At 38.6% G+C, this 72,089-nt stretch overlaps 2 protein-coding genes across 4 annotated transcripts; both read left to right on the top strand.

The window, feature by feature from the left end:
* Nucleotides 1–16,533: 16,533 nt before the first annotated feature.
* Nucleotides 16,534–17,472, top strand: LOC145588689 (uncharacterized). The gene has a single exon (XM_081645303.1). It carries the CDS (start codon nucleotides 16,534–16,536, stop codon nucleotides 17,470–17,472), a length of 939 nt encoding a protein of 312 aa, XP_081501429.1.
* Nucleotides 17,473–25,288: 7,816 nt separating this feature from the next.
* Nucleotides 25,289–58,297, top strand: LOC145587627 (zinc finger CCCH domain-containing protein 13-like). 3 transcript variants are annotated; one of them, XM_081644355.1, is made up of 12 exons: nucleotides 25,289–25,387; nucleotides 25,698–25,960; nucleotides 30,041–30,151; nucleotides 30,316–30,346; nucleotides 43,812–43,947; nucleotides 44,054–44,110; nucleotides 48,013–48,110; nucleotides 48,225–48,296; nucleotides 53,863–54,050; nucleotides 56,279–56,433; nucleotides 57,430–57,612; nucleotides 57,843–58,296. In XM_081644355.1, exons 2-12 carry the CDS (start codon nucleotides 25,834–25,836, stop codon nucleotides 57,921–57,923), a joined length of 1,239 nt encoding a protein of 412 aa, XP_081500481.1. In that variant the 5' UTR covers nucleotides 25,289–25,387; nucleotides 25,698–25,833; the 3' UTR covers nucleotides 57,924–58,296. The 3 variants fall into 3 exon arrangements, with proteins under 3 accessions (XP_081500481.1, XP_081500480.1, XP_081500482.1); XM_081644354.1 differs by having other exon boundaries at nucleotides 25,289–25,410; XM_081644356.1 differs by lacking the exon at nucleotides 57,430–57,612 and having other exon boundaries at nucleotides 25,289–25,410; nucleotides 57,843–58,297.
* Nucleotides 58,298–72,089: the final 13,792 nt, after the last annotated feature.

Genomic DNA, 72,089 nt, shown 5'->3' with positions numbered 1-72,089 from the left:
AAAACGAAGTAATATTGAAGAGGAGCCCATTGGAGTACTTTACCGAAGCTCTACCTAGATGGATGGCATCCGGGCATACTTACAAGACGGTGCGCTCCCTGATTCACCACAGGAAGCGGCTGTCATGAAAAAAGGAGCTGCAAATTTCGAGATGAGAAATGGAGAACTCTTCAAAACAAGTTTCTTAAAGCCGCTTTTGAAGTGTGTTACCCCAGAAAAAGGGGAAAGAGGTTCTCGAAGAATTACATGCGGATAGTGTGCCTCTCATATAGGCGGCAGATCCCTGGTTGTTAGGGCCAAGCGGCAAGGTTACTTCTGGCCAACCTTGGAGTCAGACGCCATTAATATGGTTAGAAAATGTGATAAGTGCCAAAAACTTGGCAGGCTCATCCATCAATCGGCCGCTGACCTGACAGCAATACATAGCCCAGTCCCGTTTGCTAAATAGGGCATGGACATCTTGGGTTCGTATACGCCTGCAACAGGTGGAAAATGGTACATTCTCGGTGGCTATCGATTACTTCACCAAGTGGGTGGAGGCGGAGGCAGTCAAAAATATCAAGACAATGTCATCCCTTTCATTTGGAAGAACATCATCACCCGGTACGAGGTACCTATGTCTATTGTTTTTTACAATGGCCCTCAATTTGAGACGCCTCAACTCAAAAATTGGTTGGGAGATCAAGGGAACTCACATTGTTTTGCATCAGTCGGCCGACCCCAAGCAAACAGCCAAGTTGAAGCCTTCAACAAACTCATCTCAGACAACATAAAAAAGAAAATAGAAAGGGCCGGTGGTTTATGGGCTGAAGAATTAATTCATGTCCTATGGGCCATCCGGACAACCAAAAAAGGGGCAACTGGTGAAACCCCATTTCTCATGGTCTACGGTGCTGAAGCCGTCTTGCCAATCGAGCATTATGAGCCGACTCTGTGAGTCATGCTATACAATGAAGAGGCAAAATGGGAGGCCATGTGGCTAGCATTGGACTCACTCCCGGAACGCAAGGGCAATACCGCCTTGCGCCATGAGATTTACCGTTTGAGAATGACCCGTGCCTACAACAAGAAAGTGCACAAACGGCCCCTTAAAGAGGGTGACTTTGTGTTAATGAAAAATGGAGGCAACCGGTAGGGCCAATGAGCAGGGAAAGTTAACTCCTAATTGGAAAGGTCCCTACCAGATTTAGGAAGAAGTAAGGAACGGTACCTACCGCCTGGAAACCCAAGACGGTAGGCGGCTTCCTAGAACTTGGAATGTAGACAACTTAAAAAAGTACTACTCCCTCTGTTTTTTTTATTTGCATCACTTTCCTTTTTGGAGTGTTTTTTTAAATGCATCACTTCTATATTTGGTAACTTTATACTATATTTTATCATTTCTCTCTCTTACTTTAAACCCCACTCAACTTATTTTATCATTTCTCTCTTTTCCATGGTCCCCACTAAAATAATATAAATATCTATTCTTTCTCGCATACTTTCTCTTTCATGGTCCCCATCTAACTTTTAATTTAATAATTAATTCACCAACTCACAATATTATATTACTCTCCTAAAACTTTGTGCAATCCAAAGTGATGCAAATAAAAAAAAACGAAGTGAGTACTTTCTAAGAGTTGTAAATTATGTAAATAAAAAGCCTATCAATGATAAGTTGCTTTTTGTTTCCAATTCTTTTATTTATTGCTTTATATACATCCGGAATATTTGAAGTGCCGCCTGTACAATGTACAGACGACGCACTTTTAAGTACTAATAATAAACTAAGTCTAAAAACTTAGTGGCTAAATGAACGTCCCGCGAAGACGTGAGGCTAATGGCCGGATAATATTTGAATTTATAAATTCGTCTACTCCAATATGATTAAGGCGTGCGGCGACGCCCATCCAGGTGGAATCGTCGCAGAGAGCATCTCCCATTTGGGTGGCACATTGCTCTATAAACGAATGCAGACGACTGAAATTGAACGGCCTAATTGGCCAACTCATAGTCGTTTGACCAAAGTAATCTAAAAAGAACAACCAAGCCCACGAGAACCGGATGTCTAAAGACATCAGCCGGTGACCGGTCGGAATTCTTACTTTGATTATTTTTCGAAATTATACAAGTCCTCCCAATGGGGTAAATGGACATAGAGTATAATTGGATTGCAAACACCCCAGACGGTGGAGAAATAGTTCGATTTAACCATTTAAATCGCCTGGGTCAACGGCTTATCCGCTTATTTTAATGGACGGCTGTGTACTTGGTTTGGGGCAATCACTACTGTGATTGATTGACTTGGGAACATCTCATACTCTTTAAAGTATCAAAAGTTCCCAAGTCAATCAATTAAACTTTGAAACCAACCACACAGCCGCCTAGGGGCAAAGTGCAGCCGGTTCATTAATTGTCGAATGCTTTCAATAAGTTAGGCAAAAATTCAAGTATATATATGCAAAGATTCAAAATGCAAATATCGAAAAATCACATGCAAAATCTAAAAAATTGAACAAAATTGACTCAGTCGGCACATTTCATAAACCTAACCCGACCAAATGGCCGGGCGATAATGTTAACCGGATATCCATCAGGACAAAGATAAGCAAATTGTTGAGTTACCCGACTCCTCAGTCGGTAAAAAGAACAACGATACACTAGGCCGGAGAAAAAACACATGGCATACTGCCGCTGAAAACCTAAGGCTGCTAGGGAGGAGGCACCGTCTAGGTCTGGCTGGGCGGGAGGTCTTCTACAGTTTGCTCGGGTTGAGCCTGACTAGGGTCAACCAAAGCTTCATTATTTGGCTCATCTTCCTCGTCCGAGGCAATCTCAATGCCTTGGGCAAGGGCCCATTCCTTGAAGGGAGGCGGCGCCGTCACCTTTAGCTGCTCGGCATCATAAACCTCGGTGGCATACTAATACCGCAGGTTGAATTACTCCCAGTTGCCATTAGGATGGACCAAATCCCAAGCCAGCTTCAGGCGGGCCTTAGAATCTATCTCGTTCTCTGCCACCAGCTGGTTTTGCTCCTTGAAGATTTCTTCTTGGTGTGCGCTCCTCATTTGAACGATATCGAGCTTGAGCCGGATGTTCTCGTCTCTGAGATGGGTGTTCTCACTTTCTGCCCCCTCCAAAGCCTTCAGATCAGACTTGGCATTTTTTAGCTCCAACTTTGATTTGGTAGCCTTGGTGTTGGCCTCCTCCACTGCAACCATCAAAGTCTTGATCAGCTCCTCCTGTTTCAACTCTGCAGCTTTAATCTCAATTTCACTCATGGTATTTTGGTATTAAGAAGAGTTGAGAGCATTCGCGGCCCTCTGTTTAGCATCATTTACCTCCTTCTATTTTCTCCTAAACAGAGTCTTCAGCCCATCTACCCTCAGCATCGCCTATAGATTATAAACGGTAAAAAAAGGGGTTAGAAGATAAATCTAAAGAATAAAAATATACTTGAGTTAAGCTCAACTACCTCAGCCAGCAGGACTAGGATTTGGTCAAAGTTAACCGATTGCACTCCAAGCACCCGGTCCTTTTCGCACATAGTAATTGTCCTCAGCATCCGTTTGGCAAATTGCTGAACATTAGGCTAGCTGGAAGAGATATCTGCACCATAAGAAGGATGTGTTGAGAAAGCAGCATAAGTAGATGGCTGGGAGATGCCAGCCAGCGGGCGCGGCTCTCCGGTCACTGCGAGCGCGGCCTTTTCCCTGCGGGCGCGGCTTTCAGGGTTTTTCTCGAGATTTTGTTTCGTTTTTGCTCGGTTTTTTGAGATGTATATAGATTATACGACCTTATTAAGACATTTTTATCATCCTATTTTTGAGTTTTGTCTTACTTTCTCTTTTATCTAATTAGGATTAGGGTTAGATTAGAGTAATCTAGAGAGAGATAGTAGTGTCTATTAGGATTTTCTCCATTGTTGCACTTTGATCTTCTTCAAGCTTTGTCAATTCAAATCTTCCATTAGTAATCTCTTCTTCCCTATCTCTTTACTTAGTTTATTGCTTTCATTTTGTTTATTTATTGTTTTGTTGATTCATTACTTGCTTAATTGTTCTTGCTTGTTTGATTTTCATGTTCAACCTTCTTAATTATGCTTTCTTACATTGTTCAGTTTTCATGGTTAGTTTCTCTTCCCTAGGCTAAGTTTTTTGCTAGGGGAAGGGGGTGAAAAGCACATACTAATATTGATGATTGATGATGATTTGATTGAGCTCATGCTATAAATTGGTGAATGTATGATTTTAATGGCTTGAGATTATTAGTAGCACATTGTTTGATGTTCCCTTATTTAGATGCATGAGAGTGATTTGAATTAGGATAAGATCACCTGTACTTTAATGATTGCATGAAAATGAATTGTTTAAGTAGAGTTTTATGTATTGTGCACTCTCAATCTCTAATTTGATTAGTGTCTAATTGGATGCATGAAAGTGATCTCGATTAGGCCAAGACCTCATTCATTGATTTGCTTAGACAATTGCATGAGAGTGAGTTGTTTAGGTAGAATTTAGTATTTTATGGCATGTTCTTCATGATAATCATCGTTGTCCATCTTTGTTTAATCGTGTTTGACACCCCCGTACCCCCTAGCGTTGTTTCCCTTTGGTTTAATCTTCTTTTATCTTTCTTTCTTAATTGTTTTAGTGCTTTTAATCAAAGAAACCCAACAAATATATACTTTCCATTGACTCTTGCATTAGTGAATTTGGTGTTTAAACTAGTGTGCTTCCTTTTGGGTTCGACCCTTTACTTGCCACTAACTAGTTTAGTGAAGAGTTTAGGTTTATAAATACTTTATTTGATTAGGGTAGTAGACCAACGACCTACTTTACCGCGATCAGTTCAAAGCAATCTTCCTTACCTTGGTCATTGGGCTACGGGGTTCCTCCCTCTCCAACCGCTGTAGTGTCGTCTGCAACATTGGGTGGCAAGCCACCCTTCAACGCCGTAGTGGCGTTCGGCATTTCTCTTGTCCACTCAGAGCTTTCACTCAGAGCTTTCACTCAGAGCCTTCAATACACCCGGGCTCTTGCCTCCGGTTGTAGGTCTTGGTTGGTTGGGCGTAGCAGCCGAGATAGATTGGGAAGGATTTTTCCTTCCTACCTTGGTCCGGGATTTTCCAAGCTCACTCCCAGGCGGAGACCGTTTGAACATCTTGGAAAGAGAGCAAGGGATAGTTTTGCTCCCACTTTGCAGATGAGGCAAAAGAGTTACAACCAGCACAACGTAAAAAGATGAGCTAGCCTTCAAATGGCAAGCGGACTTACCCCATCATCCTTGGCATCCAAGGTTTTCTTCTTATTCTCCAATTACTCTCTTCTAAGTAGAGCAGCCGACCTAGCCGGATTTTTGTCTGGATTCACCATGTTCAAAGCGTCCTCTGCAAGAGAAAACCGGATGGTTAAAAATAAATAAATAAATAAATAAAAATGCAAGTATTGAGGCGTCTACAAAACACGGTTGCATACATTTTGAAAACATAGTACTTAAGCCACAGGCGGAAAGAAACGCCTTATTTCTTTCAGGAAGTCCGGATGGGGTACCCAGTTCTTGGGCATGCACTATTATTTGGGTTCCATCGTCTAAGGGTTCAGTGGTTGTTTTGAAGAACTCTGGCTCCATTATTTGTTCCCAAGCCTTGCATGGAATGCGAGGGAGGGCGCACTTCTTTCCGAGCAAAGCCGGATCCTTATTGTACCAGCGTAAGATCCGGTTAAGTGCCAAAGTGGGAGAAGAAATGAGATAAAACTTATCCTTCTAGTTGGTCCACTTAGACGACTTTTCTAGAGTCATCATGTACTCCGGATGGGTGGTTAAAGTATACCACGCTCCCCAACCGCCTGGAGCCCGACTCATGTAATGCGTATGAGCGAAAGCCTCGAAGCTTGTCTCAATGTTCTGGAACTCGCAGGCGGTAATGTAACTCAAAATATTTATCCAGGAGTTAGGGGTGAGCTGCCAGACGCCTAGCTCATACCCCTTCAAGATCCTCTTTATTCCTCCGTGAAGAGGGAAGTGGAGTCCGGCTTTGATTGCTGACTCATAGCAGCCGAAATAGTTGTCGGCGTGCTCAACGTCGTCCTCCAAACCACAGTTGCCTCCGCAGGCGGTACTCTTATTTCCCAATTTGACCCAATAGGATATTTATCTTGAAAGCCCTTAAAACTTGTTTCTAGGGCAGCTACGTCCCTGGCGGCCATGTGTGTTTTAGTGGGGTTGGTCATAGACGGCGACTTAGCCGGCTACTCAACTTCATAGCCGGCCTTCGACTAACCAGACCCAGAAGCCTCTACCCCTGATCTTTGGGAGGTCTCGTCATCGTCCCCTTGATCAAGTTCACTATGAGTAGAGGCGGAGACGGATCCTTCACCGTCTGACTCCTCCAATATTCCATCATTGGGAGTGGAAGGGGTACCCCCAGGCGGAGAACCTGCCTGCTCATCTAATTCCCCGTATTCCCTATCTGGGATAACTTCATCAGCTGGCACTTCCATATCGTGCCTTCTTCTCCTAGGCTTCCTAGCCGTTTGCTTTACTCTTGCCATTGTGTCCTTCATAGACACAGAGACGGTGGGGTTCGGAGATGAGCAAAGCAGGTCCAAACATCCATAAGAGACACCCCTAGTTCTAGACTCAGCCGTACTAGGAGACCAACTGACACTCCTAGGCTGTGCCGTGTGTGTCGATGGAGAATCCATTTTATTGAAAAAAGAATAAAATACAAACGGTAAAAGCTTGAAAGGGCTAAGAAGGGGAGAGACGATTACCACTATAGAACTCCGGAAAATGTCTTAAGAAGGAACCGGCTGAGTCCACGCGAACTGCAGATGAAAAAATTCTGGAAAACAGCTACAGGCGGTGACTGGGTATCTCTCTAACTGTCTCTCTCTCTCTCTCTCTCTCTCTCTCTCTCTCTCTCTCTCTCTCTCTCTCTCTCTCTCTCTAGACTTGTAAAATGAGTCAACAATGGGAGAAGGGGGGGCTAAAACCCTATCTATAGAAGGGTTAAAACGAGGGCATCCCCGTCACTTTAACCTAGGGTGAATCGTTTATTACTGTTCACCACTTACAGGGCGACGCGTGTCACAAGCGCCCCATGGCCGGCCACGTCACCCCTATGAGGGGCGAATGTTTAGGGTAAAAATACCCTAGACACGTGGCCCAATTAGAGAGGGACACGTGTCCCTCTTGGATGGTTCCTACGTGGACCACTCCTCAGCTGACAGGTGTCATCCTCAGATAACAAATAGAATGGCGGTCTTTAGGGCCTAATTCCCAAGAACACCGCAAAACGGCGCAGCCTATTAGGTCATCCTGACCTAATGAAAGGCACATTTTCCAAAAACCCTATAAATAGGGAGATTCCCCCCATTTTGGGGACACCTTGATTTATTACAACATCCCTACATTCTCTCACATCAGAGAAAACACCTGATCTCGGAATCCGAGAAGATCTCACCTTTACCTTTTTCGCACCTTTTCATCTTCTTCTATGACCAATACTAACTTGATCGTCGGAGGCGGAGCTCCTACCAACCGGAGTCTCCATCTTGTGCAGGTACAAACCGCGCAAGATTAGTCTTGGTCACGTAACTCTCTAGAGGAACCATGCAAAAAAAACGCCCAAAACAGGAAGTCGCTTATTTGCCTCCGGTAATGAAACCCATTAGTTGTAAATTGGTATATAAAAGTAAGTTCAAACCAGACGGTACATTGGAGAGAGACAAAGCTTGACTTGTAGTGCTCGATAATCATCAAAAGGAAGGGAAGGATTTTACTGACACGTATGCACCTGTAGCAAAAATGGTAAGTGTGCGTACTTTTCTTGCGGTGGTAGTTGCTAAGAAATAGGAAGTGCATCAGCTTGATGTAAAAAATACCTTCTTGCACGGTGATCTTAAAGAGGAGGTTTACATGAAATTACCTCTCGGGTTCACTACGACATCTCCAACCAAAGTATGTCATCTCCAAAAGTCTTTGTATGGTCTTCGTCAATCACCTCGAAATTGGTTTGCAAAATTGACTTCTGCTTTGCATCTCTATGGTTTTCAACAATCTCATGTTGATAACACTCTATTTACTATTCGAAAGGGGACTGATATTCTAGGAATATTTTTGTCTCAATGCAGATATACACTTGACATCCTTCCTGAACACAGGTTTGGGATCATGTAAACCAGTAGATGATCCATTACCTCAGAATCACAAGTTAGCTCTTGCTTCAGGTCCTTTGTATCATGACCCTGCCAAATATAGACGTATCATCGGGCGCCTTATTTATCTCACCATCACTCGTCCAGACATTTCTTATTCAATCCATATATTATCCTAATTTATGCAATCTCCTCGACAAGAACATTTCGAGGCAGCTATTCGAGTCTTAAGATGTCTTAAAAGTCATACTGGTCAAGGTGTGTTCCTTAGTGTAGATAGTGATTTGTAATTATTTGCTTATTGTGACTCTGATTGGACGAGTTGTCCTATCTTATGTCGTTCTATTTCAGCCTATTTTCTAATGCTTGGCTCTTCTCTTATTTCTTGGAAGACAAAGAAGCAGGCAACTGTGTCCCGTTCTTCGGCGGAAGCAGAGTATTGTTCCACGTCATTTACTTGTGATGAGGTCCAAGTGGTTGAGGTCTTTCCTTGCATGCTCGGGCATTTTTCATTGTCAACCAGTTCGCTTGTTTTGTGACAACCAAGCTGCACTCCACATTGCTACAAACCCTGTTTTTCACGAACGAACTAAACACATAGAGATTAATTGTCATTTTGTGCGAGAGATCTTGGTTGTCAGAGTTATTAGTACAACTTATATACAAACCTATCTTCACTTAGCTGGCATTTTCACTAAGGCACTAGGGACAGACCAATTTTATTTTCTTATGTCCAAGTTGGGTGTTCGTGATCCTCACACTCCCACTTGAGGGGAGTATAGGAAGTTCAAGAGACTAGTATTTTCCTTATTGTGTACAGCTAGTTTATTTTTGTAATTAATGTATTTAGTTGGCTCTCCACATAGTAGGCTGTATAAATACTTTTAACAGAAATATCAAAGGTCAGAGGAATTTTACAATTCATTCCCAATTTTATCAAAGCTTCTTGAATTTAGAGACACTCCTAATCATTTTAGACTTGCCTTGCTGACATCTTATCCCTTCAACGACCTCTAGGAGCAGTATCCTAGGACCCGGTCTTGTGCGCATATCCACTCCTAGAAACTAGGCAATTAGTTACAACTCCATGTCGTCAAAAATAGCTCTTGTCGTCGACATATTTTCCCTGACGTTGGCACATTGCGTCGTCGATTAATAAATACTGCTTCATCCGTCCCATAATATAGTTTCCGTTTGTATTTTTTCACGATATTAAGAACTAGAAGGAGAAAGTGGATGAAGTACATTAATAAAAGTGAAAAGTGCAATTATAGAAAAAAGTTAGAGAGAGAAAGTGGAAAAAAGTACAAGGCATGTGCAAAATTCAAGGGTACTCTAGGAAGTACAATGAATAAAATTAAAAAAGTGAGGATATGATGATCTTTACATACTATCCAAAAATAAAAATAGGAACAACATCTTGGATCTCCAAAAAAGGAAAATAGGAACTATATTATGGGACGGAGGGAGTAAAAAATTTAGTCATAACAGTTATCAAATTATTCTTGGTTATTACATGTATTTTATTGTAACTATCAAGGATTTGACTATGTTGGGGTTTGGTGAGTCCGACTCACCGCGGAAACAAACCCAAAAACAAAATCGCACTCGCAATAAATAAAACCATAAACATAATTAACTTAATGAGAAGATTAAGATAATAATTATACCTTTGATGCGTGCTTCGCCCGACCTCGAGGGTCTCTTACTTCGAAAGCTAGCCTCAAAAATATGACGACCTCCAACGGAAGTCCACCCACAACTCGAACATCGACTAGGTCCAATGCCTTGGAGTTAGCAAGGCCTGACCGAAACCTGAGTAATTGAGTTCAAAGGTTTTCACAAAGGTGATGCCTTTTTCAACTCTTGAGTTCAAAGGTTTTCACTACTAGTGATGCCTTTTTCAACTCTTACTCAAGTGATTTTTCCAATACCCCAACTTGGGTATTTATAGGGAAAATCATGAATGTGAAAAGCTCTCCCATCAACGTGGGAGAATTTGATTTTCCCATTTTATTTTAAAGCTAAAATAAAATTAATAATCAAACTAGTAATAAATCAACAAGTGGTAAGCTCATGTGAGAGGTTAGGTGAGGACCATTTGGAAGAGGGGGGACCAAACTTGCTCCCCGCTCCCTCTCCCAAAACTGGCCACCTCAATGCCCCAACTCCCATTTATTTTAAGCCATGTGGCACCCACACTTGGGCACCAAGGCACCCAAGGTGGGCTGCCATGTGCTACGGCTCAGCAGGCCCACGCACCAAGTGCGGGCTGCTTGGCCGAGGCTAGCTGCCAGCACGCCACGCACAATGTGCGAGCTGCTAGCTGCTGCCTGCCAGCATGCCTCGCACATTGGTGCGGGCTACTAGCTGCCACAGCCTAGCAAGCCACGCATTGCTTGCGGGCTGCTAGGCCGAAGCCCAGCTTGCTAGGCAGCACGCAATGGCCCAGCCATGCTGCTGCTAGCTGGCGCGCCTAGCGTGCTAGCTGCTGCTGCGGCATGACTGCTAGCCAATGCACGCACAAGGCAGCGCCCAGCATGCGATGCTAGCATTGGTGCGCTAGCACGCACCAGTCAGCCTAGGCTCGGCTTGGTGCGCATGCTAGCCACCATGCTAGGCCATATGCCCCTAGCACTCGGTTTGCTTGGGGCATTCCGATGCTAGGGGTATTTTGGTCTTTGTTGATTTATTATTATTTTCACGTCTCGTCTTTTACTATTTTCGACTCGACTTCCGACGCTCGGTTTCGACGCTCCAAGCTCGAATTTCTGACGTCTAAATATTAATTACTCGGTCGACTTATTAATTAATTCGTCGCTTCGGCTCGTTAGTTGCTTGGGTGTGACCCGAAGGGTTCAGTCAAGATTAAGCTGTAATATTAATTATGCATTAATATTACTGATCGGAAGCGGCCTCCACCCAGGCATTCCGATCACTTGACCTCACTGAAAAATTAGCTTTCTAATAATTCCGAACCCCCTGTCGGAATAATACACTTGTTCGAAGGACACTATTCCTTTCAGATTAACCTTTAACAACCATTATTCTCTAGCTTTTAATGGTTGATTGTTACACCGCTCATTCCTTTTCTACTTAAATTGTTGCCTAAAGCATCAGGAAACACACAACAACAAAAAGGAGAAGGTATTGCGTGAGGCTTGCCTCACGAATAATTACGTGAGTCAAGCCACAAAACAGAAATTCTTGGGTGGACTTGGTCCACAATAAATCTCACGTGATGTTGTCTGAACAAAGTAACCCAGACTTCCAGCCCGATTATAACAAATCCCTTTTAAAACCCAGTATTCTTTCATTAAATTAAAGATAAATATCCCCAACTATATTCTCTCTCCTCTACGATGAAATCATCGACGAAATCACGAAGCAAAATTCATCAATTGAATGACGAAATTTTGCTGCAATTGATCTCAACAAGTCAATTTATGAGTTAGAATCAAACACAAATAAAAATGAAAGTATGAATCTTTAATGTTATTGAAGAAAAAATTAATACCGCCACTCATTAATGCCATTGAAGAAGAAATTAAGCTTGAGAGTATAGAGAGAGAAAGCTAGCTTTGTTGAGCTTTGATGTGTGACAAGTTATTTACAGAGCTTTGATGTGTGACAAGTTATTTGCAGAGCTTTGAGGAGAGATAAATTGGTTGAGGAGAGGGAATGAAATGACAATAAAATAACATGAAGATAGACTCCATTCTCTTCACACGTGCTATTAAGAATTTCTTGGTTTTGTAGGAGAATATGTACAATTTAATGGAGGATATGTATTATTTGATAGAGGATATATACAATTTGTTTGGATTTGTAGGAGAATATGTACAATTTATTGGAGGATATGTATTATTTGATAGAGGATATAATTTGTTCGAATTTGTAAGAGAATATGTACAATTATTGGAGGATATGTATTATTTGATAGAGGATATAATTTGTTCGAATTTGTAAGAGAATATGTACAATTATTGGAGGATATGTATTATTTGATAAAGGATATACATTATTTGATAAAGGATATGTACTATAATAGAAGCTATATGCAGTTTGTTGGAGGATATATATTGTTTGATAGAGCATATGTGTATAATTTTAGTCGGAGGATATGAGTTATTCGATAGAGGATATATACAATTTGTAGGAGGATATGTATTATTTGATAAAGGAAATGTACAATAATAAATGATATGGACAATTTGTTGGAGGATATGTATAGTTTGTTGGAGGATTTGTATTATTCGATAGAAGACATATGTACAGTTTATTGAGGATATCATTATTTCAATAGAGGACACATTTAGGACAAACAAGGTATCATTATTTCATTAATAGAACATACTAAAATCAAAATAGAACCAAAAAGGATCAGACATATACAGCTCAATAAATTATATCACTTTTTCTATAGAGGATATATTCAGAACAATAGATGACATAATAAGAACAATATGGGATATATTTAGAACAGTAAAAGATATCATTATTTCTATAGAGGACATACTTAGGGCAAAAGAGGATATCATTATCTCAACAAATGACATATTAATTTCAAAATAGAATAATAGAGGACATGTCTAGTTAAAGGATATCATTATTCCAATTGAGTTCATATTTAGAACAAGAGAGGATGTCATTATTTCAATAAAGGACACATTAAAAATCAAAAGAAAATAATAGAGGATATATTCAACATAATAAAGGATATCATTTTTTCAATAGAGGATATATATTCAGAACAATAGATTATGTAATAAGAACAATAATAAAGGACATATTATGAACAATGAAGGATACCATTATTTCAATAGTGGACATAGTTTAAATAAAAGAGGATATCATTATTTTTTTTAATATATTAAACATTATAAATTCATGGAGAAATAATGTATGACAAGCTCTAAAATTTAAATTAAGCTACATGATTATTTGAGGTGAACATGACCCAAAAAATGCCTCCAAAATTGCAAAATCATTGTTGGTCGGCAAACTTTGTGAAGGTTCATCACCAACCTTTGATGCAATATTACTATATTACTTTCTATAATACTACTAAAAAAACTAATTTTTGCTCCAGATTGTTCAATTATACCATATTAAAGGAGCTTATACTGAAGTTGATGTATTGAATAAACTGAAGTGCGAGCAAACCGCGGAGAAATGGAGGTTGAATTGCCGAACTTCGTCAAGATGATGGCAAGAATAGTATAATATCTAGATAATTAAGTTAAGGAGAGCGAAACGATGGCGATGGTCGGCGTCGAAATCGGGGAAAATTGTCGAGGAAATCGCCATTAATGGAGGAGAGAGAAAGTAACAGAGAATAGTATTGTTTGGGAAGGGTAAACAATGAAAGGTGGGTACCGCTGTACGAAGTATTGGGTAAGGCTTGCCTGCCCAATACTTTGTGCAAGAGTTAAGCACAATATTAGGTACTAAACTATAAAAATAAAAAAAAATAAAAAAAAAAAGGTACTCACCTTTTACTTGAGTACTCAACTTTGATAGAGTACTTGCTGAAGGGAATATTCCGATGAGTTTACCTCCTTTAACCGGTTTTTCTTTAGAAAAAAAAATTGATTTTCTAGTATTAAGGCAAGACATAACCTTGGTTACAGAGTTTCTCTTTTCCCAACGCTGCTCCATCAACATCAGTTTGTGGCGGGAAATGTTCTTCATGAAGCTTCTTGGTTAAGTTTTCTTAAAATTACCCTTTCCTCTCTCCTATTTTTAGAAAACCCCTTGAGTTCCCACTTCCCTATATAAAGCAAGTAAAGGGGGAGACCTTACACTCACATTTACTCCATTACAACATCTAAAAAAAAGTAGCTTTTAGAATCCTCATGTCTTGGCCCGCCATTGATCTTGCTGAGGAAAGGCTTCGCAAGCGTTCGAAGCTGACATCAGAAGAAGGTATATTCCCTTTGTTTGTCTTTTTTCCATGAATGTTGTTGTTGTTTGTCTTCAAAAAGTGGTTGTTTGTCTCTAACGTAAGGAGTTAAAAACTAATTTTGTTGTTGTTAAAGGTTTTGACTTTGATTAAACAAAGGTTTTTTCTAATTTTTGTTTTGTTAAAGGTTATGGCTTTGATTAAACAAAGGTGTTAGTCTTGATTGTTGTGTGTCTCTGTTTTATTTTTTTTGTTAAATATTTGTATAATCTATAATTAGTGTTTGAGGTTGTGTAAACAACCCTTAGAGCAAGTACACCTGACTAATGGACGTAAAAAAATATTGGCCTTTAGGTATGGACGCTTTGGCAGACGCTCACCCCTTTTTCATCCAACAGGGTGTGTTGGTCATTCACATCTTCAAACGCCTACTGTGGGAGGACCAAGCTGTTGTGGAGGGAACGTGCATGAAGTGGCAGGTGTGGTGGTGCCTTCGCAACTTTAACTTCACTTATCCCTTCCATGGCCCAAGGGCATCCATTGAGGAGTGGATTCTCCGAGATTTCCTATTCAACGACGCCGCGACCTCCACGCTTGGCCGAATAAAGACATGACCGTCTACTTTGATGGTTTCCCACTCCTCTTCAAGGAGGACTAGGTGTAGGGGGTGGGGTGTGTAGGGGCAGCACATTATGCTTGTTTTTGGGGGTGTTTCCTAGTTTAATAATCTTTTGTGGATCCAATTTTTTTAAATGTGAAGTAAAAATGAATGAAGTAGGAATGTGGTTGTCATGGCATAAGCAGGTTTTTATGTGACAAGAGTAGATTAGTTGTTAGCTCTTGTCACTTTGCCATGACAGTGTTAGGGAGGTAGTTCTTGTAGGATTTAGTTGTGTAGCCTGCCTTTTGAATGGATTATAATGATAAAAAAATTATTATTATTATGAATGGGAATGAAATTATGAATTATGTTAGCAAACTTGTGTTAATTTCCATTGCTTTTATTGCTTAAAAATAGCTTGTTATATGCACAACTGATTGATGTCTACATAAACAAATGATTATAACTTGTACTGGATATTTGGACATGGAATTATTACCTTTCATTATGAACAGATATGCTGCAATTGAAACCTTGCCTAATAGTTCATCATGATGGGGAAAGGGTTGAGGTTGGCCGAATGATTTACAATGGGGGGAGAGTGAGCACATTTGATGACATACCAGAAGATCTTGATGGTAACTATGTTAAACAAATAGTTAATAGCCTAGGATACAAAGACATTGTCAAAGTACACTTTTGGGACCCTAGAAAGGATTTTCATAGTGATATAAGATATTTGGGGTTTGACAATAAGTCATATAATCCTCTTCTAACTTTGTTACTTGAGTTTAAAATCATTAACCTGTACACAAAACATGAGCCTATTGTAGACATATGGCTTCACATTTAGGCACTGGACTTGTTGGCCATAGTTCTTTTGTTAAGCTTCTTAGTAGTGCAAGTGTGCCTAGGTGTAATGAACCTTTCATAGACTATGATACTGAGGGTTCAGATGAAGATGATGATGAGGTTGTGACAGCAAGAACAAGGTTGAGTGAGGACAATATACATTAAAAGTCTTATGAGGATGAAATGGAGATGTTGAAGCATTTAGAAGAATCAAAAGGTAAGGACATTAATGGATATGCAAGTGACTCTGAGGACATTAGTGACATAGGCAGCCCTTCTCAGTCATTTGATGAAGATGACATTGGTTATCTAGTACAACCTCATACTAACACAGGGAGGGTAAGGAAGGGAGGATCTGAAGGAAGTAATTCAAATTTTTATGTTAGTTAGTCATTTGAGAATGCAGACACCTTTAAGAAAGCTGTGAGTGATTACTGTATTGAGACTAGTAGGGACATTCAATTTAGTAGGAATGACAAGAACAAGGTTGGTGGTTATTACAAGAGTAAAGATAAAGGTTGTCCATGGAAGATATGGGCATCTTGGGAAAAGGGTAAGAGGAATTTCAAGATTAAAACACATTTGGGAGAGTATACATGTGGTTGGGAACCAAAAAGCAAAAAAGTTACAGCTTCCTGGGTTGCTACAAACTTTCAAAACAAATTCAAAGTGAACCCTTATATGAAGGTCCATGATATAATTAAAATTGTATGACTTGAGAAAGGGTTGAAAGTGATTAGGTACCTTGCATACATGGCAAGAAAAATTAGACAAGGGATGATTGTTGGGGAGTATGAGGAACAATTTGGTCTTCTGCCAAGGTATGATGCAGAAGTTTTAAGAAGTAATAGCAACAACACTGTGAAGATCAAGTTGACTGCCAATGTTTTTAATAGAATATACTTATGCTTTGATGCTCTCAAGAAGGGTTTCACAGCTAGTTGCAGAAGGTTCATTTCCCTTGATGTTGTTTTCTTAAGAGCCCTTTTGGTGGTCAGCTTTTAGTTGCAGTGGGGAAGGATGGGAACAACTAGATGTTCCCAATAGCTTGGGAGGTGGTTGAGGTAGAAAGCATAGACACATGGTCTTGGTTTTTAGAGCTTCTAGGATCTGATTTAGGCATTATTCAGGGTGCTGGTTACACTTTCATGAGTGATCAGCATAAAGGGTTACTTGCAACAGTGGCTAACATATTCCCAGAGACTAGAGTGTGTGCAAGGCATATGTATTGTAATTCTAGAGGTGTTTTTGGTGGGGGTCTTGAGTTTAGGAAACAATTTTGGAAAATTGCAAAAAGTACAACTGAGATTGAGTTTGAGGCTAATATACAAACCCTAAGGACTATTTCAAAAGATGCAGCTGAAGACCTTTTGAACATGAATTACAAAAAATGGTACAGGGAATTTTACAATCCTCTTTCATGTTGTGACAGTGTGGATAACAACATGAGTGATGTATTTAATGCTCACATTCTGAACTCCAGACATAAACCCATTATAGCTATGCTAGAGGATATTAGGGAAGGGTTAATGGACAGGCTACATAAGAAAAGGGATCAGATTGGCAAAAATCAGATGTTGCTTTGCCCTAGGATCCAACAGAAATTAGAGAGATGCAAGATATGGGCTGGGGGTTGGAATGCATACTGGGATGGGGGGTTTTGTTATGGTGTAAGGGAGGGTGCAACTCAAGATAAGTTTGTGGTAAACCTATCTGCAAGGACTTGTAGTTGTAAAGCTTGGCAAGTGAAAGGCATCCCTTGTAAACATGTTGTGGTTGCTATTTGGAGCAACTCAGACAATCCTGAGCCATATGTGAATGATTATTTCACAAAGGCAACATACTTAAAGGCATATGAACACTTGTTAAAGCCTTTAAATGGACCTCAAGAATGTCCTGTCAGTGCTGACATAGTGCTACCACCAAAGTTAAAAAAGATTCATCACAGGCCAAAGACAAAGAGAAGATTGTAGATAGGTGAGGTAACAACAACAGGAAAACTAAGGAAAACAGGGATTGTGATGACTTGCAACTTATGTGGTGTGCAAGGTCATAACTCTAGAGGTTGCAAAAATGTGCCTGCAGAACCCAGCAACAATGCAAAAAAAATAAAACTCAACTACTGCAGTAACACCAATAGACATTGAGTTGCCAATGCATATAGGGAAGGGGGGGTGGGCATTTACACTTACCCAAATGGGTTTCAGAGAGTTGCAACGGTAAGAGATTAAGAGATTAAGTCTAGCTTTTTCTACTTTTTAATCATATAACAGCTTCCCAAAATTAATTAGAATTTGATTTGCAGCAGGCTAGATCTACCCCACATCAGAGTGGTTCTACAACTTCTCAGCCACAACCCGTTCAAAGGCCTTTCTACTCAGACTATGAAGGGGATCAGACTGTCTATTCTTTCAGCTAGGAGTATCCCTTATCTAGCCAACAAAGCCAGCAAGACAGAACAACAATATCAACATAGGCATTGCAGGTAAATTAATTAAAGAAACTTCATTTGTTTCTTTGCCAATTAACAACTAGTGAGTCCATTTCCATTGCATTACAGAACCTAGCAAAAGAGAGAAGGAACAACAAGTCTTAAGGTATCATTCTACTCAACTAGTACTTAACTGCATAAAAAAAAAAACACAACAATAGCAATTACAATAATGCACCACATTTGCCAGCTGCTGGTACTTGTACCAGCCCTTTTGAACTTCATCAAAGTATTTTCTACCCTCAAACTTCCTTCCATATTGGTTAGCTTCACATAGTTGTTTCCTCATGGCCATAATCTCATTTTTCAAACTTTCTTTTTCCTGCATTAAACCTAGTATCACCTCAGTCTGCCAATCTGTTGGTTGGTCAACATCTACCCAATTAAAAAACTTGCAACCCCTTCTCTCTGTCTCTGCATCATAATCTGGACATGCAAGAAATCTTCTTCCAGGGGTGTCCTTTGTCCAAGCCCTGATCCTAGACACAATTAAACCACAGTGACACCTCCTTGGGCTTAAGCTTGAGCTACCATATCCTAAGCTGAGTCTTGACAAGCTAATCACTAATGGTTTTTTTTTTATTTATTATTTTTTTTTATTTTCAGATTCATTCAACAACACTAGAAGCACTAATATTTTGGAAATTACTTAAACAAGCAGATCATGGACCAAGCTGATATGCATAATGATCTTTATATATTGTTTCATAACTTAGCTCATTGACTTGTAATGACCATATTTTTAAAAACTGATTTGCAGTGCTTATTTTGCTACTTAATTGTACTCTAACAATTATTGAAATTAGTCTTAGACTTCAAGGAAAAAAAAACCAAAAATTAGTTAATAAATACTCTCCATTATCGGCTACAACAAGTTAAAGGTAGAGTACAAAGTTTAGTACTCTAATTGCAACAAGTGAAAGGTGAGTACCTTATTTGCAATTTTGTGATAGTTTAGTACCTACATTTTTGGTTAACTCCTTTGTGCAACAAAAAGTAGCAATGCTTTGATATCTATTACACTCTAGCATCTAGGTAACACATAATCATCTATCAAGACAGTAGTTTACCACGTCGCAACAATTGTCAATTTGGTTCCATATTCTCTAAAAACAACTAGTATTTAGCTTGTGTGATGCACGGTTTGAATTTTTTGCTATTTTTTTTTTCTTAAGGATTGTTGAATTGCATATTTAGTTGATCTTGGATTGAATGTAAGCCAAAATACGAGGAAAGTTGAGAAAGAAAAGCATAGTTATTACAGCCCAGACAGTCAAAATAAATCATCATATAGTCTACTGCATTCTTAGAGCAAATTTTCAGCCAAAGAATAATGGAATTTAAACCAAAATTTTCAATTTAGTGAAAAGTTAATTCATACATCAACAGCAGGAACTGTAGAACATCTTGCTGTGACAAACATAGTTGTAAATAGAAATTAACTCCATAATAATCCATCATCAACATACATGAGAACCAATGTATCCTCATTTAGAAATAGGATAGCCAAATAAATAAATCTTAGTAAGCAAAACTCTCGTGAAGTAATATCGAAGATTTCGGATCAAATCCCATCTACACCACCACCACCCCTGCCCTTTGTATTTCCTTCGCCACCAAAGAAAACTCGAGACACGCTTTTAACACACATTAGAAGACATGTCAAACCAAACAATGGAGTTCGATTAGCCACTAAAAAAAACACATCAAATATAAAAGAAAACAAACTACTCATAGTAGTAGTGTATTACTCGTATTACTCACCAAAAATCCTTTAATTGAATCAAAGAAACAATTAAAATGAAATTAAGCGTAATGCAAAAAATCAATCTAACCTTTTTAAAAAATTCTAAAACTAGTTAAATATTGTAGCAATAATATTTTTACAATATTAGAAATCCAATATTTTTACCATGTCAAAGAAATTGGTACAATCTTAGATGTGGAAGAATAACTGGCGGTTGAGGACCCTTGGGGTTTATGGCACCTTTGTAAGCTGTTGTAAACTACGTATTGAAAAACATATCGCCTTATATCCATCCATTCTTATGTTGGCATAATCTCTAGCCAAAAACTCAGATTACCACCTATGTTGTCAAAAAGTTCAGCACATTTTACTCATCAACCATGTAGTCGAAATCGTTAAGTTGTTGGGATATTATTCACCTGCACTTAAATGCTTGGCATTAGCATTATAAACGTAAGACTAAGAATTGCATGCATACTTTCCTACCTAAACTTACATCTAAAGCCCAATCAACCTGCTCCTATCACTCAATTATGAAACATACAAAATATGGCATCATTAGTTAACTACAAAACTCAATAATTGGTATAGAAAGCATTGAGAGGTATGGATGAATCACACTACAGAAGTTTTATCCATTGATAGAAACAGATTAAGGATATATATATATATATATATATATATATATATATATATATATATATATATATAAAGTTTCCAGCATTCAAAACCTTGACATGCAAATTGACAATAAGATATTACTTGAAAAATAGAATAAGAGCATGTGAATAACATTGGATAACTTTTTAGATTGGAGGACCTAAAGCATAGCAAAATAATGAAAGACAAATAAGCCATCTGAATTGTTATCGCAAAAGTATCAAAAATCAATTAATATTTATGCCGTGGAAATTCAATTGCCAACAACATTAAGTAAATACTACATTTTCTATGAATCTTCAATCACAAATAATAAAAAATAAAATAATAAAAACATAAAGCAAAATTTAACATCTCCCAAATGTATTCTAGAGCTAAAGAACACCTATTTAAACAATTTTCATTGACAGTGATTTCAATGGCTTAAAACAGTGAAGATAAATCCTGGTGTTCAATAATTGCATGGTTAACAAGATAAGTGATTACGACTAATCACATAAAATGGTAAATTTGACTCCTTTGCAAAGTAAACATGTCTAGTGTTATCGATCTTAAATATCCTGATCCTGTATTTAGTTCCTGCCATGGTTTTACATTGCTTAGATATAGCTAAAACTTAAGCTCTGGCTTTGTTAATACTCAAATAATAAGAAAAAAATGCAACTCACTAACAAATGGCAACTAAACACGCAGATGGATACAAAATTTATAGGTTAAACTTCCACGGGAACCATTCAAGTAAAAGCAAGCGCAGAATGATAAAAAAGAAGTAAAAACAAAATTTTCCAAATCACAGTTTAAAGAATTTTTCCTACAGTCAATTTAAAAGTTACACATCAATATAACTTGCTGATTTCACATTACTTTCAGTTTGAGAACTAACCATATTTGCATTTGATATTCTTCTTTCAACTTTGCTCCTAATTGTCATCCACTCAATTTTCAATAAACTCTTTTAGCAAATTCTTGTCTGCATCACCAATATTTGGATCAGTTACTAATTTAAGCCCACAAATGATGATGTACTCTGATTATCAATAGCGATTCATAACCCATCTAACAAAACTGGAACCCAAACAAAATACTCAATTACAAAATTAAAGGAAAATAAAATCTTGAAAACCCATACTAATATTCATTAGATCAGGAAATTATCCATTTGGTTATGAATTTATAATCTTACCGACTTTTACTAATATAATTGGTAATATGGAAACCCTAAATCAACACATGCATGAGTAAATTTGATTGAAGATTAAGAGATTTAATTATTTTCCCGATTTAAATAATTACAAAATACTCCGTATCAAATACAAGGAAAAGAACCATCAACTGAAAAATGGCATATTAAGAAATAGGGCACTATTACCACAACCTGCATCCTAGATCTACTTACATAATTCAGATAACCACCATTAAAAAATCAACAAATTCATCAAAATTAATGAAACTGCATAATTGGCATATGAATATACATTCGAAAAAATCACAACCAACTAATTATACAAAAACACACCTTCAATTCAACTGAACCCCAGAAAAGAAAAATCAATAAGTCCATCAAAATTAAATGTATTTTGCACAATTGGCATATGAACTAATTTGAAAAAATGATTACCAAGAAATGATACAAAAACACACCTGTAATTCGGCCTTGTGAAATTAATAAAAAAAATGGCGTAATAAGTATAAATTATTACATAAAAACTGAAAGATCGATTCGCCCATCAACCCAAATTTCAGATTTCAAAGAACACATAAAAGAATTGAAAACTTTAGACATTAAAATTTACCAAGAAATCGAGAAATTAAGGGAAGGGAAAATTACAACTAACCTTGAAAAAATAGAGAGGTCATGTAGAGTAGTGTGAAAGAGGATTTAACAATTAACAGTGGTGAATTGGGGAATCAATCCTTTAAAGAAAGATGGAAAAGAGAAACCGAAGGGGAACGTCGTTTAGTACTTTGGTTTAGATTTTAATGTTTTGGAAAAAAAATACAAATGAGTGACGTAGTTGTTTAGATTTTCCTTAAACTTTCCTGTTTTAAAATATAGATATAGATATATATAGATCCTTAACCTTTTTATGACTTTATGAGATTGTTTCATTTATTTTTTTTACACGGTAAAATACGGGGGGTGCCCCTCGTATCACAAGAGGGGTGATTGTTTCACACTTTCACTTGTTTATAACACCGAAAATTTCACCAAATGCCCTTGAGTTATTTTTTTATTCACCATATACCCATGAAATTTTTCAAATTCACCATATGCCCCTAAATTTACAAAAATTGTTTCAAAATACCCAAATGATTAACGGACGTTAACTCCGTTAGTCATTTAGGCTTAATTCTACCACGTGGCAGCTTATGATTGGCTTCCATTTATATTATTTAAATTTTAAAATAAATATTTAATTAATTATCAAAAAATAAAACAAATAAAAAAATAAAAACCCACCAACCACCAGTCCAGTCCCCCGCCGCCACCCTGTACCTGCCGGCGCGGATTTCGCTTGAACCCCTATGCCGGCGCCACCGCCAATCCAACAACCCACCAACCAGAACCCTTGAACCACCGATTCCCCAAACCTAAAACCGCCCCCTCATCTCTATTTCGAAAACCCCTCTCCTCCCCACCGCCGTCGCCCAAACTCCCATCCCCGGGTCGGCGAACCCAAACCGCCACTTCCGCTGCCACCTCTATCCCCTGAACCACCTCAACGAAACCCCAAAATAAAAAACCCCAAAATCGAAACCCTGGATTTTGATTTTTAGGGTTTCGATTTTGGGGTTTAACGGTTTCAGGCTCGTGGTTTTCGGCTAAGGTAGGCGGCGGCAACGTCGGGGATAAGACTTAGGCTGCCGGCAAACGGGTTTTGGGGTTGTTTGATATTCCACTAAGGTGAAAAGGGGTTTTTGTGGTTCAACGAGAAGGAGGGGATATGGTGGTTTGGGGAATGAGCGGGCACTAGCTCAGGGCTAAAGGTAAGGTGTCGCCGGCTCTGTGAGGAGGCTATGGTGACGGTGAGGTTGGGCTGGGTGTTGCCGTGTCGGTTTTGGGGAGATGGTTGGGTTAAGGTGGCTCGTCGGTGGTGGTTAAAGGTGGTGTTTTGTTTTTGTTTTTTTTTTTTGGAAAAATTTTTAAGCTATTTTTATAAGATTTAATTAATTAATTTAAATAATAACCAATAACATGCTTCCACATGGCATAATTAACCCTAATGACAATCAGACTTAACTGCTGTTAGTCATTAAGGGCATTTGGTGATATATTTGTTAAATTCAAGGATATATGCTGAATTTGAAAATCTATATTATAATTTAAGAGTCATTTTTCCAACTTTTAACCACAACACTTTAATTCGTGAATGGAGCAATTCTATGCATTCTTTTTTTTTTTTTTTTTAATTTTTTTTTTTGTTTATTGATAACTTCCTCTCCAACTTCCATTACTTTAACCATATCACTTCAACTTCTCTTATTTTTATATTTTTTTTAAGAACAAAAAAATCAATAATAGTATAACTTCCACATAATTCCTTTTCTTTTACATATACACTTTTAACCACAACACTTTAATTCGTGAATGGAGCAATTCTATGCATTCTTTTTTTTTTTTTAATTTTTTTTTTGTTTATTGATAACTTCCTCTCCAACTTCCATTACTTTAACCATATCACTTCAACTTCTCTTATTTTTATATTTTTTTTAAGAACAAAAAAATCAATAACAGTATAACTTCCACATAATTCCTTTTCTTTTACATATACATACAAGTACACGACATACGTATATTCCGTGCGCTAGCACGGATACACTCTCATGCATTTTTTTTTTAATTTTTTTTTAAGAAAAAAATAACTACCAATCCCACTACCCATCCACTATGTCGATTTTGTTTTTTTCAAGGGACTACTACTAACATTTCACTTTGTGTTTTTTTTTTTTATTTTTTTTATGGTACATAGTATAATAAATGACATGCATTAGCACGAGTCTACAACTCCTTTATCAACAATTCACTATATCACTCAAAATCCCCAACATTTCACTTTTTTATTTAAACACTACGTACTAACATTTCACTTTGTTTTACAATTTTTTTTTTTTGATAAATAGTACTTCGTATAATATATGCCATGCATTAGCACGAGTATACAGTTCCTTTATCAACAATTCACTATAGTACTCTAAATCCCCAACCCTTCAATTATATGCATTTTTTTAGGGACTACCCTCTGAACAATTTCCACTACTCTTATCATCAAAAACAAAAAAAAATGTACAACACGTTTTTGTGCAATTGGTCTCAGCGAATAACTACTTTACTTGCAACAGAACAAAGTATGTAACTCCTAGAGCAACACACTAACCCATATGACACTAACCGAGTAACAGCAGTAACCCCTATAACACTGAACGGGTAACCTCTGTAACTTTGACAAAGTAAACCCCATAATAGCATTGCGTGGCCACCGACTTAAAAGATTAAGACCCTGTTTATTGGGCTTCTAAGCAAAGCGTAGAATAACATATTTCAGCAGAGCAGAGCAGGTGTCAGCACGACAGAACGTGTATTAGCACATTATTAATACGATTATTAATACTCAGTACAACAGAGCTAATAAAGGGTTCACCAGAGCCGACCAGTCCAAAACCTAATTAGGGTTCAACAGAGCCGACCAGTCCAAAACCGACCATTACAGCTCAAGTCTAAATTACAACATCAAAATCAACTTTCCATATTTTAAATATATCTTTCTTATATACCCCGTACATTTTGCACGGGTACACTCTAGTTTTTATAATTATTTAGTGAATTAAAAAAATAATTCAGGGACTTTTGGTGAAATATCCGTTAAAAAAATAACTAGGAGAGTACGAGTACCAAGTTTGTAATTTTCCTTTTTTCTTCCGCAAAAGTTACGTCTTACGTGCTCTCTCTTTTCATCGTCGTTCCACTCTCCATTTTAAGTTCTGGACTCTGGTAATGTAATATTGTAATGTAATGTAAGTTATTCATAATTGAATTTTATATCCCCAATATTTCGACATTATTATCAACCTTGATTTTTTTGCAACAATTTCTGCATTTTATTTGATTATTCGTAAGTTCCGTAATTAAAGACAAGCATTAGCATGTATAATTTCGTTGTCAAAAGTATAGCCGTAATTACTTAATGCTGGGGATTTTGATGGTAATCGAATTTTATTTTCTGGGTTACCTGTTTTGCAGAATTTGAATTTTCATTTCCATTTTTGTAAATTTGTATTTTTTTTTGTTTTTCAAATTGCAGGTATTTTTTGCTTGCAATAGCAAAGGAATTACATTTTTTTCAATTTCAATGTAATTTTATCATTGTATTGCGAATTTGTGATTCGTTCGGGAAATTTTTTGGATAACGTAAATAAGGCAGAAGTTTTTGCTTAATCATGGTGGAGACGAGGCCTTTCAAGACAAAATTATGTGTACTTTATGAGAAGGGTCGTTGTGGACGTGATACATGTACATTTGCTCATGGTGATTCTGAGCTTCGACGCTTTTCGGGTTCTTTTATGGGTAATTTCATTGTCTCTGATGCTGTATTCATTTTATTTGGATTATTTGGTGATTTTTGTGTTATGTAGTGGTTGATTTTAATTTTGGTTTTTGTGTGATTTGCTACTGATTATGAAATTATTGGCTTAGAATTGTTTAGGGTTTGATGTATTTATGATGGTTTCTGCTTGATTTACATGATTTTTTTAACAGAGTGAATTCACACTCAGCAGGCAATTGCTTAGCCAGCAAAGGCAGCAATAGTGCCTATACTTAAGAACTTATGTTGTTGGTAACTAGTTTACTTAATACGAAGAATATGAATATGTCCATTTAGGTAAAGGCTGTTATATAACATAGACACTCACTGATTTTGTTTAATTCTATGCTGAAGACTCAGAGGCTACTATCAGTATGCTTTGTAATGTCGGTGATATGCATAGATGGACATAGGGATCTTAATGGGACGGGCAGGGCGGATGTTATCTTTCGCATCCCCATCCCCATCCCCGGGGATTCCCCGCTTAACATTCTCATCCCCATCCCCATGGCGGGTCTAAATTCCATACCCATCTCCGCCCACGTCGGTACAAATCTAAAACCATTCCTGCCCACCCCTACTTGGATATCCATATCCACTTACTCCCCACCTTCTCCGTCCCACCACCCACCTAATCTTCTCCTCACATCCTCCTAATCTCCGCCTCAGACTTGCCTGCGTAAAGCAACCTTACTTCATACTATAATAAAGCGATAGTACTATATACTATAATAAATTAATTAAAATAGTCAATTAATATTTGACAATTGTTTACCTTTATTGCGCTACTAGTCTATTAGTATATTTATGACTGTATTTTACTTAATATATGGATGCGAGTATAGGGCGGGTATGACTCGTATGAGCCTATGAGGTGGGGCGGGGCGGGATGGAGTGGGTACAATTTAAAATCCACCCCTGCCCCATCACCCATGGCACTTATGATTATTATCCCCACCCTTGTCCCACCATTTGTCAAACTGGGACTTATTTGTGCCACTGGGAGGGACCCACCCCACTGACATCCCTAGATAGACAGTTTAGTGATATTGATCGTGATTATGATTAATGAGCTGGAAATATCAGTGAGTAACAGATAATCACAAGTATTCAAGATACTTGCACTCTTCTAAAGTACAAAATAAGATTGTAAGATTACTTTCATCAATATTCATCAGAATTCTATCTAATATACTCAGGGGCCGTTTGGTTGGGGGTATTCATCAAAGGAAAAGGGGCCCTTTGTTGTTGTTTGTTAATCGTTTTTTCCCATTCCCTTTACCCCCTCCATTCTCTCAAATCCTTCTAAGTTCATTCCCCACCCCCCTAGGTATTTACATTCCCATTCCCTACCACCACCACATCACCACCTTCCTACCTACCCACACCACCGGAGCCCCTCCCCTGACCCTCTTCGCACCTTCCACGGCGATTCCAATCAAGCTTAGTAGCATCAATGGTGGAAATCAATTTATCACCGCCATTATCGTCGTAAATAACAGCGAGGTTCGTCCGTTTAATAGAAGGAAGCCTCGTCGGAGGTTGTCGCACTTCCCCCATCCCTCGAAAACCTTCATCACCGCCTCTGTTTCGATTGAGAGATGAAGTTCAATTTCAATCTAGGGTTTTTTCGGGGCTGAGGGAGGTTTTGCGAGGGGCGGGGAGAGCAGTGTGAAGGGCGGGGATGGCCGGAGAAGGGAGGCGAAGGGTGAGGGAGGTGCGGCCAGTGGTTTGGTGGTGGGAACGTTGGAGAGTGAATGTTTCAGGTGGTTGTGTGGTGGTGGGACTGGTGGGTCTCATTCCCTTTGTTTTTAAAACAAACAACACCTCAAATTTTAGGTATTCTCATTCCATTCCTTGTCTTTTTCTTTATTCATTCTATTCCGATTACCCCGTGCGAACCAAACGACCCCTCATCCTCGATCAAATTGCCTAATTTATTCTTCAAGCTACTAACAAGTTCATTTTATTTCTATTCCCTAAAGTACCCTCCCCTTGTGTTGTTGCTTAGTTGTGGGTAGTGCATAAGGTGGAATTAGGGTAGGTAAATTTACATAACCGTTGTTGAAAAGTTTCCATTAGGTATTATAGCCTTGACCCCATAATTGTTACGAGGCCTTGATCCGAATAGGCTACTTACTATAAGAAATAAAGGTCAAGCCTTCAATATGCTAAGCACTTGATTTTATTGAATTATAATCCAAAAATTTAGGAACTTGAGGACCTTTATCAGCTTCCATATTTTGTTTCCAACTTCAGTTTTTATGCAAGGATATGGTGGGGAAATGAAGGGAGTTGATTGCGGAACTTGGGTTTCTGTTTTTTGTGTACTCGCATCTATATCATTGTAATGGAAATTACTCTCAATAGCTTAATGCTGGTCCAGCTTTTTTTGTGATATCTATTTTTTTTCTAAGTTCTATGTGTAGTGAACTGTATTACGTGAAGACACGATTTTTGGGATCTTGCTAGTTACTTCTCTTGTGGATCCTTTATCAGATGCAACTTCCAATCCATATTAATTACCACATGTCTTTACTACAAGATACAACTTTGAGCATAGATATCAATAAATGCGTATTGAAAAAATTATATGAACTTGATATCTTAACAAAATAACAAATTATACTGGAATGAATCTAACAAGATCTAATATATTGGTGTAAAAAAAAATAATATTATACATCTATGGTTTTTCTTATATATGATGATAGTTTATGGCCAAAGTTTAAATTTTTGTCTTACAAAAAAGATGGCACTTATCTTGGGATGGAGGGAGTATTCAATTGACGAATTGCTTGTATCACTCTTGGCTTCGAATGAATTGAATCTAATATTATGGTTATGAATACTTTTCTTTCATAATCTGCTGCATCAGTATAGTTGACACAGGATATTTAGCATATCCAAAGGGCCCTGATTTAATCGAGTCTGGTTATGGAAGTAATCAAAAATTTGCTTTCCTAAGGTTTGCCATATTACAGTAGCAGGAACTGCTGTTGGTAAATTCAGTTGCTTCAGCTGATGGTTTTAGGTTCAATGAAATGAATTGGCATGTATAGATGATTCTAAAGAGATGAAAATGATGGTATTGACTATTCAAGCTTATGAACTTGAAATTTGAGCAGCAATACAAAGGAAGATGGAATTTGCATTACACTACGAGTATACGAAAGATAGTACAAGCGTTCTTGAGGCTTGTTCTCTCCCTAAGGTGTTTCCACTCTTTAGCAATGTTCAGCCTCACCATCTATCCCTAATCATCGCTTATATATAGTCTGATTTTACTGCTAGCTTTCTCCCCAAGACTTCAAGCTAATCCTAACCAATCTTATTATGCGTTACCTATAATGCCCCTCCCCTTAAGTCAGTTCATTACACTCAAGTACTCAACCCTTTTTGTGTTTTACATTTCTAAGGCTGAATGTGTATTTGATTTCTGGATAGTTTTAGGTTTTATCCGTCCCTGGTCATGAATCTTAACTGAGTGATGTTTGAAGGGCCAGTATAAGTATTTTATTCTTGAAATGGAAAGTTTTCAGAATGCTTCTGTAATTAGTATGTCATTTATTGTCATGGAAGTTCATGGTAATTATTCCAGCAGCGTTGACTTTGTAGTGAGCTGGACTGAGCTCCTAAAGGTCCCCCCCCCTCTAAAAAGGAGCAAGACTTGTGAAAGTTGCTCGATATCTTTATTGTTATTGTCTTAATGGATGGCACCTGGAAGAAATCTACTCCGCTGATTATTTAGCTTCTTCTCCAGATATGGGCATCCATCTGTCCTTTATCCTATATCTTTGATGCATTACATGTTTGCTTCATTTAAGGCTGTATGCACAAACTCAGGATTATTGTATGTATATATTTTATGCTGTTGATATATCTGTAACACCAATGGCAATGCATGGACACAATATATCTGTTTATGATTGTGTTGCTTATCATAGTGGGAGGGTAAGGTTAGCTTTACAACAGTTCATAACACTTTTATTCAAAAGGGAGATATATATTGCCAAAATCTTCTGTTCTGCACTCTGAAAGTTCTACTTTTGCAATTCCAGATAGGTCAATCAACAGGGATAATGACTTGAGGAATAAGCTTGACAGGAAGCGTTCTCCACATCATAAGTCTTCCCCTAGAAGAGATGCAACAGGATCACGAGCGTATAAAAGTAAGTATGACTATGTTCAGTATCTTCAATATTGATATATTTGGTTTACACATATATCAATTAGTATTTTTTAAATGGTTTATCACAGTGCTTAATATTAATGGGCAATGCCATCCTTTCTGTTTACTTATAGGTTTATTTTTCCAATGTTAAATCTTTTGCAGGGTTTAGTCCATCACAACTGAGTAAAAGAAGGTAATTTTTAAGAATTCTTTGCCCCTTATCTGGTTTGGGTGTGGGGTGCCTATTACGTGTCTTAACACTTCAATTTATTTAGGTAATGATTTTAATATGTTAATATGGTCTATACCCATAGTATGCATCTGCTTTATAATTGGGGGGATATCTCTAAGTTTGAAAAGCTGGTGTAGAAAAATCTTTTGAAGCTCACAAGTTATGTATACTTCAAGGCACATTATCACTCCTTTTCTTGTCTGATAAGCAAGCCCTGAGATGTGGTTATCCTGAGAATATTTGAAGTCTCTTATATTGTGTTTATCTATTGCATATTGCCTCTGGGGGTATTATCGCTACAACTAAAACACCACACAATGTGGATCTCACCATTTGTTGGTCTGTGATGGTCAATATATGTGCAACCTTTTGGTGGGTCAGAGAACTGATGCAAATGCCTTTAGTTTGCTTTTATTTTTTTTCACCCTCTGTTTTGCCTCATAGTCTTGCTTGCATACACAAATGGGCTACTTTTTTTTTGCCCCCTTCCCCCTCTTTATTTTTTGGTGCAGTACCTCTGATATGAGTCAGCAATCTTATCAGAATGGCCAGCATTGACTTGCCTAGGTGAATAGTTAAAGCAACATTATATCATTATATATAACATATGAAAATGTTCTTTGCTTCATCTATTCTTCCAAACAAATTGAAATGGCTCATTTTCTCATTTTTCAAGAATCGTGCTACCAAATATAGGCTAACATGTTTAACAACTTAATAACAACTGCAAATATCAAGGAGTTTTGTGGAGGAAGCAGCTGTGATTATTTAGTCGTTTCTCGATTAAATGGATTAGCAATTTTAACTTTTTTTCTAACAGCTTGACACTCAATATGCAGTCATGGATTGATTAATGAGATGAATGTTTAATGGTTATATTAAATTGGTAGAATTAATCCCTTCTTCTTATCATACATTTTTTGGCCATCCCAAACTCACAAATAATGCCACACTTAATTCCTCTCATATCCCCTTTACACTCAAGTATTCCCAAATCCAATTCTTTTCATATCATCATAAGGTTCTTTTTGTATTTTCTGCAAACATATTTACAGTTTTCCTCAATGACTTAGGAATCAAGATAAATTACATACAATAATGTATGTAAAATAGTTTTTATTGTTAGCATTGTTTAATCAACCCTGCTATCCATTGATAGGGAACATGACATTTTTTTCAAATTCTAAATTGCTAATTTGATGAACCAAACTTCACAAATATTTTTCTACCCACTTTAATATGAGTGGATGGGTGAAAACTTCCTTAGGTTTTTAGTGTACTGCAGCATAAATCCTCCAAGAAAAAAATGGATCGGTAAGGCCTAGGATCGGTCCATTATGGGTTCCCATTTCTTATCTTACATTTTTTTGTCCACCTCAAACTTCCAAATAATTCGATACCTAATCCTCCACAGTCAAGTACTCCCATTCCTAATTCTTTTCATATCTTTTTAAGGTTCTTTTTGTTAATTATGCAAACCTATATCTACAATTTTTCTCAATTTCTTAGGAATCAAGAGAAATTACATACAATAATGTATGTGAAATAGTTTTTATTGTTAGAATTATTTAATCATCCCTGTCGTCCATTGGTAGGGAGCATGGCATTGTTTTAAATCCTAAATTGCTAATTTAATGAACAAAACTTCTCAAATAGTTTGCTACCCTCTTTAGTTTGAGTGGGTGAGCTTCTTTAGGTTTTTGGTGTAATGCGGCGAAAATCCTCTGAGAGAAAAGGGCAAAAAAGCCTCATTAAGGCCTAAAATCGGTCCATTCTGGGTTCAATCATGGCCACCTAACCCCCCTCCCCTTGCATATAGCTAAAGTGTCGACTGACATCTACTATTGGGTGTCATTGCAATTTTTTTGTTTTTATTTTGAAAAGTTCAAATTTTTGGAAAGAAAGTATAAGATATAAGAGGAAATGAGGAATTAAAAAAACTTATAGGCAAGGTATACTTATGAGGATCATAGAAGAGTACTCACAACGCAAAGTCTTTTCTTTTTGTGCTTGTTAAACCTTTTTAGAGTTTTCTTTTTCTTTTATTTTTATTTTCACTTTTATTTCTTTTGAAATTTTTTCATAAGTTAAACATGTTACTCGACTCGTGTACCCATAGGTGACACGGGTACATGTCCAAGTGTCCAACTCGGCTATTTTGTAACAAAATTATATGATTTTGAACTAAGATTAAGTGGCCAAGTATCATACCCATTACCCATGTTCGAGTGTTGAGTGTTCGACACGCGTACTTGAGGTAAAATGAAGAGTCCGAGTAACTGGTAAACTAATCTATTTGATCTATGTAATAAATCGCATGACCTTAGCGTTTTGCGAATATTTCCTAAATTCTAACTCATATGCTACATTATCTTATTTCTTGTCCGGAAAGGGAGTAACGATTCTATAGAATGTATTATTCTTGATCTGCAGCTTCTTCTTATTTAGTCGTAATATCTCACGAATGGAATAAATTGTAGTTTTTGAGCTGCGTAGATATTCAGAAGCAAAAATCTAAAGGTTATCATTCTTCTCCTGTCCAAGAATTGGAAAATATATTCATTAGTCTCATGTCACAGTTGACTGGTTGTTATTTGACATGACATGGTACATGGAGAGTTGTCAGTTTCTGAGGTTCTGGGCCTATGCCATTCTGCTGCTGCTTTGTATAAGACTAGCTTATCTCTTCCCAAATTTTGCAGTTGATCAACAACTAACTAGCTGTAGTCTTAGACTCTTAGTAAATTGTAATGGACTGACTTTCTAGGATTAAAATCTGATTTAATAATGCGAGTAAATAAAGATTAAAGCTTGGAGTTTGATTGATAATGGTTGAAAGGTTGCAAAAGATAGGATAATAGCTTAAGGCTATCAATCTTCAAAAGTGAGTTTAGCTCACAACTCTCCAAAATGGCTTTAGGCCATGACTCTCTCTAGGTTTCCCTAATCAATCTCTGCCTACCTTCATTCTACTCCTCTCTACCTATTTATACTAAGGACTATTAACCCTAATAAACTAATATAAACTAGAATACCTATACTACCCCTCCAGATTGATCTATTACTATACCGGCCCCCTAAACTTTCACCTTGTCCTCAAGGTGGATAATAGTCAGCATTCGATTTCCAGCCTCGGCAACTGTGATCACTGTTCCAGCTCTTGAATAGGCGAAAATTAAGGGCAGACTGCATTGAGGAACGTTGTCCCTTGTTGGGAGTTAGTACTCCCTCTACGAGCCTAAACATACCAGAAAAACGCAGCAGCTTGTCAAGGGAAGTAATTGGAATTAGGATGAAGTCAGTGGTGAAGTGTGCAATCTGGGAAGAAATGAAGTATAGCTTGGTATGTAGGCTTGGACTTGGAGCAGGTCAACAGTTGTTTGAATGGAAGAAGTTGGGAGTTGGAGGGTGGGATAATCTGGGTTAAAGAATATGGTAAGATTGGACTTAGAAATATAATCATAAATCTTGGGCCCAAACTTTTGTGCCAGAACTAAGATTAGGAAATAAAAAATGATTGGCTTTAAAGATGGGTTTAGTTTATAAAGGGTGTTGGATGTTAAAAATGGTTATGGGGTAGAGATGTTAGGCTTTGGAGCATGGAATAGGGTAATGGGCCTTGTTGTAGTGAGCCCAATTAAGGGTCTGGCTTTATAAAAGAAATTGCTGCTAGACTCATTAGGGTATAGGAAGAAGATTGTAGACACGTTGCCCTTTATCTCTCACACTTGTATTTGTTTTGTCTCCCAATAAAATGATGATAATACCCTTAACAACATAATTTGAATTCATCTTCCAAGTTGAGAAGATATCATGTGGTCCAACTACTCCTATAGGGTCAACACTTTTATCAGGGGGAATGATGGACCGCTACCCGGTATAGGCTACCCCGCCCAATACCAAGTGACGTCAATTTTTTTAGGGTAAATAACAGTACTTAATGAATCAATGACAATATTTGATAAATTAATAACAACACCTTAATTTAAAATAACAGTTTTTAATAATACACTGATTTTTACTATAATTCGATCCGATAATTACTTAAATGACTTTTATTGGTACTAGTTATCACTACTCTACTACTTATACATCGAAATGAATTACTTTAACAATTTAACAGCCCACCATGCTTCGCAATAATAATTCTTTAATTAGAGAGTTTTTACCAATACCTGAACTTAGTTGACAATGGAACCTCTCCGGCGTTTTGAGCTTCCGACTTTACCAAGGTAGCTAACCCCAACCCTGTCTTCCTTAGATCAGGCTCAGCACAGATCTAATTCGTTTCCTACCTTAGATCGTAATATCTAATTAAACAATCCTTACTGTGTTTACGATGGAACTTCTTAAACACAAAGATAACTCATTTGATATATAAGGTTCAAGGAGATAACGTTCCCTTTTTGAACGAAACTTTTATTTAATTTGAAAAGATTACAACACTCATATATTACAACAAACACACAAAGTGAAAGCCTATACAGACATAAGCTGAACTAGAGTTTTTCTACTTTAAGAGAGATGGAGAACCAATCTGTCTCTTAAGGTGAGTATTTTTCTCTAGAGGACTCTTTAATGATTTCAGAGCAATTCTCTAGCTAACTCTTCCAACTCTGCCTTCACTTCTTTGCCTAATGCCCTTTATATAGGGGAAGGCTCACAAAGGTCACCGACACTTTCTATGGCTTACAGAAAACCATGACTCAGCAAGTGAATATCGTCACTGCTTTTCTAAAGATTCTTTAAAATAAATAAAACGTGCTACAACAGTAAAAGTAGAATACATAATTGCTGGTGTGGGCTTAGGACTCCATCATATCTTGTAGACCACCTTTGTTGTCTTTAATGTCTTCATAATGGACATACATTTGGTTGTCTTCTTCTATACCTAGATCCATCCCACATTTAGCAGCATAAGATTCATCCCATGTGACAAAGATCTCCAATAAGTGCTCTTTTCCTTTTAAGGATAAATATTTCCCAGTTTCAACTTGTTCGAGATAATCATACACTGATTCACCATGTAATACTCCTTCTAAATAATTTCTTAACCATTCTGGTGCTACTATAGTAGTATTTCCCACATGTATTATGACCGGTGGTTCTTCTTTTAACGCTATGAACTGGTTAAGATACTGAGCAATATAGAAAAATCCATAAGCTCTTGCCTCCGTAGGATTTTTTACTCGTCTCTGCTGGATACAGATTGGATCTTTGAGTTTGCGATGAACATCTTCAAACATGATCAGGAAATGTGGAGAGTTAACTTTTCCTTCGACCATTTCAATGTTTGCACTTTGCACTTGGACTTGTTCAACTCTTCCTTTATATCTTGTTGCTTCATAAATTCTCCTAAAAACATACTTCTGCAATTTCGTGAGCTTCTCAAAGAACGTAGTATTATCATCGGGAAATGGTACAATACTATGAACCATCCCATAATCCCAAGTTCTGTAGTGTTCCGCTACATATGGTGCCCTCCATTCCAGTGAATGTGGATGAATTGACACAGTACCCATTTTGGAATTGGCGTTGAATATTATTCTACTTCCCCATATATCATAGACATCATACATCTTGTATGACCTTGATACAACTAGATCATACCAGAACCTAAAATTGTTATCTTTTTTTTTTTTTTTTTTTTTTTTATATTTAGTATTATATCCTGAATATCAGGAATGAATCTCAGGATAATGACCATCACTTCGTACATTAGGAACCTTCGAGCTGCTACATGACAACTTTTAATTAAACCATCTCGAGATCTTTTTTTTGATGAAACAATCATGGCCTCCATCAAGGCCCAAGTGGAGGGTGAAACCCGCTCCATTGCTTTATCTGTTTCTTCAATAAGAGTTTTTCTCTCTGCCTCCATCTTTTCTAGTTGATGGGCAGGAGGTTTTTCTGATGTCTTGTGCTTCTTCGTCATTAGCTAATTCTCTGGTTAGACTATCGGCTAAAGAATTCTTCGATCCCTGTATATGTTCAACAGTAAAAGAGAATTGGTTAAGCCATAATTGCCAACGCAGGAGTCTCCCTTGCGCTTGCATATTAGACAAATTCTTTTTAACAAAACCGAGTATGCCTTTGCAATCTGTTCTTATTAAGAACTGTTTAGGGGCTAAGAAGATTAAGAATTTCTCGATCCCTCTAATAACTGCAAGGGTTTCCTTTTGCATCATAGGATAATTTAACTCAGCTTTATTAAAACTTCCACTGCTATATCTGCAAAGTTTTTCTCCTTCTTTGATTTTTAATACAACACTCTAGTGCTCATTACTAGCATCTGTTTCAAGGATTAAATCATCTTCACCAGTACGTAGTGTTAGTACAGAAAGATCTTTACACATAGCTTTTAACTCTTGAACAATCTTGGAATCACTTTCCTTCCAGTTCCAAGTTATTTCTTTCTTGAGTTTTTTCTGTAATGGTTTTCTTAATAAAGCAAGATTTTCTATGAAATCCGAAGCATAGGTTAAACATCTTAGAAATCTTTCTAGTTGTTTTCTATCTTCAATTTTATCTGGGAATTTTTCAATCTTTTTCAAAATATGTTTTTGCAATATTATTTGTCCTGCTTTAATTTCTAATCCTAGAAACTCAATTTTTTGTTTAGCATAAACACATTTATCCTTTCCAAGGACTATACCATGCTGTGCACATTTTTGAATTATTGCTTTAAGATCATTCTTATGTTGCTCTAAATCTTTTGAGAATATTAGAATATCATCTATATAGACCAAACAACAATGATTAAGTTCTCTAAAAATATTATCCATTCTTCTCTGAAATATTTGTGGAGCATTTTTTAATCCAAAAGGCATTACTATCCATTCATAATGGCCTTGAGGGGCACTCAATGCAGTTAATGGAATACTTTCTTCTTCCATTTTAATTTGCTAATAACCACTCTTACAATCCATCTTAGAAAACCATGTGGCTCCTTGTATTCTATTGAATAACACAGTTTTGTTAGGAATGTAATAGCCATCAAAAACAGTATTGTCATTTAGCTGTTTATAATTAATGACCATTCTAGCTTTACCTCTTTTTTCTGGACTACTATGAGGACTTTTGCTATTCCTAATTAGCTTTTTATTCAAAAGTTCTTTTATTTGTGCACCAAATTCCTGTATATCTTGATAGGTATAGACCATTTGTCTTACTCTAATAATCTTATTAGGATTTGTTAGAGTTATCTTAGCAAATGCCTTATCCTTTTCCCAATATTCTAAAGGATTTGTTGAATATAATTTTTCACATAATTTTTCTTGCTGCTTATTTATATGATCTATTAATGATGAATCACACTCAAAAATTCTAATTGCAACCTCTCGTTGTGTAGGAGTAACCCTATCACCACGCTGGCTGCGCGTAAATTCCATACTCTGATGAGTATAAGCCTTTGTTATTTTCTGTATAGGAACAGAATGACCATTAATAGTAAAGATTATTTGATTAATAGTTTGAGTGTATGGGGAGTATAATCTTTCAAAATTATTTCCTATTATCATATCATGACTAGGTTGATTCAGTTGCCCATAAAATAGGAATAACACATTGAACTCCTCCAATTTCTATTGGTAATTCTTCGATTATCTCCGTATGCATCATGACACCATTATTAGCAATTCTAACTTGCATAGGATTTTTAGCCTTTTTCCACAAGAATTCTGGAATAATGTCCTCTTTCCAAAACATGTAGAACAACCACTATCAATATATGCACATAATTTATATTTATTATAATCCTTAATGCATATATCAATTGGAATATAAATGCTATTAGGATTAGTACTAGATATTTCATTACAAGCTTCTATTTGCATATTAACTTCATCTTCATATACTGGTTCACTCACGGTTTTGGTTTTATATCCAATTACCTTTCTTTTATCAATAGGATTATTTGGATCTTCATTTAACTCTAAATTAGAATATGATCCCGTATCAATGCTATGCCTTGCCAGTTATTTTAAGGCTTTTTTACTTTCATATTTTTCATTTAGTTTCTTTGGTAGAACTAATATTTCTTCTTCATCCTCTTCTGGCTTTTCATCACCTTGTTTTTTCATGCTTATTATCGTTGAATTTTGTCTACTAAGACTTGGTGTTCTAAGACTCATATTTCTTTGTATTTTAGGTTTTGTAGTCATTTCAATATGAAGTAATCCTGATTCATCAATTAACATTTTGCTCGATCTATTGCTAACTGCAGGGTTCATAAAGAGTTCCTCCCAAGTTTTTTCAATTTCAATTTCATTAGGATTTACTTTTATAGGTGTAATTTTCTTCTTAGGATCTCCTCCTTGCTCATATTTAGCATCGACTATTTGTTTCTTAAAAGATGAGTCTATAGTGTTTACTAACTTATAAACCACTTTCCATCTTAATTGTATGGGTCGTGTTCCTTTATGCATTTTCACTCCTTCTGTTAATAGCTTGATAGCTAAAAACTTTGAGGCAAATGGATCCTCTAAGCTCACATAATATCTTGGTTCACATATATAGCTTACCGTTCCTTGACTTAAGTTACATGTGATACCACTAATTATTTGATCATAAAATTCTTTATGTCTAATATCACAAATAAAACTCAAGCATTTAACATCCTTGCCAAAATCTTGTAAAGGAGTTATGTATACTTGTACTGCACCAATACAAATATAGCTATAATTTCCTTTTTCATTATGTTTTTTAATACTTTTCCAGTTTATGATATTAATTTCGGCTGCTTTTTGTTCACAATCTTCGATTACTATGCTTCCTTCCATTTCTTCGCATACATATTTAGTTCTGGTTTTAAAGAAAGAAGTTTTAAATATTTTATCCTTAGTAATCTGGGAAAAATTCAAGCTTTTTTTGTTTACTTAATCTAGGTCATTATCTTCAAATGAATACCCAGCTTTATTTAGTTGACCTATAGTGATTTTGCTTTTATCTTCCTCATTGTCATCTGATTCTGAATTTTCTAATTCTTCTCCTTCCATCATATTATTTATTTCTTCATAATTTTCATCTTCAAACTCATCACTAACTTCAGGTTCTTCATTATACTCATTTTTCTCTTTTATGATTTCTACTATTCCTTTATTATTGCTTAAAGCCAATTCTAAAGCCTCATCTTCTGGTATTTCTATGTAATCCCAACTTCCTAAGGCTTCCATAAGTTTATTATTAGCTTTTTTACATTCATTAGCATAATTTCCTAATTCTCCACAAGACCAACACTTGCATGTTTTCTTTTTCTCACGGCAATATGTTGCCTTTCTGAAAAACCTACTTGGCTTTCTATATTTATGTTTATAATACTTCTTCTTATAGGTTTCTCCTCTTGATCGGTCAAATTTATTTTTCTTATAATTCCTTTTCTTATTATAATTTTTTCTTTCACATCCATAGTTATTTGGGAAATCCCAACAAGTGAGAAATTGTCTTTTCATTTGTTGAGTTCCTGCAACCTCTCTACATTTCTTTTCAATCCATTTTCTTAGAAAAGCAATTCTATTTCCTAGGGCATCCCTAGCTAAGAATTTCTCTCTCCATTCTTGATATTTTTCACTAATTTCTTCATTAATGGGACTTGGTAATTTATCGTAGAACATTCCAAGATTTGTTTCGTTTTCACCAATTTTATAATAATATGTTTCAAATTCCATAATGTAATTATCAACATATTTCAAATTACAGATGGACAAATTACTTAACTTCCTTTGATATTCCATTCGTTTTTCATTAGGATCGGCTCTAGGACCAATGAATTCTAACTCAATGTATTGACATAACTGTCTGAACATTCTAGTAGGTGATTCACTAGCTCTTAATGCAGTTTTGACTTCTTCATGTATTCCATCGTACCAGTCTTCTACACAGCCATAGAGACTATGTTCGATATAGTTCAAGAAATTTCTGAAGTCCATTCAGTGTTTAAATTAAGTACACTACTCATACTCTTCTTCCACTGATCTAAAACATCTTGTCTATCCCTTACACCATCTAGTTTAAGCTTATAACTAGTTTGACTTATAGGTTCAAGAATCACTTCTTCTTGTTTAGGTATGTGATTAGGCATAACCTTGACACTAAACCGGGTAGTCTTCCCTGGTATGTATTTTGGTCGTGTGCAACTTCCTTTTCCTTGATACCTAGGTCTTTGGATAACATTGTTTACGTTAATGTTTTCATTAATAATTTCCTCTCCAAAATCATTATTATCCATTACTCTTTTTCCTAGTTTATTTTCAATCTTTTGTCGATCAACTTTTATGGGTAGAAAGTCTAGATCATTTAACTTCATTAATCCCATTTGTTGATATAAATCTTTCTCTAAAGTAACGTAATTATTTTCCTCTATTTCATTATCAGAAGCAATCCCTTTTTCAGAAATTAAGTTCATGATTTCGGTAAGCTTGTTAGGGTCTTCTTCCTTATCGAATAGGGCTTGTAATTCATTAAGCGTTTTTCTCCTGAAGACGAGGGCTCATCTTTAGTTTCTTGATTCTTTTCTTGGTTATTAGTAGGTGTTTTAGGGAGTGATACAGTAAACTTTTTATTTTTATCTAAATTTTGAAAAAGATACTTATATTTATACGGGACAATTTTCTCTTTATTAGGTGATACTTCTTTTCCGATTTGATGCCTAACTTCGTTTGTTAAAACAAGTTGAACTTGTTTAACCTGTTCTTTTAGATCGCTTACTTTTTTATTAATATCGGTTGTGGTTATTGATATCTTATTTTCGATATTAATACAACGAGCATGTATGTTATCAACTTCCGATCTTAATTCACCAATTTGATCTACTATATAGACTGGGCCAAAATTACTAGTATTTTCAGGAATATGATAATAATGCTTTAAATCAGGTTTCTTACACTCAGTAGAAGGTCTAGTATTCTCCAGTTTTACCTAATTATTAAATTAACAGCTTAATTTATCTTTTAACCGTATAACTCTGATACCAAATCTCACAGCTTAACAGTTTCTAATTTATAATAACAGTATTGTCTTCCTTAATAATAGATTTCCCTTATGCAATAACAGTATACAAATATAACACTTAATTTCTAACACAAACACTTAGCCTTTTAATATATAAGTACTACTAAAAAGAGCAAAATGACACGTCGAAAACAATTTTGAAGAAACATATAACAGTATTAAATTTTATTTTAACAAGCTCAAACTTAAAATAACAGTATTAAAATGGGAAATGACGTTTTTCCAACACTTAGCGAAATTTTTTTTTTCAACGTAGGTATGGACCTTCCTTGTCCCTACCTGGTAGTGGGCAATACTTTCTCCTTTTATCAGCCCTTGCCATGTAATCAGCTCTGACATTTACAAGTCTACCGTTACTAGTACCTTCCACTATTGGCTTCCTCTCCAAGCCAAAGCATGACTCACCCAAATTACCCAACACCTTTCCTTCGTCAGATTTTTGGAACTTACCAAATAACCACCACCCTTGGGATTCTCCACCTTCTGTTCCGCCACGTGCAGGGGACCTAGTCCACTTTCGAACAAGCTACCACCACCTGTAAAACCACAAGAATAATCACCGTTCTTCACTTTAACTCTACTTTGCATGTTCGAGTTCATGATTCCCAGATCACCTGCAGCCCTTTGTTCACTCACCCAACGCAGACAACCCGGACCACCACCTGGTCCACTTCCTCCGGCGCTGCCTCTCTCAAAAATTCCCCCAACAGTGTAGAAGTTACTGGCCGAATTGTTTTGTTGCCACCCACCGAAACCAACACCTGAGTTGAATTCTCTGGTCGGCTTACTCGTGAACCCACCAGAAGAGCTAATGCTGTCACCGGCCTTGCTCGCTTCACTAAATCCTTCTCTGGCAGTCCTACCTGGACCACCGCCTGATCCACTACCATCGGCACTACCCTTCCCAAAAAATCCTCCTGAACCAACCACCACAAAAAATACTAGCCTCGCTCACTCTAACACTATTGAAAACACCCCCAATTTCACGAGTTCCACCACCACCCGATTCGCCGGCGAAGCCACCTTGACCTCCACCGGTAAATCCCGCTCCATAATCACCAAACCTTCCACCAGGTTTAACTTTTCTTGTGACATCTTCAACTTCGCAACCCAACTCGCGTTTAAAGTTTTTGGAGCCACCATGAGTTACACCCCCAACAAAAATCCCATTTTCATCTTCTGACTTGGTGTGTACCTGCTCCTCCGCTATATCATCCGCATTTTCGTCTTCTGATTTTGCTTGACGATCTTCTCCCTTCATCTTCATGGGAGATTCGACTTTGGTAGTGATTTTGTCCAATTCTGTTTGAACATTTACGCTGATTCTCTTCGTGATTTCCTCTACCTCCTTTGAGAATATCTGAGATGGCACCTTCGTTTCCTCTTCGATTGATTGTGTCAGAACTGGAGTTGGTTGCTCATGCCAGGACGTTATAGATGACGAGCCGAAATGACTCGCCAACACTCTCTTCAGAACCCGCTACTCCTGTATTGGTAGCCACCTGTGCTCACATTCGAACCACTCCAACGCTTCGCCGCTAAGCCCTATAATGGCAGCCTTCAATTTCACCTCCTCGTCTAACTGGAAAAATTGGAAAGTATCCTCTAGTTGAAGTACCCAGTCATCCAGATTCCTCCCATTAAACTCAGAAAGTTGAAGCTCACATCGGACTCTTCGTTCATCATTCAAATCTGAAGTTCCACGCTATCTCTTGCTGGAAATGTATGCGAATCCCTCCTGGATCCAATTTTGCATAAGCTGTGATGCCTCTCTTCCAGCAATAACAAACACCATTTTTTTTTTTTTAATCAAAATTTCGTAGTGGTGGTTTCCGGCACCGGACAACCAGGAACACCACTCTGGTACCAAGTGTAATGGACTGACTTTCTAGGATTAAAATCTGATTTAATAATGCGAGTAAATAAAGATTAAAGCTTGGAGTTTGATTGATAATGGTTGAAAGGTTACAAAAGATAGGATAATAGCTTAAGGCTATCAATCCTCAAAAGTGAGTTTAGCTCACAACTCTCCAAAATGGCTTTAGGCCATGACTCTCTCTAGGTTTCCCTAATCAATTTCTGCCTACCTTCATTCTATTCCTCTCTACCTATTTATACTAAGGACTATTAACCCGAATAAACTAATATAAAGTAGAATACCTATACTACCCCTCCAGATTGATCTATTACATAAATTAGTTAGAGATTTTGTTAAGCATTGCAGGCTTATAGTCCTAATTACTAATTCTTTGTTTTTTAATTAAACTGTTTGGCAATCGTGTATTGTTCAAAGACCTTGTAATTTATTGCATTTTGTCTTTCAGATTAATAAAATAGTGATGTTGATGTCTCATCAGTTTTCAAGTATTTACATGATGGTCAATTAAGCTTATTTAATTTTTTGATTTTATAATGGTAGAAAATTAACGACACATGAGCATGAGGATGGTCAAAATAAATTTTCTGGGGGTTTCAAATGTCAAAATGGGTCAGCAGAAAGCGAGAAGGACAAACTTCATATCTTATCTAATTCCAGAAACGTGGTTGAGGATGAGGTATAAAGGGCTTTGCTTGCACTGTGTCTTTTTTCTTGTTGCTCATGCATTTCATTTTCCAAGTTGAGTATTGTACTCATATGGCATGGTCTCAAATGTCTTGTAGCTTACACAACTTGAGTATGAAGTTGATGTGCTATTTCACCAAAAAAGTCAGATGGAGGTTAGTTTTATCTCTATATACTTAATTTGGTAAATATTTGCTGAAGTTTCCTTACTCAATGTTGGGTTTGTTAAATCTTTAGTCTGAATATTGCAATAGCATGTGCTCTTGTGAGGATTGCTTATGATAATTTATGTAAAGATAGTAAACAATAAGTTTAATCATTATTGAAAATCAAGCACTTGGGTAGTAGCTATGGTGGTGGTGGCCTTGGGGTAAAGGGGAAGGTGGTAGTCTTAGTTTAGTTTGGGAGAGGATTGTTAGGAATTGCAATTCCAAGTCCTAGTCCTGAGTAGTGTGGTCCACAATAAAATTCACCACAATCCATTAGAAATCATGCAAGTGAGTTGAAGCATGCGGTGGTCCAAAAATAAGCAAGCCAAATAACTAAGGTAGTAGTAACCAAACAACAAACTACAAGGCTTGATTAAAAGTTAAATGGAGATGCAACTTTAAAACAAAAGAACATAGGGCAGAGTAGCCATGTAGTGAATAGATTAGTTTTTGTGAACTTGCAATATAGGCTATGACTACTTGTAATAATATATAAATGTGACAAAGCCTAGCACCATTTCTAGGGTATATATAGCAACCGAGTGAACCATTTTTTTTCTATCGAAATATGAGTTATCTTACCTATACAATCCAATTAAATCTAACACGAAGTAGCACTCAAAAGTTGAAAATAAAATTCGAAAATTAACATGCTATCAACAAACACAAGCAATTATCCCACAAAATCACAAATTAAAATAAAAAAAATAAATCACAATATTTAAATCTTACATTGATTAGAAAGAGGCAAGTCCTCTATGTCATTCAAAATAGCATTGGTAGAGTCCCATGTATGCAACTCTTGAAATGAAGATTTTTCAAATCCCGACACTTGTTAATGACATTCATTCTAGATTTCTAGGACATGTAGATTCCAGGATTTCTACCTTTTCAAACAACATAGCATAGTTAACTTATTAGAAGTAAGCCCTAGAAATTAATTCTGGAAATGCTCACTAGTTTTAATGTATTCCAATTAATAAACTCAATAATTTCCAACTTGCCCTATTAAGGGTGTTATGAGGCGTATGATTGCATCATTTGTTTTGATATGATAAAAAAAATCTTTACAACTAGGTTATAACGCGTCAAATGTATCATCAAGATAGAAAGAAATTCTACAAATAATATCAAATATTTTAATAATATCAATAAAAAAAAAATTAAATATATATAATATCAATTAAAATTATAAAAATTCGTGATAGTAGATTTCATTATTTGTATATTCCCATATATAATGGGGAAAAATTGTGCATAAATCATATAGTAATATGAAAAAATATGAAACGAAATTTATTTCACAGATTAATAACCTAAAGGAAATTTTGACTTTTACCACCTCCAAAAAACGACTTAATTGATTTTACCACCTCCATAAAAAAAGATTTATTTTACCACCAACAAAATTTCCAAAAATTTGATTTTACCACCAACTAACGGATTCCGTCCATGAATCCGTTAGTAGGGCCCACCTTTTTGACGTTTCTTCTTCATCTTCCCTGATCTTCCATGCACCACCACATCGCCACCACCGCCCTCTCCCCAACCCAGCACTGCCCTCCCCGAACCCACCACCGGCGTCGCACCACCAGCCCCAACCCACCTGAACCCACCTCCTCCCTTTCGCGCAACCCTGTCGCCCCCGAAAATAACGAAACCCAAAACCCTCGTTCCCCAAAACGGCCACGAATCTGACCACAAATGGCTGAAATCGGCCGATTTTGGGGCTTAGTGGCCTTAACCGGCCGATTTTGGCCTTTTAAGGCCGGATTCGTGGCCGTTTAGGGGGGACGAGGGTTTTGGGTTTGGTGGTTTTTGGGGGCGATATGGTTGCGGGAAAGGGAGGGGGAGGGTTTAGGTGGGTTGGGGCTGGTGGTGCGACGCGGGTGGTGGTTTCGGGGAGGGCTGTGGTGAGTTGGGGGGAAGGCGGCGGTGGCGCGGGGGTGGCGCTGTGGTGGTGGCTGGGGTAGTTTTAGGTTTTTTAATTTTTAATTTTTTTTTTTGTTTTTTTTTTAATTTTTTTTAAAATTTGCCCAATAATATGGCGACACGTGTGCAAGGTAGGCCCCACTAACAGATTTATGGACAGAATCCGTTAGTTGGAGGTGATTGGTGGTAAAAGCCAACTTTTATTTTTTATGTGGTGGTAAAATAAATCTTTTTTTTTTATGGAGGTGGTAAAATCAATTAAGTCGTATTTTGGAGGTGGTAAAAGTCAAAATTCCCTAACCTAAATTATCAAAAAAAATTATTTTCAATTCATGTTTTTGCAACTTTTTAGAAGATTTATGATCGATTTTTTTCCCGATTTCATATAAAAATAATTGAAGTCTGCAATCACAAATTTTAATAATTTTACTTTATTTTCTTGACATATTTGATTTTCTTAATTGATATTGTTGACATATTTGATTTTAGTTGTAGAATTTATTTGTATTTTGATAGTCCTGTCATTTAATAAGTGTTATTCTACTTTTATAGATTTTGTCATGTTTGGGTATACTTCTATGTGAATCAAGCAATTAAAGCCTTAATCCCATAAGTAGGGTCGGCTACATGAACCAAATTTGATTCTTGTAGTCGACAAAAATCTTCCTCCTCCATCCCTGACTCTGTGAGTATACATCTAAAAAGGGCAAGTTTTATAGAATTTGTTGAGTTAATTGATTATAATTCACTGAAACTATCGAGCATTTCTAGAAATAATTGCTAGGGTAGTCATACTATGCTGCTTGGAAGGGTAGAAATCTTGAAATCTACTAGTCCTAGATTGAATGTCATAAACAAGTGTTGGGATTAGAAAATTCTTCATTTAAAGGGTTTCATTCTTGGAAAGCTGCCACTACTTTTAATGACATTGAGGATGGCCTCGTTTATGTGTAAGATTCCGTAATTTTTTTATTTTTTTATTTTGGCTTGTGATTCATGGTTCTTATTTTGGTTTTTGATTTTGTGGGATAATTGCTTGTGTTTGTTGATAGCATTTTAATTTTCGGATTATATTTTCAACTTTTGAATGCTAATTCATGTTTGGCTTAATTGGATTAGGCAAACTAATATAAGTCAAATTCCAATAGAATAAACACATGGTTCATTGGGTCGCTATCTACTCCCTAGAAATGATGCTAGGCTTTGTGACTCACTTCGATGTAGCCAGTGCCTATTTGCAAGTTTACAAAACCTATCTATTCTGCTGCTACATGGCAGCCAGTTGCTAAATCTAATTTGTATTTTCTCCTATGTTGTTTTTCTGTTTTGAATTATATTTCCATTCAACTTTAGATCTAGCCTTGGAGTTTGTGTTGTTTGTTTACTATTGCTTTTGCCATTTGGCTTGCTGGTATTTGGACCATCGCATGGTTCACTTCACTTGAATGCTTGGTTTCTAATGGTTACATTATAACAAGCTATTGGCTTGAACTTGTAATTTAGCATTCCGTGATATAAGTAAATCTCTATGTTTTGTGTTAGAAAAAGACGTTACATTGGGTTTGTGTTCACTTCATATGGTACTAAGAACTGCAATTGCTATCTACTTTGTTCCTCAGAGAGGTGCCTTTAAAGATTCTTACTTGGAGAGGTGCCAAAATTTAGAGCATCTTTCTTTGAAATAAGTTCTTAGAAATTCAATTGGCCTACTACATTGAGAAACAGCAGGATACCCCCATCATCGTCAAAGGAAAAATCTGTTTCTGAGCTTTTGGGAGAGCTGGGTGAGAGAAGCAAACAGCTTCTCTTCTAGGATTAGAAATCTTGTTGCTATACTAGCACTGTTATTTATTTTTAGTGCCATGATTAATTCATGCAATCTGAATAGATGCTAAGCATTAAGCCTTTGCTTGCAGATTGCATTCCAGGAGAGGGTACAAGAAGCAGATAATTTGTCTTCTAGGATTAGGGATCTCGAGGCTCAATTGTGTGATGAAAAGGAAAAATCTAGAAGGTAACTCTTTGCTCTGAATCCTTCTAATCCTAATTTAAATTCCTGTTCTGCTTCTGAATTGTTGATTTATAATAATGAGCATTACTCCTGTCTGTTTGGTGATGATTTTTTCAGAGTTAATTCAAAAATCAAGAAGCTCATTAGGGCACATGTTCATCACTCTCGGCTGCAAGATGAACTGAAGAGGCAAGTTTATTTTGCAATGTGCTATTGTGTAATTAGCTGAGAGGGAGAAAGAAAGATAGAGAAAAGAAACATTACTAGGAACTACTAACCCATAAAAATTAACTTTCTCTACAAAATGAGCCAAAGGGGGCCATTTATCTCCTCAAATTATCTAGGAGGCTTACACTTTATTTGGATTGAAGGAAATGGAGGGAAAGGAAGTAGAGGGAAATGGAGAGATGAATTATTTTTCATTTGGATAACAAATGAGGGAAGAAAGAAATTGGAGGGGAGAGATATGGAGGTATTAAATTGTAAGAAATTGATCTCTCCAACAATGGAGAGATTTAGAAGGAAAACTCATCATTCTTCTCTCCCCTTCCATTCCCACCCCTTCCCCTTTCTCTATCCAAACACACCGCTAGTCAAAATAATCTCTGGAGAACAAAGGTGCAGCCGCTCCATACATTTGGGCAGCATCTTTAGCAGAGAATAGGTGAGGTGGCTCCTCAAATGCAGAGAGGTCTGTCACGACTCATGTCCCACACCCTTGATAGCGTCAATGCGGTCGTATGGGCAGTAGGCAACAACTTGGGCCAAGGGAGATGCCCATGGGTGCTAGTGAGCACCTTCCCCCTATAGAGCTTTATTTAGCACCCCCGCTGGAATACTAGTAAACACTGCATTGACAATAACACAATAATGGGTCATTTGGGAGACCAAATGGAATCCAAATGAGCCCAAACTTGGTGGTCCACCGTTTTTGGACCCAAGGAACACAATGGTGCAGCCAGATTTTCAAGGAGGAGTCCGAAACCTTCCAGAATACGCTAGGAGACTCGGGATGCGTCCAGAAGCTTCTAGAAGTTTCTAGGTTGCTCTTGTACATACTTGTAATCTCTAGAGTAGTGTAAAATACTCCGGAAAGATGTACATATGAGTAGGAAATCAGAAATGTGTAGAAGGCTCTAGAAAAGTTAGCTTCTAGGACCCTCCATTTGAGGAGGTTAGAAAGATCTAGAGTAGAACATTCTAGTTACTTGGGAGGCCTATAAATAGGGACCTTCCCCTCATTTTGCAATCCATGGAAGCATTTGTACAACACTCTCTCTCAAGCAATACAAGTTCTCTTAAACTTATTCTCTCTCTTGTGCTTACTTACTTACTTTAGCTTTCGTTGCCTTACTTGCTATAAGCAATACTCGGGGTAAGCCTTGACTAGCAACCTTGGGGAAGGAAGTTAGTGGGCGCGCGTGCAAAAGACTAAGGGATCACTCAGCACATGACAGGTCGCTCCTATAAAACTCTCCTCGGCTGCAAGGGGAAGGTAGGGAACTCTGCAAAATGTGGAAGAGGCCATACCTTGATAGAGAGTTGAGACCGCTCCTAACAGGTGGTGAGGCCACACCTATGGTGAACAGCAACAACTCAGAATATTGAGAGCCCTTGCATGCTTATTTCAGCTACATGGTATAATGTTTCAATGCCTGTTGGAGAGGCCACGCCAATGCTGTCTAGTTATTATTCCAAAATGAATTGTTTTTAGTCAAATACTGGACAGATTTGGGGCGCAAAGCGAAGGCTAAAAAGGTGCCCCTGAACAACGAAAATATATTTCATATATAATTGACAAACAAAATAATTTACCCCTTATATTATTGTTAGATAATTAATTCGAATTATTTAATTATATTCGGCCACAGTATCGAAATTTTGTCATGCTCCACAAGATTTAGATGAGAGAGAGAGAAGTAGGTAAGATAAAAATTATTGACATGGTTGTGGTCTTGTGCGCATAATTAGAAAAAAAAATAGGAATATCTATAGATAAATACTTGTAAGGGTTGCTAGGTCCCTACTGAGCGACGCGCTGCACTTCCCAGACCCGGGTGCAGTGATAAGTATGTAAGGGTTGCTAGGTCGTCGCCCAGAAGCGACGCGCCATATTGCCCAATTGTGGTGTCAAATAATCAAGGACTTGGAGTTGGGATCAGGAGGGAGCGTGGGAGAAAAGAATTTAGTTTGCGGATTGGTTCTTGGAATGTGGGGTCTCTTACGGGAAAATCAGCAGAATTGGTAGAAGTAATGAAAAGACGACGCGTGAACATCATGTGCCTCCAAGAGACAAGATGGACAGGAGAAGGAGCTCGAGGCTTGGTTTTGGGGTATAAGGTATGGTATGTTGGGCAAGAAACGAGCCACAGAACAAGGAATGGTGGAGCTAGGAACGGAGTTGGTGTGGTTCTCGATGAGAGGTTGGCAAAAGAGGTGATCGAGGTCTATCGGAAGAACGATAGGTTGATAAGGCTGAAGTTGCTATGTGGCAAGGAGATTGTGAATGTTATCAGTGCTTATGCTCCCCAAGTGGGTTTAGATGCAGAAGAGAAACGACAATTTTGGGAGGACCTAGACGAGGTGGTGCAGGGTGTCCACCACTCAGAGAAGTTATATATTGGAGGGGATCTAAATGGGCACGTTGGGGCGAGCCGAGATGGCTATGAGAGTGTCCATGGAGGCTTTGGGTATGGGCAGAGGGACGCCGGTGGTGAAGCTATTATGGATTTTGCCCAATCATATGATTTAATTTTGGCTAATACTTGGTTTAAGAAGAGGGATTCACACTTGATAACTTTTCGGAATGGAGCAAATGCAACTCAAATAGACTTCCTGCTCACAAGGAGCATAGATAGACAAAGTTGCATAAACTGTAAGGTTATCCCAGGGGAGAGTGTGGTCACCCAACACCGGCTATTGGTAATGACTATTCGTCTGAAAGAGAAGGCGAAGAAAAAAGTTAGACAAGAAGAACCAAGGATAAGATGGTGGACCCTAAGGGATGCAAAAGCTAAGGTTTTTACAGAAAAGGTAATTGAAGAAGCGGATTGGGATGGAGAGGTGGATCCGGACATGACCTGGTTACGAATGAAGAACTGTTTCCTAAGAGTGGCCAAAGAGGTCTTAGGGGAAGTAAGGGGAAGAACTTCGGTACAGAGAGATACTTCGTGGTGGAATGAAGAGGTGAAAGCAGTAATTAAGCAAAAAAGGGAATGCTATCAAGCCTTAGGAAAATGTAGGAGTGATGAAACCTTTGCAGCGTATAAGGAGGCTAAGAGTAAGGCAAAGGCAGCTGTTCGCCAAGCAAAAGAAAAGGCATATCAGGAGGTTTATGAAAAGCTTGATTCCAAGGAGGGAGAAAGGATCATTTATAAGATGGCAAAGAGAAGACAAGAGGCAAGGAAGGATATTGACATGGTGAAGTGTGTCAAAGATAAGAACCAAATGGTCCTAGTGCAAGAGGAGGGCATCAAGGACAGGTGGAAGGGGTACTTCGATGAATTATTTAATGGAAGTAATGGAGTTGTGATAGGAGATACCTCTATGAGTGATGAAGAAATCAACATGGAGTATGTGCGAAGGATTAGGAGAGTAGAGGTGGAGATTGCACTGAGGAAGATGAAACCTAAGAAGGCGGTTGGCCCTGATGGGGTACCGATAGAGGTGTGGAGGTGTTTGGGTAAGATTGGTATTGATTGGTTAACAAACCTTTTCAACAAGATATGGACGGCTACAAGGATCCCACAAGATTGGAGGAAGAGCACCTTGGTCCCGGTTTATAAAAACAAAGGAGACGCTCAAGATTGTTCTAACTATCGAGGAATTAAGCTTATGAGCCATACTATGAAGTTGTGGGAAAGGGTGATTGAACAAAGGTTGAGGGCATGCACAAGCATTTCAGATAACCAATTTGGTTTTATGCCTGGGAGATCTACTATGGAGGCAATCCATTTGATAAGACAAATGATGGAGTTTTATAGGGTAAAGAAGAAAGATCTTCATATGGTCTTTATTGATTTAGAGAAGGCATATGACAAGGTGCCAAGAGAGATACTTTGGTGGGCAATGTTGAAGAAAGGTATCCCACGAAGGTATGTAGACCTAGTTAAGGATATGTATCGGGATGTGTCAACAAATGTGAGGACATGCGGAGGGTTGACAAAAGATTTCCCTATTACAATCGGATTGCATCAAGGGTCTGCATTAAGCCCTTTTCTTTTTGCAACGGTTCTAGACGAATTAACTAGACCAATTCAAGATGAGGTTCCATGGTGTATGCTGTTCGCAGATGATATCGTTTTGGTGGATGAGACTAAGGATGGGGTTAATGTCAAGTTGGAGCAATGGAGGCAAAGGTTGGAATCTAGAGGGTTTAAGCTAAGTCGGAGTAAGACTGAATATTTGGTATGTCGTTTTGGCACTCAGAGGGGGACAAGCAATGAAGTGGTGAGTTTGGATGGAAAGGATTTGACCATGAGTGAATGTTGTAAGTACCTAGGGTCGATCATCCAGAAGAATGGTGACATTGATCAAGACGTGACCCACAGGATTAAGTCAGGGTGGCTTAAATGGAGAGCGGCCACGGGAGTGCTATGCGACCGCAGCATTCCCTTAAAGTTGAAGGGAAAATTCTACAGGACTGCCATAAGACCAGTGTTGCTCTATGGTACAGAATGTTGGGCTTCTAAGAAAGAGCATATTAAAAAGATGGAGGTTACGGAAATGCGCATGTTAAGGTGGATGTGTGGAAACACTTTAAGAGATAGAATCAGAAATGAGGTTATTCGCAAGAAAGTAGGTGTGGCGGGCATTGTAGATAAATTAAGGGAAAATCGTCTGCGTTGGTTTGGACATGTAAGACGGAGACCCGAGGGTGCACCGGTGCGAAGAGTGGAAGAGTGGGACCATGGAGGGATTAAACGAGGAAGAGGGAGACCAAAGATGACTTGGTTGGAAGGAGTGAGGAAGGATATGAAGTGCATGGATTTACGTGAGGATGAAGTTTTGGATCGTAAGGGATGGAGGAGAAAGATTTATGTTGATGACTACACGGAATAATCAAATTTGGTTCATGTTAGCCGACCCCACTTTTGGGATTAAGGCTTTGATTGATTGATTGATTGATCTATAGATAAATACTTGTCATATGTATTTATTTATAAAAATTTTATTTATTTCTTTTTTTTAGAAAATTATATTTTATTCAAAGAGGAGGCCATCACTCAAGGTGCTCCCCCTTATAGTCGGCCACGCTAATCCACCATTTTTTTGATCATTAATAAGCTTGCAAATATGGATCAAACGCAAGGACAATTAAAACAACACCAACAAGGAAAATCCTACAAATATAAGAAAGTACTAAAAAAGAAAAATCAAACTAATTAGAGCTAGAAGAGGGCAAAACAAAGCGATAAAGCTAATATAAAGTACTACCTAAAACAACAAAAAACAAATACCCACTTTTCAGTATATGTATGTATATATCAAGACATTTTTAGTTTTATTTTTCCTCTTGTTGTTTGGGAAATAGCCTCAAAGCTTGTTTGATGCAACAGTTTGTAGTTTTGTACACTTTGACCTTTCTAGATTTTGCTAGGGGTGGTAGTTGTGTGGTTGTTATTGTTGTTGTTGTTGTTTTTTTTTTTTTTTTTTTTTTTTTTTTTTTGTTTTTTTTTTTTTTTTTGTGTCTTACCAAAATCTTGCTATTTTTTTTTATGTTAATTGCTCTTACAGATGTCTTGTGTGATTTTAGGTCTCAGATTCAACTTGAACAGCTAGTGGGGGAGCTTGGTACAGATGCTATACCGATTGTTGGTGTTAGTGAAAACCTGGATGTCAACGTTACTAGTAATGAAGAATTTCCAGAAGTAAAAGACTCTGCTTCTCCTGCAAAGAAGCAGGTACACAATAGCATGGAAGCCTCAAAAGGAAGAAAGTCAGGTAATGTACATCCTTTCAGTAGTTGTCTGTGCTTCCTTTGAGATCAATTATGTAATAGATAATGTAAATAGTAGATAGGTGACGTTGTGGAGGTTAAGATGGTATAAATTGTTTGCTAAAAATAGAGAAAAGTAGAAGTGGGTAGAACAAAATAAGACAAGAAAAAAGTACATGGCTGTTTCCATGTTGCAATGTTCTTAAATGTTGAGTTTGAAAGGTGGCTTGTATGAATTGTGTGTGAGTAGTTTTGGATTGACATCCTATTGGTTTTTTTTGGAAATTCTATGTGGTAGCCCTGTACCCTGACAGATCTTTTACAGTGCAATTTATTTTATCCCTGTGTTACTTGTGTTTTTGAAATTTGGGACTAATATATCCTTCTGTGTTTGCTTTGTCAAAGATTCTTGACATTAGCACATTTGACCGTTTATTTCATAAAAGAGAGAAAATATTGGTAGTTGCAACATGAACCTTGCTCCTTCCTTTGCTGTCTCATTCGGTCATTCCTCTGCTGTTCCATCTTCATGCTACCAGCCCCAGCAATGGTCTCCGTGATCAGTGGACCTTTACCATGACTTGAGAGCAAAGAGAGGGGGGGGGGGGGGGCACCATCCCCTACCTACTGAATAATCCATTTAGCCAATGAACCTCCGCACCGTGCTATTGTATGAAATCATTGACCCCCTTTCCTGGTGGCTGAATGTGTGCAAGGAGTATGTGGGGAAAGGGTAAAAGGGAGGGCAGGAGAAGCTGGGCATGAGTTACCAAGGGTCTCCGGTGGCTGACTGGCTCATTGGACACTTGGATACTCGTTTTCCTTGGCATATAAGTCTTATACGGGTATGTTAACTGGAAATCTTTTATGGGGGTGGCAGCCAAAGTAGGGAAGCTTAACAAGACCTTACTTGATAATTTCTTATATATGAATCTCTCTGTTTTTATTAGTTGACACATTTCCTATTATTTTTCACATTTGTAAATGCATAATGTCGACCATTAATGTTATAAATTATCTATAAGTAAAATTGATAAAAAGTTAATATTATGAATATATACTTGGAGACAAATCTAACAAGATCCCACATGACTTTATTTTTCCTTGTGTGTACATTACATATATAGTCAAAGGAGAGTGTGTAAATAGTGTAATAAATCAACATATGTCAAAAAAAAAAATAAAAAGTAACGTACAAATACGGTCACTAGACCGGAGCAAACTCGAAAATTTAAACCAATCCAGTCTAGACATTCTGATTATTTTATTTTAAGTGAAGAGAACATAAAAAGTTCTTGTTTGGGCTTCTAAGGAAAACGTTTTTTTTTTTTTTTTTTTTTTTTTTTTTGAAGTTATCTCATGTATAGAAAGGTTCATCGAAGGGTCTGTTGCTATATGGTTTAGATTGTCTCAAATTTTCATTTAGATGCTGCCTTTAGTGAAATTATTTTCACTTACTCAATTTGTTAATTAATTTATGTGGCTGAATCTTTGTGAGTTACGACTGACCTGACCGTGATTCACTCAAAATATGAATTTATTTGGTTTTATTAATTTTTTATTTATTATTTTTGTAATATGCAATTTTCTTATTTCAGCTTTTATTTTTTGTTGTATCTTGCATATAACTGATATTTAATTGAATATATAAAAAATCGCTACCAAGTATATCACAATATAAGTGGATTTACTAAAATTCATATCTGGATAAAAAAAAAAAAAAAAAAGGTTAGTTGTAACAGAAGACAAAGTAAATCTGGAGAATGGACGGAAGGAGATAAATTGAAAAAGAATTGAACAACTTAAAAAAGAACAAGTACTATCCATATTTTTGTAGAGGTGGAGCAATTGGCAGTTAGTTTTAAGTGAGATTTAAAATTGATGTTTTAACTAAATCTTAAATTGATGTTTAAAGTGATATTTCATATTCTATTGCTACTGTATAATGAGTAGCAATAGAAAAATGCTTCTTATTTTCACAAATTAAGAAGCATTTTTCTATTGCTGCTTATAATACTTTGATTGTATTCAAAATATAACCATTGCTTAATTTTCACAAATTAATATGCCCCTGTATAAATTTTTGATATTTCTAAATTATTTTCCCTTGTGGCTTTAACTTTATTACAAGAAATACGTTGGCTACTGGGGGGTATGCACTATGGAAGCCACACTAAATAAGCTTTATCATGTAAACATTATCAAATGTGCTTATATTATATTACAAATGCAGCAACTACGGCAAGAGGAAATGGAGCCAGAGTTTTGGGTTCTCGGAGAAATCCACTTGTGCCCTTTGGTGGTCATCAAGAAGCTGTGGCAGGACTATCTAAAGAGAACCCCCAGCTGCAAAATATTGCTTCTAAGCACTTTGATCCTTTTGATAAGGTAAACCTTTGTCCTTTTCTTCCCCTGGTTTTTTCATCCTTGGGCTTTTAAGAAGCATTTTTCTCTCCCGTGCTTTTGACTTTTTGAAAGAGATATTCTGTTTTTTTCTTAGAGACTTGTTTGGCTTGTTCAAAAACCTCCAAAATAGTCTAATTAATGAGATTTTAACTGCAGAAAAATATCCAGTTGTTTTTATTTTGTTGACTGTAATTGCTTCCAAAATCATGTGTGTGTGTGTGTGTGACATTTTCCCTGCTATAGCTTATTTTGTGGATTGAGCAATAGAAGGTTGCGCACACCTTTATTGCATGTTGAGACGTAGGCTTTGTTCTCTTCACCTTATTCTTATCAACTTTTACTAATTCTTGTTAAAATAGATCAGATTAGACTAGGTTAGAACAGATTCAGACTAGACAAGATAAAACCAAAAAATTAATATTATAAATATAATGATTTAGGCCATAAATAAAAATCTGGCCAACCAGACCATACCAAAATTTAAAGTTCCAGATCAGAATACCTTAAAAAGGTGAAGAGAACTAATCCATATTGACGAAATTTTGAGCCCAGAGAATTGCGTTATCAAGATGACTTTAACATAATGAAACTCGTAAAATTGCATAATGAGTTGATTTTAATGTAGGTTAAATAAGTTAAGGTCATACAATTTGGTTTTAGTGGTTATAATTGTTTCAGTTCAATTTCTATTTAAGTCTATTGTCAATTGGCATATTATGAATATTAAATCAATATATCGGGGAAATTTTATTAGGATCAGGTTAATTCCATCAAGGTACTGTATTTTGAGTTGAGTTTGTCTGATAAAATTTGGGTATGCTCAATTGTGTTTGGATCATTTTAAATTACGCAAAGCTAAGTGCTTGGCTGCTCGCACTGTATATAATAGAACCAAGATTTTCATTTGTACTAGCACTAGTTCAGAAAAGTTTTTCCCCTTTTTAACCATTAATTTTCTTCCGTAACTTTGATAATTAGCAAGTGAAAGAGTCAAATTTTGTGGTGCCACCAACCAGCATGGCTGCTCATGCAGTTGATGATTTTATTGAGCTGGAAGCAGAAGAAAATCCTGAGATGCTAGGAACTCCAAAATGTGTTGAGAATAGCTTGCCATTTCTACTTCCTCCCCTTCCTACTGTATCACAAAATAATTATATTCAGGTTTGTTTAATGAGTTTTCTGAGTTTGACTCTTGGACTTCTAATTGGAGCTTTTGTAATTACATGCTTGGATTTCCTTATCATCTGATAAATAAATATAGCACTGGTTGTGTATAATTCTGTTTCTATCAATGTTGAATGTTTGGACTTTGGAGCTCCTTATACCAAAATTTATTGTAATGATAAATTTTGTACTTGTTTTTGACAATTAATGATTGTACTTGAATGCAGTATGAGGGTGATGACGAGAATGTTGATGTGGACGGACGTGAAGAACTTGAGGAAGAACTTGAGGAAGTGGATATAGTGTAAATGCTAGGTGATGAGATTTATGTAGTTAGGTTATGCTTTTTTTTTTTTTTCTTTTTTGATAACCGCTAATTTTTGATATTGTGGAACCGTGATCGTTTTTTAAATAGGGCATTATCAAAGTGATTTAGTGTAGTAATGTAGCCACTGCACTCAGTTTGCTTCATGAAGTATGCTAAGCTCGCAATTTGAGTCTGCTTCATGGTATGATAAGTTCATTTTTGACTACTACGAAAACACTTGCATTATGCCTTGTAGTATAAAGATTGACATTCCCTACGGATGCCCTGCTAGTCCCAAGTAGTGTTGTTTTTTCATAAGATAAATAAATGGAAAAATTGGTAAAAATAATCCCAATTTTTGCTCGTTTGCTCAAAATAATTTCAACTTTGGATAAGTTTTAAATCATTCAAACTTTGGGGATCATTCGGTCAAAATGGTTCCAATCGATCACCAACCTGTTATAACATTTTTAGGTGACATGGGTCGCCTCATGAATTGTTAAAAATAATAAAAAAAAAAAAAAAATTTTAAAAAAACTTAAACAAAAACCCAGGCCCACCCACCGCACCGTCCCCCACCAACCACAACCTTTCCCGGTGCCCAGAATCCCTCGCGTCGGCGCCTTGACCCTTACTCTGGCGTGCCGGCGCTCCCCCCTACCGCCAAAACCACCTTATCTAAACACGAAAACTTAAAAAAAAAAATCCCAGCCCCACCATACTAACCCCCTAAACAGACCTCCCACACCTTCAAAACCCTAGCGCCTAGGGTTCCGAGGGTGGGGGAGGGCCGAATGGGGGGTTTGTACGGTGAAAATGGTTGTTTTTTTTTATTAATGTTTTCGAGTTTAGATAAGGTGGTTTTGGGGCGGGGTTTTGGCGGTAGGGGGAGGGGCAACGTCAAAGTCGGTGTTGGCGCGGGGGAGTGGGGTCTGGGCACGATGGCGCTAGGGTGGGGGGAGTACCTCGGCGGTGGGAAAAGGGTGGCTGCCGAAAAGTTGTGGTGGGGTTTTTTTTTCTTTTAGTTTATTATTTTATTCATTTAATTTTTTTCCAACCAATCATGTGGAAACACGTGTATCTTAAACCCTCCAAAAAAAAAAACTTCTTTAACAGGTTAGCGGTCACTTGGGAGCGTTAAAAGCAAATAACCTCCAAGCTTCGGATTATATAAAAATAATCCAAAGTTGGGATTAATTTAAGCAAACGGGCATTAGTTGGGATTGTTTTGACCAATTTTTACTAAATAAATTAGATGTTAATATGATGTTGGTTGTAGGAGTGAGGTCAAAATCCTGAAACAAAAATGGATAACTGTTAGCTGTTGCAACAGGCAGGATATGAAAATTAGAATTAAAAAACTAATTAAAAAACTATTTTCACATACCCTTTAAAATGAGATTTTTTTTTTAATTATTGAAAAAGGTACACGGTATTAGTATTCCCCCTATCTCTTAGAACTTAGAAGCCTACTAGAATCTAAAAATCTCCCTATTTTAGAAAATGACTAATAGATGAAAGATTGAATAAAAATACAGAATATTAAAATACTACATGATATACAATAATAAGTTTCTATACTAAAAGTCAAACTACAAAAAAAAAAAAAAAAAAAAAAAGCTAAAACATATAGCTAAAGAAGCTCAAGTAAACAAATTGTCGAAATTATAGACGGTGTCCACGAAGCGAAGGCAGTGAAGAATCCGTTGACGATATCAACAGTGATCTGGCGACGAAGATTTCAAAATCTTGCTAAATTTTCAAGATTTTCTTTATATCTAAACCCTTTTAAGAGAAGAAAAAAGAAAAAGAGAAGGGCGATAAAGAATCGAATAACGATGGTGGCAAAGAGCTGGCTGCAAAAACTAATCTAATCCCCAACTCTTCAGGCCCATCATGAGAAGGAAGGAGAAGAGAGGCTTCAGATGGGTAGTGGAAAGACGGTGTAGGGGCAACGAAAAAGGCTATTTTTATAAAAGGGATTTAGTAGAGAGTAGTTAGAGCTACTCTTTCTAGAAAGCCCCTATTTTTCCTTTGTTTTTCCTTGAAAATGAAAGATTGGAATTGAAATCACCAAATGCAAACTTTGGTTCAAGGTACCCTTTATATACTTTAATAAATTATTGATAGTTTATTAAGGTTAAGTTTGGCAAGTTTTTGAAAATCAACTTTTGTTTTTTAGAAGTAGTTTTAATTTCAAGAAACTATTCCTAGTAAACAATTTTCAAAAATAGATCTGTTTGGCCCTAAAATTTCAAAAGTGCTTTCGAGAAACAAAAACAATTTTGCACTATTTGACAATGATTTGTTTTCAAGGTTTATAATTTCCATTATATACATATTATTATAAAATACGGAGTATTAATAACACTATCATTTTTGAAAAGAAATTATAATAGAAAGAGAAAGAACCCCATTAAAATCCTCTCAAAGATAAAAAAACCCCATTAAAATTAAAATAAGCGAACAAGCATTGAACAATTTAAACCCCAAGTTTTAGTCTTGAAGAAGACAATGATAAATAAATTGGATTGTACATACTGTAGTATTCAAAAGGATTTAGATATTTGGTGAATAACTATGAAGAACATACTATGGTGAGTACCAGTCTTCCAAAAATAAAACAACCTTTAATTTTGATTATTCTGGAATAAAACGACTTTTAACATACATCTATACAAAATAGAATAAAAAAAATCGGTAACTTGTTTAAAAGGTTATAACCGAACACGTGTTGCATTATGGTTAGTTAGTATTTTTTTTATTTTTATATTTAAATATTTTTTTTTTAAATATTCATTTTTAATAAAAAAAAACATTTGAAAAAAAAATCCATTTCTCACCCCTCCCCTCCCCTTCCCTTCCCCATCAATCACTTGAAACCCCTCCCTACTACCACTTAAACTCCCTTGTTTTTCCCTTTAGTTACTGCCCATTAGCCCTCATCGCACATGTATCCTAACACCCACCCCACAACCAATCTTTTTACCATCCTACTCCAAAACTAGCCCACGAGAAAGGTGGTTGGCTTGGCGTGGGGGATTGAAGGAGAAGATGGTTGTGTCGATATGGGGCTTGGTTTGTGGGGGATTCAAGGAGAGAGGCTACTGTGCAGTGGTCAATTCCGCGGAGAAGGATATTAGTGACGGTGGGGTTTTCATGGTTGGTGGGATGAGGTGGTGATGACGGGTTTGTTAAAGCGGGGGGGGGGGGGGGGGGGGGTGGGGGGGGGGGGTTGTTCACGAGGTGGGGGCTAATTGGCGGTTTTTGTGTTATTTAAAAAAAATCAATTTATTAACAAGAAAATTGTTTTAAAAAAAAACAATCTACCAATAATAATATAACACGTGTCCAGTTAACCGATTAAACAGGTTATCAACCAGTCACGTTCTATTAATAAAATATGCATGTTAAAGGTTGTTTATTTATGGCATAATCAAAATGTCGTTTTATTTTTGGAAGACCGACCAAAGGTTGTTTTATTCTTGACAATTTTTCCTAAAATATATTTGCTATCTCTATTAGTGAAAGTCTTTTCTTCTTATCAAAATAATACCGTAATAATAAATCAATAATGCAATAGAATGTGAGATTCAATTCTCTCAAACACATGGAATGATAGATGTTTTGGGTAATTTTACCCATGCCACGTGGGCCAATCAAGTCCTGACACGTGTCATACTCTGGTTGGTCCGAATTGGACCAGTCTCCATCTAACACGTGTCTCTCCTAGAGCTTGGGAGAAAAAAGCGGCCTTCGAGGGCCCAAATCCTGAGAAAGCCGTAATACGGCGCAGCCCAGCAGAGCTAGGTCAGAGTGACCTAACCAGGGGCACGTTTCCCAATGACCCTATAAATAGGGATATTCCCCCATTTTCTAGACAGGAATTAATTATTACAGCAGACCCTACATTCTCTTACAGCAGAGAAACACCTGATTTCGGAATCCGAGAATATCTCACATTTCATTTTCCGCACCTTCTCCTACCCACATTCAAGTACTAACTTAATCGTCGGAGGCAGAACTCCAAACACCCAGAGTCTCCGTTGTTTTGTAGGTACAGGCGCAGTCGGATCAGTCCTCGAGTTGTAACTCTCCCGAGGGACAAAAACACCCAAAACATTTGGCGCCGTCTGTGGGGAGAGTACCTCAAGGATGGTTCAAGAGTCTGTACCGCCTCCTGACCCCAAGGCTAACCAGTCGGAGGTCTTTACAGATGATGAGGATGATGATCCTCAAGTCGAAACGTACATAGCCAAAGATGGCTCTCTCATTACTAAGCGCATCCGTCCCATAGACACTCTGGAACGAGGTGAAAGCCAAGCGGGTACCAGTAGGCCCCTTGGTCAGCCGGAAGGGGAAACCTAGTCTGCAAGAGGTCAGGCTCCAGTCACCAGAGACGAGCTCATGAAATTCATGACGAATTTCAAGGGTGAGATCAAGGATCTGATCGAAAAGAAAACGGCTTGCTCTAGCAAGAGTCAGCCGGCCAAGAAGTCTCCTCAAACTACGAGCTTTCCAGACAACTTCAAAAACACATCTGCAGGGAACATTTAATCCTTGCATGATAGCCATACAAGCGGTAATACCGTCCATTCTGGCACTCAGATGATTGGGAATGCACCGTATGTACTCCCTATGGTCTACGGTCCGTATTCTCCTCACTTCATGCAGCCGGCCCTCTTTTGGGGTCAGGCGGCATATAACGTCCAGCCTTTGGACTGGCAACTCCGTCTGCTCCAAATTGGTGAACAGACTTCTGCGTTCACCAAGGAAATAACCGAGACGGCACAGCCGACCAAGGTTAAGAATGTGTTGGTTGGTGCTTATGATGGTATCACCAACCCTGAGGACCACCTCATGGCCTACTCTAACCTCATGCACATGAAGGGGCTAGAGGATGCTATGTGGTGCCGGTGCTTCCCGGCTACATTGAAGGGCATTGCCCAACAATGGTTTGGCAACCTGCCAGCCGGATGTATCGACAGCTTTAGGAAGTTTGCCTTCCTGTTTGCCTCCAACTTCTCAATGAACATCACTGCCAAGAAAACAAGTCTTGACTTGAGTACCATCCGGCAAGGAGATAGAGAAGGGCTTCGCTCCTTATAAGGCGATTCAACTGCTATAGCTTCAAGCGGACGTTGGACCATCTGGCTGACAAGGGCTTGCAGAAGTCCTATGTCTTGAAGTCCAAAGCGACTTCTAAGACGAATCCGGGGCAGTCGTCAAAAACTGTCTAGCCTACTAGTAGTTCGGATACCGACAAGGATCCGGTCTACACTATAGCAGGCGGATTCGCATGCGGTGGCCGACCATCCGGGGCACCAAGGATCATCTGAAGAGGATGATTCACTCGGTTGATGATGGACAGACGTCCTCAAGTAGAACATTCCCAGACGTCCTCATCACTGAGAAGGAGCGGGGCAAAGTTCACCGACCGCATGACGACCCAGTCGTTATTGAATGCAAGGTCGCCAACCAGCTGGTTGGCCGGATCCTCATAGACACGGGTAGCTTCTCTGATCTCATCAGCTACAAGTGTCTGCCCCGGCTTAATTACAAGCGGGATAGCCTGCGCGACGTCTCCCATCCACTAGTTGGCTTTGGCGGAGGGGTTGTGCACCCAGTCGGACAAATTGACATACCCATCAAGATGGGGGAGAAGGGAAAGGGGCGGCACATGGTCGTCCGGATCCTAGTGGTTAAAGAGCTGACCGCCTACAACATCATTCTTAGCCGACCCACTCTGAACGAGTGCAAGGCCGTCATCATCCCAGCTCTCATGCTTCTCAAGTATGAAAAGGATGATGGCTCTGTTGTCTCCCTCAATGGGGATCAGAAGACGGCAAGGGAGTGCTATCTCTCAGACGTCAAGCCGACTACTGCTGCAGCCGGGCAACCGAAGGAGCCAATAGACCTTGACGATGTCAAGGACCCTGATTCACCCCCTTCAGCACTAGCAAAGAAAAGAAAAACTAAACAGCTGGTGGAGGTGAAGAAGGAAAAGAAATAGCAATCACTGACCGGGGAATGGTCAGATGATCTCCGTCCCCAGCCGGCTGGTGAGCATATTGATATTCCTCTGGACGACAGCCGTCCAGAGCGGACTGTTAAGGTGGGGACGGCTGCCTTTGAAAGGCTTGGTGCAGACTTGCACCTTCTGCTGAAGGAATTTAAAGACATCTTTGCCTTTGAAGTGGAAGAGATGCCAGGCATCAACTCAAATCTCGCTGTCCACAAGCTCACCGTGGATCTAAAAAAGAAGCCTATCTGGCAAAAGAAAAGAAACCACGGCAAGGAAAGGAGTCAGGCGACAGATGTCGAGGTCAAGAAGCTGTTAGACGCCGGGTTCATTCGGCCATGTAACTTCCCTGATTGGGTTGCGAACGTGGTGCTTGTAAAGAAGCCGAATGGAACTTGGCGCATGTGTGTTGACTACACTGACTTGAACAAGGCATGTCCAAAGGACAGTTACCCACTTCCAAAGATTGACAGCCTTGCCGACTCTACAGCCGGGTATGCCTTGATGAGTTTTATGGATGCCTACTCTGGCTTCCATCAGATACCTCTGTGGAAAAAAGATCAAGAAAAGACGGCCTTCGTCACTGATCAGGGGTTATTCTGTTTTAAGGTGATGTCGTTTGGCTTGAAGAATGCGTCGGCTACTTTCCAACGGATGATTAATACAGTCTTTATTAATCAGATTGGAAGGAAAGTAGAGGCGTATATTGATGACATGATAGTCAAATCCAAGCTACAGACGGATCACCTTGCTGATCTCCGAGAAACCTTCACCACACTCAGGCGGCATAAGGTCATGTTAAATCCCAAAAAGTGTGTTTTAGGTGTTGAGTCTGGGAAGTTTCTCGGATTCTTAATTGACCAAAGGGGGATAGAGGCTAACCTCGAGAAGATACTGGCGGTAATTGACATGAAGTCACCCCGCTCTGTCAAGGAAGCTCAAAGGCTTACCGGTTGTCTGGCTCCGCTAGGGAGATTCCTCAGCCGGTCAGGTGACAAATTCCTTTACTTCTTCCAAGCAATCAGGAAGAAGACTAGAATTGAATGGGGAGATGATGCTGAGGCGGCCTTTCAAAAATTGAAAGAACATCTACACTATTTGCCAAGGCTTGTTAGCCCTCTGCCAAAGGAAATGCACTATATGTACCTAGCCGTCTCAGATCATGCCCTTAGTGCTATTCTCCTTGCTGAGAGAGACGACAATCAGCTCCCGGTCTATTTCATTAGCCATGTGCTCAGAAATGCTGAGCTCCGGTACCCATGGTTGAAAAATTTGGCCTTGGTCATTACATGGTTGTTAAGAAGTTAAAACCATACTTCTTGGCACATCCGGTGGTGATCTACACAAATCAACCCCTCAAGCGGCCAATGACAACACTGGACTCATCCGGCAGAATCCTTAAATGGGCTATTGAAATGCAAAGTCTTGAAATCACCTATGAACCAAGAAAGGCAGTGAAGGGCCAGGCGTTTGCCGACTTCATTGTTGAAATGACAAGGCCGGTTGCTCCGGATAACCTTGATCAGGTTTGGAAGGTGCATGTAGACAGGAGCTCTACTATGAACGGCTGTGGTGCAGGCATAATCTGTCAATCTCCGGGAGGAGATAAATATGAGTATGCACTACGGTTTAAGTTTCAGGCCTCAAATAATGAGGCGGAATATGAAGCCCTGCTAGTCGGCATCCGCATGTGTAAGGCGGCAAGGGCAACAAAAATTGACGCCTGCTCTGATTCTCAGTTGGTCGTTAGCCAATACCATGGTGAGTATGAAGCCACCCATACGGCTATGATCAAATATTTGCAGGCGGTCAAGGCTGAAGCTGGGACACTTGAAAAATTTCATCTAAGTCAAGTGCCCTGGTCCGAAAACAACCAGGCGGATGCTCTGCCTAAGTTGGCATCCTCCGCCTCCTGTGATACGCCTCGGTCAGTCTTTTGGGAAGTAATGGAAAAACGAAGCATATCTGATGATGAATCCATTGGAGTGCTGGACCGAAGTTCTACTTGGATGGATGGCATCCGGGCGTATCTAACAGACGGCATGCTCCTTGATTCACCTCAGGAGGCAACCATGCTGAAGAAACATGTAGTAAACTTTGAGATTAGAGAAGGAGAATTCTTCAAGGCGGGGTTTCTGAAGCCTTTATTGAAGTGTGTTACCCAGGAAAAGGGGAAAGAAGTTCTCGAAGAGTTGCATACGGGATACTGTGCCTCTCATGCAGGCGGTAGATCTTTAGCCGTTAAGGCCAGGTGGCATTACTTCTGTCCCACTCTTGATTCAGATGCCATGGAATTTGTTAGAAAATGTGATAAGTGTCAAAGTGTTGGCAAGCTAATCCATCGGCCGACTACTGACCTGACTGCAATCCACAGCCCCGTCGCGTTTGCTAAATGGGGCATGGACATTCTAGGTCCGCATACGCCTACACTAGGCGGAAAGCGCTATATTCTTGTGGCTGTGGATTATTTCACTAAGTAGATGGAAGCGGAGGCGGTAAAAGGCATCAAGACAAAAGATGTCATCTCCTTCATCTGGAAGAACATTATCACCCGGTTCGGGGTACCTATGTCTATGGTATTTGATAATGGACCTCAATTTGAGACTCCTCTGCTTAAAACTTGGTTGGGAGACCAAGGGATCTCACATTGTAATGCATCAGTCGGCCGACCCCAAGCAAACTGCCAAGTTGAAGCCTTCAACAAACTCATCTCAGACGATATCAAACAGAAAATTGAAAGAGTCGGTGGTTTATGGGCTGAATAGTTGATTCATGTCCTATGGGCCATCCGGACAACTGAAAAGGGGGCAACCGGTAACCCCATTTCTCATGGTTACGGTGATGAAGCCATCTTGCCTATCGAGCATTATGAGCTGACTTTGCGAGTCATTCTATACGATGAAGAGGCAAACTGGGAGGTCATGCGGCTGGCATTGGACTCACTCTCGGAGCGCAGGGGAAATGCCTCCTTGCGTCATGAGATTTACCGTCTGAGAATGACCCGTGCCTACAACAAGAGAGTGCACAAACGACCCTTAAAAGTTGGTGACTTTGTGTTACAAAAGATGGAGGCAACTGGTAGGGCCAATGAGCAAGAAAAGCTAAGTCCTAATTGGGAAGGCCCCTACCGGATCTATGAAGAAGTAAGAAACGACACATACCGCCTGGAAACTCCAGATGGCAGACGGCTACCAAGAACTTGGAATGTAGATAAATTGAAAAAGTACTACTTCAAAGACCTGTAAATTTTTGTAAATAAAAAGCCTATCAATGCAAAGTTGCTTTTTGTTTTTAATATTAATTGCTTTGTATATATACATGCGCAACAATATACTACCGTCTGTTGAAAACACAGACGTTCTATTGAATAAATAAGCTAGGTTAAAAACTTAGCGGCTAACCAAATATTTAAAATTGGTGGACCATCGTCAGTGCAATGCACAGACGGCCCCGATAATGTAAAACTAAGCTAAGTTAAAAGACTTAGTGGCTAAAATGATATTCAAACCTAGGCCAATGGCCGGATGCAAACTTATTTTATAAATTCGTCTGCTCCTATTTGAGTATGGTGTCCGGCAACGCCCCTCCGGGTGTTATCGTCACAGAGGGCATTCTATCGTTTGCTCTACCAGCATATGCAGACGGCAAAGATTGAACGACCAAATTGGTCAACTCATAGCTGTCTGACCAAAACAGTCTAAAAGAATGATTAAGCTTAACACCGGATGTCAAGTGACATTAGCCTGTAAATTACTAAAGTTTTCTGTTAGGCTTTTCAACGAAATTGTACCAGTCCCCCTAATGGGGCAGACAAACCAGGTGCAATGGATTGCAGGTATCCCAGACGGCCTTTAAGCTGTCTGGGATCCATCAAGTAGGCGGACAATATGTTCCTTGTTCCATTAACTGTCAGGCGGCCATTTCCCGTCTGGCTCACAAAGGTTATATGCGAATACCCGGTTGGGTTAAACGGTTTTCGTTGACGGCTGTGTACTTGGTTTGGGGCAATCACTACTATGATTGATTGACTTGGGAATATTCCATACTCTTTAAAGTATCAAGCATTCCAAAGTCAATCAATCAAAGTACTGAAACCAACCACACAGCCGCCAGAGGTAAGAGTAGCCGGTATACTATTTGAATTGCCGCATGCTTAAAAAAGTTTGGCAAAAATTCAAAAAATTGAAAATTATAGCAAATTCATCAAACCAACTCAGTCGGTAAATTCCATTCAAGCCGGTAAAAACCGGATATTAGTGTTAACTGGATTACATCCGGGACAGAAAATAAAAATTGTCACCCGACTCCTCAGTCGGTAAAAATATACAAATACTCGGCACGCAGGCCGGAAAAGCTAAAATTTGGCATACTGCCGTAGAAAAATCAGATTGGAGCTCAATGGCTTCTCCTCTTTGGGATTCTGCCCATCATATTGGAGCTCAATGGCTTCTCCTTCTTTGGGGAGCTCCTTGGTAGGTTCCTCAATCTCTGCATTTGCCCAAGCCTCGAAGAACTCGGGCTTCGGCTCCCCTTTCTCTCTTAAATACACTACATTTTCAGCATATTAAAAAGCCAGAGCCCACAAACCATAGTCCTTGTTGGGGTAGAGAGAATCCCAAGCGATCTTCATCCGAGCGTCGGAGTCCGCTTCATTTTCAGCAATCGGCGGTCTTACTCCGCCTCGATTGTTGCCTTGATATTCATTTGGACTCGCTTCGCATCTTTCTTCAGCTTCTCAACCTCCGCCTTGAGCTTCACATTCTCCTGGAAAGCACCCTGGAAGGCCTTGAGGTCTTCCTCCGCCTTCTTGAGGTTGGTTTCAGCCGTGTTGGCCTTCTCCAGCCTCATCCAAGTCTTTTTGAAGACCTCTGATCTGATCTGCCTGTTGCATCAATTCGGCTTTAGTTTCAAGTTCATTAATTGTACATTGATATTCAGCAACATCTTGAGAATCCCTAGCTGATCTAATGGCTCTCTTTACCTCCTCCCTCTTCCGGGCATATGGCCGTTTGAGTCCGTCAACCTTGAGCATAGCCTGCAGACACAAGCGGTGTCAATCATGCGGGATATATTATACTTAGTTCTAGAAAAGGGGAATTAGGTATACCTCAGATAGGAGTGCAGTGATATGTTCAACATTGAACATCTCAATGCCCGGGATGAAATCTTTCTCCTTCTTGGGAACGGCCGCCAGCATGGACCGGGCATGCGCCTGGACGTCCGGCCATCGGGGGGATTGATCTGCACCATATGTGAAAGGGGGTGAGTGAGCTATATAGGCGGCACCAGCTTGATGCCGACTGTCGGACGAAGAAGTCTGTTGAGAGTGAGATTTCACTCGCAACGACCATCCCAGCTCAGGTGGAGATTCAAAGGGATTGTATTTACGTTCAGGAGCTTATGGGATTGCACCACCCGCAGGCGCAGAGAGGCCGGATGGGACCATATCAAAGCCCACTCCAAAACCTCCGATGGTGACATTTCTCCCCCCGACGCGGAGGCGGTTCCTCTCAGAAGAGCATTCGGGGCCCGTCTTACCTGAAGCCGCTTTGGCGGATTTTACAGGCATGGTTTGGGTGGAGGAGGTCTCATCCCGTCCCCATTTGGCTAGGTTCTTAGTAAAGGACGTAGGTGCCTCTCCACCCTGCAATTAACGAAGTATTAAATATACAACTGGCAATGTCTGTTAGAAAAACAATTCAAGGAGCTAGATGGTTCTTTACCTCAGCCTTCAGCTCAGCTTGGCGGCCTTAGCCTCCGCCAAGTCTCTCCGGATTTGTGTAGAGGATCTCTTGGGAGTCTTCTCGTCAGCAACCATGTTCAAAGCTTCTTCTGCAAAAATAATGAACACATGATTAGTGCAAAATCATAATTGGCTAACAATAGTACAAGAGGAATTAAATCGGGTGTATATCAAACATACGCTTTGGAAACATCGTGCTAAGCCCGCATGCAGATAAGAACGCCTCATCCCTAAACCCTGCGCACATAGGAATCCAATTATTAGGGACCTTTATTACGTCCCCGGTTGAGAGTGTCTCCGTATGAAGCTCAAAAAACTTGGTTTCCATGATAGCGTCATAGTTATCACCCTTGAATTCGGGGAAGGGCACATGTGCGACCTACTAGGCTGGGTTTTTTATTATACCGGTGTAGCTCCCGGTTCTCTCGATGGGTTGGGGTAGACAGCAGGTAGAAATGGGTTTTCCAACCGTCATATTTGGACACCTTGTCCAATGTCATTTGGTACTGAGGGAGAGTGGTCAAGGTGTACCACGCCCTCCAACCGCCTGTGTTGCGGCTGAGATAGTGCATAAGAGCAAAAGCCTTCCAGCTGGGATTCAAGTCTTGCATCTCACAGGCGGCAACATACCCTAAAATGTTAGCCCATGAATTTGGGGAGAGCTGCCAGACGCCCAGGCCATAACCCCTGAGTATGGCTCTCACAGCATGGTGAAGCGGGAACCGAAGGCCTGCTAGGAATGCCGCCTCATAGCATCCAAAGTAGGCATTGGCGTTCTCCTGGTAATCTTTCCAGGAGATGGTGCCTAGCTCAGGCGGCACCTGGATAGTATATCCATTTCCCAGGGGCCGCTTCTTTACAAAGCTTTCAATGCCCTTTAGCATTGTCTGCCTGTCTTTAGCAGAGATATAGATCTGAAAGGGATCATCCTTCGCTTCCCATTTTTTCCTCTCTTCGGCCTCACTATCCTCAAGAGGGGAAAGAGGGGCATCACTATCATCCTCAGAGCTAGACCCTGAGGCGGAGCTTTCACCGTCTCCCTTGTCGCCGGCTGACCCCGATGCAGACTCTTCCCCGTCTCTATCTTCGGGGCCAGCTTAATCAAGGTCTATCTGGGAGACGGATCCCTCCCCGTCTCTACCCTCATCATATAGGATTGTGTCACTTTGGGTTCTAGGAATCCCAAACGAGGAATATTCCCCTGAGCTTTCATTGCTCTCTGACCCCTCAACCGGGGTTACCTCATCAGACGGCACTTCCAAAGTACCGTCTCTTCGACGCCGTCTGGTGGCTGTCTATTTAGTTCTAGCCATCATGTCCTGCATAGACACATAGATGGTCGGTTGAGGAGTATAAAATTTCTCCATGCACCCAAAGCCGACACTCCCAATCCTAGACTCAGCCGTACTAGGAGACCGGCTGACTACTGACATAGGTCGTGCCGTGTGTGTTGGTGATGAGTCCGTTTATTTAATGAATTGAAGGAAATGTAAATGAGCTGAAGGGAGTAGAGGCGGTACCTTACGTTTGTCTCTGAAAGGGGGGCAAACGGTGATGACCGACTGAGATGCTGCCGAAGTCGACTTTGCTTGCTTGGGGCAGAGGCGGTTGTAAACCGGCTGAGGCAGGCGGAAAATGAACAACGCTTGCGTTCACGCGGACAGATGGCAGACTCTCTCTCTCTAGCATTGGTGATTTTCTCTCTCTAGAATGTTTTGGAAACGTCCAAAATGAGGGGGGTAAATTGTGTATTTATAGAGGGTTAAAAAACAGGGGCATCCTGGTAATTTTCCTGGAATGTGAAAGGTTAAATTTTTACAGTAAAAAAAAAACTATTTCCTATGGCTGAGTGACATGTGTCACAGATGCCACGTGGCGCGCCACGTCACATCTGTGAGGAGCAAATGTTTTGGGTAATTTTACCCATGCCACGTGGGTCAATCAAGTCTTGACACGTGTCATACTCTGGTTAGTCCGGATTGGACCAGTCTCCATCTAACACGTGTCCCTCCTAGAGCTGGGGAGAAAAAAACGGCCTTCGAGGGCCCAAATCCCGAGAAAGCCGTAAAACGGCGCAGCCCAGCAGAGCTAGGTCAGAGTTACCTAACCAGGGACACGTTTCCCAATGACCCTATAAATAGGGAAATTCCCCCATTTTTGGGACAGGAATTAATTATCATAGCAGAACCTACATTCTCTTACATCAGAGAAACACCTGATCTCGGAATCCGAGAATATCTCACTTTTCATTTTCCGCACCTTCTCCTACCCACATTCAAGTACTAACTTAATCGTCGGAGGCGGAACTCCAAACACCCAGAGTCTCCGTTGTTTTGCAGGTACAGGTGTAGTTAGATCAGTCCTCGAGCTGTAACTCTCCCGAGGGACAAAAACACCCAAAA

Source organism: Chenopodium album, chromosome 17, assembly GCF_948465745.1.
Source record: "Chenopodium album chromosome 17, dcCheAlbu1.1, whole genome shotgun sequence".
In the NCBI taxonomy this organism is placed as follows: Eukaryota; Viridiplantae; Streptophyta; class Magnoliopsida; order Caryophyllales; family Amaranthaceae; genus Chenopodium; species Chenopodium album.
Note: the sequence above shows the minus strand (reverse complement) of the source record. Positions and strands in the feature narration are given on the sequence as shown.

What these genes read in the sequence shown, in the direction of transcription:
- LOC145587627 (XM_081644355.1), top strand. Translation starts at nt 25,834, where the DNA reads ATGGTGGAGACGAGGCCTTTCAAGACAAAATTATGTGTACTTTATGAG. An exon ending in CTGCAAGATGAACTGAAGAG is followed by an intron (nt 48,297 to 53,862) that starts GCAAGTTTATTT and finishes GTGTGATTTTAG; the next exon opens with GTCTCAGATTCAACTTGAAC. An exon ending in ACTTTGATCCTTTTGATAAG is followed by an intron (nt 56,434 to 57,429) that starts GTAAACCTTTGT and finishes TTTGATAATTAG; the next exon opens with CAAGTGAAAGAGTCAAATTT.
- LOC145588689 (XM_081645303.1), top strand. Translation starts at nt 16,534, where the DNA reads ATGTTCCCAATAGCTTGGGAGGTGGTTGAGGTAGAAAGCATAGACACA.